Source organism: Homo sapiens, chromosome 12 (genome assembly GCF_000001405.40).
Source record: "Homo sapiens chromosome 12, GRCh38.p14 Primary Assembly".
Classification (NCBI taxonomy): Eukaryota; Metazoa; Chordata; class Mammalia; order Primates; family Hominidae; genus Homo; species Homo sapiens.
Window position 1 is genome coordinate 68461342 of NC_000012.12, and position 72089 is coordinate 68533430.

The 72089-nt window shown below is 39.3% G+C and overlaps 2 pseudogenes, besides 2 other annotated features; both read left to right on the forward strand.

Moving 5' to 3' along the window:
- Positions 12390–13580, forward strand: PSMC6P2 (proteasome 26S subunit, ATPase, 6 pseudogene 2; annotated as a pseudogene).
- A 12656-nt stretch (positions 13581–26236) lies between these two features.
- LOC107984479 (small integral membrane protein 3-like) lies at positions 26237–26551 on the forward strand (annotated as a pseudogene).
- Positions 26784–27615: an enhancer, noted in NCBI's record as "H3K27ac-H3K4me1 hESC enhancer chr12:68881905-68882736 (GRCh37/hg19 assembly coordinates)". NCBI's record gives its function as "activates a minimal SCP1, AML or CMV promoter by ChIP-STARR-seq in naive H9 embryonic stem cells {active_cell/tissue: H9 hESC(naive)}" and the evidence as "EXISTENCE:reporter gene assay evidence [ECO:0000049][PMID:30033119]".
- Positions 47434–47634: a silencer, noted in NCBI's record as "peak1778 fragment used in MPRA reporter construct". NCBI's record gives its function as "represses an SCP1 promoter by STARR-seq MPRAs in K562 erythroleukemia cells {active_cell/tissue: K562}" and the evidence as "EXISTENCE:reporter gene assay evidence [ECO:0000049][PMID:32103011]".

Sequence of the window (72089 nt, forward strand, 5' to 3'; positions counted from 1 at the left end):
AAACCTTCTTGAACCATAATTTTCTCATACCTAAAGTGATATCAATTATAATTTATATTTCAAAGCATTGGGAGTATTTGATGAAAGAGCACCTAAGTGTGATCAGCTCATACTTAGTTATAAGGTATTGTTATTGTATAAATAAAAGTACATTAATTTTCTGATATATTTTTACTTCAGGAATTTAGCCATAAAAGAGAATACTGAATAATTTAAACAATGCTCATAAAGCGCCAAAAATAATTGTCTTATCTCCCTGCTGTGCAGGAATGACAAATTTTAAAGAACTACATTATTAAATCTACAGAACATTTTATAATAATACTTAACTCCCACTCATGTTTCTTTTAATTCCTCTTCTTATAAAACAGACCCAGTGCACTTTTGTAAATTTCTAGAACATAGATTTCTGACCACTCAATATTATGTCCATTTCCTTATGTGACTTTACAAAAACATAATTTTAAGTGGTACTGTCTCCCTTGTCTACCCTAATTAAGCATATTGGCAGCAGAAAGCATTCACTTTGCCTTCTCGGACATGGAGTACAGGAATGTGTGCATTTTCCCCTCTGGAATGAGTTTTGCTCTCATAACAGATGAAATACTTGTAAGATAAATTTTTAAATAAAAATAAATTATCGTCAGATTTTCTAAAGTGTGGCACGGATGTCCCAATAGCCCAAAGACAAACTCAGGGAGCCAACTTTGGCATTCCAACAGTCCTACTGACCTCCACCCGATATAAAGCTCTGTCCATAATTACAATACAGAATTACGGCTGTAAATTCCCAAGATTCCTTTGGCAATGAAGGAGCCTCTAGTTCTCTGAATATGTCAGGTGTCTCCATCCCATGTCCATTTCTGTAATAGAACATCAAAGTATTAGCTCCATGGGGACCATGAATTGTCTGTTTTGTTCATTGCTACCAGGATCTGGAACAAGTATCTAAGATTCAAACCAATTTGAGAGCACACATTAGGCGCCAGACACTTGTTCTACTCAAACCGTTGTTCAGTTTTGCAGCAGTAGGATTACGTGGGGTGCCCATGTAAGAAGGGTCCCCTTACTCACAGTATTTACCATGTCCTGGGTAACAGGCAGATTCCCAGATGAATATCTTGGTCATCATAAAGTCAATCCGACATAGCTTGCCTACAGAACATCAGCTGCTTCATCTTGGGTGTTCTGCCTGGCCTTTGTAGAGAGAGTTGAACAGTCCCCCATCTTTGGGTAATTACACCTTACAGTGGCTTTTATCCAGACCACCAGGATGCCGGTTTTCTCAAGAATAACCTCCTGTGTGTCTGGATGATGTCTCGCCATCTGCAATTGTTCCACAGTCAGCTGCAGGTCCTGTATTAACCAAACTTGCTCTTGCACTCTGCAGCATTTAAAACCAAAAAACTGCCCTTAAATTTGTCACTCTCACAATCCATTTTAGTAAAGGTTTTTTGGGAAGCTGATGACAACTGATCCACAAAATGAGACAACTCCTTCACGCCATACCATTGGCTTAAGTCGTTTTTTGGTTTTGTCTTTCCCCCATGTGGTCTACCTTCTTGGTGACCAGAGGATTTAGAGTTACTTTCTCAGCTTAAGTTTCCCCTTTAGGGGTGGTTTTGAGGCTAGTAACTGAAGCTCAGACCAACCAAAATCTGAGCCTACTCCACCATCAAAGTCCGACCCAGCACTCACACTTTTACTTTCGTTTTAGCTATTACAAATAACAATAACCAAGAGATTGTAGATTTAGGATGCTTGTTATTATTTTGCATTGTCTTACAAATCCAATTGCCAACTCCTTGGAATTAAAGTCTACCACCATTTCAAAATTCCACCAGTAACTTTTACCTTTAGTATTTTTTTTTTTTTTTTTTGTGACGGAGTTTCACTCTTGTTGCCCAGGCTGGAGTGCAGTGGCTCAATCTTGGCTCACCGCAACCTCCATCTCCTGGGTTCAAGAGATTCTCCTGCCTCAGCCTCCCGAGTAACTGGGATTACAGGCGCATACCACCATGTCCAGCTAATTTTTGTATTTTTAGTAGAGACAGGGTTTTACCATGTTGACCAGGCTGGTCTCGAACTTTCGACCTCAGGTGATGTGCCCGCCTCGGCCTCCCAAAGTGCTGGGATTACAGGCATGAGCCACCATGCCCGGCCTAACTTTTACCTTTAGTAACTGATCACAACGAGACTGCAGTTTCATACTATGGGTGACTAGGTAGCCATCTAGGGATCAAAGTTTTCCTCATTCCCGCCCTTTCATCCTTTCTCTTCCCAAACTAAATATTAGTAAGGGCTGTTCTAGCAAATCCCATGTTTTCTGACACCAAATGAGTGGGGTTTCTTTCCACCAGAAACCAAATATGTGGTGTCTTTTCCAACAATTCAATTCAATTCAATTCTGACACTGACTCCCAGAGTTAGCGCCAGATACCACAGGTTAAGGGCTCAGTCCCATAAGACTGTCCTCCCTTCAGATGCCAGCTCTCAGTGAATGCCCAGGCTACCCACATTTCTGCTAGACTGACTATAAATTCAGGGGTTCCCCTGACCCCCCCACTTAGATTCAATAATTTGCTAAAATGACTCTCAGTACCCAGAAAAATGCTTTACTTATTGTTACCAGTTTATTGTAAAAGGTACCACTCAGGAATAGCCAGATGGAAGAGATGCTTAGGGCAAGGTATGGGGGAAGGGAAGGACACAGAGATTCCATGCCCTTTCAGGGTACGCTATCCTCCCAGCACCTCAACATGCTTACCAAACCCCATCATTAGAGGTTTCTATGGATATCTTATTACATAGGTGTGATTGCAGCCATAGGTGATTAACTCAATCTCCAGCCTCTCTCCTCTCCCTGGAGGTTGGGAGGTAAGGCTAAAAAAGTTCCGGGCTTCTAAACAAGGCTTGGTCTTTCTGGGGACCAGCTCCCATCCTGAAACTATGGGCCTCCCAAAGTCACCTCATTAGAACAAAAGATGCTCTTATCACCCTCCTCACTCAGGAAATTCCAGAAGTTTTAGGAGCTCACCAAATATCTTTCTTATTGTACTACAATGACTTCACAAATTATTAACGATCCCAGCTCACTGCAACCTCTGCCTCCCAGGTTCAAGCAATTCTACTGCCTCAGCCCCCCGAGTAGCTGGGACTATAGGCATGCGCCACCATGCCTGGCTAATTTTTGTATTTTTAGTAGAGACAGAGTTTCACCATGTTGGCCAAGCTGGTCTTGAACTCCTGACCTCAAGTGATCCACCTGCCTCAGTCTCCCAAAGTGCTGGGATAACAGGTTTGAGCCACCACTCCCAGACTTGTAGTAACAATATTTAAAATCTAACTAAGAAAATTCATGTGGCTACCACTAAAACAAATAGAGGAACGCATTTCAGGCAGAAATTGATTTTCCCCCTTTTCCTGATTATTTGAGTAATACTGTCTTTTGACTTAAACCCCAATCTCTTGGTTTGTCAGTGTAGACCTGAGACTTGCTATACAACAAAGGAGACATAAAATGCACATGTCCATATTTTTATACATTTAAAGTTCTGGAAGTTGACTAAAACCTAGAGCATATACACTTAAAATTCTGTAAATTGACTAAAACCTAGAGCAGTGTAGTGCAATGATCAAGAGCATGTCATGCTGGCATCAGACTACCAGAGGGCCTATCCTGGCTTAACTTTGTGCTTCAGTTTTCTCATCCGGCAAATGGGGATGATGACAGTAACAGTACTTCATCCTTGGGTTTTTAGTAATACATAAACAGCACTGAAAACAGTAGTAGACCCATAGTGTGTAGTTATTTACTAATTATCTATAATTAAGTTATTTGCCATGTCACCTAATGATTTGCTATGTTTCCCCTGGTTGCTGCAGCAAAAACTTCTGATTTATAAGCATTAAAGGATCAGTTCCCTTAACGCTGAACTGTGGGGAATTGGTGGGCTCTGCCTTCCAGCAGCACTCTGCAGATGAATTACTCTGCAACTCTCATAACTCTAGGGACATGCTCACCACATATTTTTAAGATGATTTTTATCTTTAATTTTTGCTTACAAATAATTCATCTGTTATGAGAAAAATAACAAGCTCCAAAGGGAAAAATGCAGACACAAGTCTGTTCCCATTCTGCCTTGAGTCAAAGAATAAGAATTATCTACCAGCAATAAATGTAATGAGAAACAATCTGCAAGTTGTAATTTTAAGTTAGACTATAAATTGAGTTCTAGCTCTGTCCACTGTGTTCTTGTAAAATCCAAGTTAAGGCCAGGCGCTGTGGCTTATGCCTGTAATCCCAGTACTTTGGGAGGCCGAGGCAGGCGGATCACTTGAGGTCAGGAGTTTGACACCAGCCTGGCCAACATAGTGAAACCCTGTCTCTACTAAAAATACAAAAATTAGCTGAGCATGGTGGTACTCGCCTCCTAGCTACTTGGAGAGCTGAGCTGGGAGAATTGCTTAAACCCAGGAGGCGGAGGCTGCAGTGAGCCAAGATCGTGCCACTGCACTCCAACCTGAGCGACAGAGTGAGACTCCATCTCAATAAATAAATAAATAATAAGAAAATTTCAAGTTAAATATAGTCTCATTACCCTGTCATATTATTTGGGACTCTTTGTGATGCAAATGACTGAAATCCAACTAAAACTAGCTTAAGCAAAAAGAAAAGGGGGAGGGAAGAAGGGTAAGTTACTGGCTCTTGCACATTGGAAGCCAAAGGGCATTCTGGCTTTGGCTGGGGTATTGTCATCTGTTCTCTGTCTTCAAGCTCTGCTTCCCTCTGTTGAGCTGGCTTTATTCTCCAAGAATGAGGATTTGTCTCTTATCAAAAGGAAGGATAACAAAGAAAAGGCATGTTGAGAAGCTCAAGGCAATGCTACTACAGTAGATAAAACCCTGAATTATACATGACTGCTAATGTATAAATGAGTTATAGACCCATTTCCTATCCTTAATAAAACCAAATTCTACCCATTATTCAGAGCCCAGGAAAATTGCTACCTCTGCCACGAAGCCTTCTCTAATAACCTCAGCCTCTTTGTGATTGCTACTTCATCAAAAGACTGATGTGTTTATTTTCTACGTGGTTTATTTTCCAAAATAGCACACATTTCTTTGTATTATTACCTTTAAATGTATAAAAATATGGACAAGTACATTTTATATCTCTAAATAAATTCTTTTTTACAACTACCTTTATTTTTTTGTATTACTAAAGTTACACATACTTCAGGCTATCCATGGCAGATTGAACACTCATATTTATTGTAGCGTTTTCCCAATCTCCCCTACCCTCTGCCCGAATTGCGGTAAAAGACCTTGTTAAAGGTATAGGTACACACAAGGACAAAGAAGAAGCAAAAACAAGAAAATATCAGAAGCTGAAGTGTTGGTGATAACTGATTTAGCAAAGCCAAGGAAGCTGAAACAGCTTTGGGAGGAGCTTAGAAGATGGCTGACCTGTGCTATAGAACTCCAGAAAGACTCGGGAATGAGAGGTCCCAGATATCTCTAGAAAGCAGAGGGTTATTTGAGTGTCCATGTAAGAGCAGTTTGTCCACCAGCCAGAACTCTTTGCTACCCAATGGAGCAAAGTAACTGCCCTTCCTCAGCCCAGCAGAAAACAAAGTTTCCTCCTTGAGGAGATGAAACAGGGAGATCCAGGCATCAAGATCACCAGGCCTAGTTGGGGTCAAGGGCATACTACCAAGATCAAGGACACCAGGCTCAGCTGGGTTTGGGGAGTGGTCATTACATAGTAATCCATGCAACTCCAAATCTAACAACAGCAAAATGACATTACAACTTACATTTATTGAACATTCATTGTGTACTAGCCACTGTGCTGAGAATTTTCAGTACAGTACCTCACAACTAATTCTCAAATAAATCTGATGAGGTAAGTACTATTTTCTTGCCACTTTAAAAGGTAAGTAAATCAAGTCTTTCACGGTTAAGAAATTGGCCAAAGAACCCACAACTAATCAGTGGCAAAGCCCAGCTTCGGACCCTGAATACTATATCAGTGATACTATATCACTCCCATTTATCAATTAATTTGTTCATTTATTCGTTCAACAAACATTTTCTATGTGGCAGATACTGCTTCATTAAGGTTTATAAAGATGAATATAATATATGAGTTTCTATCCCCAAGAAGCTCTCAGTATGAAGAGGCAACAAATTAATAAACAAATGTCACTGGTACATTGAATAAGTAGGTCTCCAAACTAGGGTTGGGGTTTGGCAGGTAGAAACTCTAGTCTTTCTCTCTGCTAGTTGTCTAATCCCATTCTGTGAACTTCCCTACACGGAAAGTGGAAGAAATCTTGGGCAGCTTCCATAAACTCTTTTGAATACTCTTAGTGCAAAGTCCTTGTATCTGTTAGTCACAAGAACAGTAAGATTTCAGTTCAGTTTAATAATTTAATTGTCACTCAAAGTTAAAGTTTCTCAGCTCCCTGACTTGGGCTGCCTCAGGCTGGAGAGAAGGCAATGGGAAACAAGGGCCGTGGTCAGTTTCTCCTCTATATCCTTCCCCTGTGCGTCTCTTCTCCTCTGTTCCCCACAACCCACCACACTGTGGCTCTTCCAGGGCTGGAGCTGGGAAAGACAGAGAGAAACAGCAAGAGGTTTCTTCCTGTCAAGCACTCTTGCGAGCATTGGTGCTCTCTGGCCTCAGAGGATGTTGGAGCTGACCCTTCCTATCATGGGTGCTTTTGTGGGATCCACAGAGGTACGCCCACTGGAGTCTTCTCAAAAGCCCCTTGATGTGGGCAATGCCTGTCTTCTGGCTTCTCATTCCTCTCTGTGGCCCTAGCCATCCACATTCATACCTACTCTACTGAAGTCACAGTTCCCTGTCTTCTGGCTGTCCTCTTGGGCAGGGTCCAAAAATAGCTCCAGGCTGTTCTGTGTTGGTGAGTCCATGTCTGGTCAATGAGAAACACTCATGCAGTCTTGCCAGCTTTTATGAATGAAAGTGCAGCTTATTCCCAGCGAAGGTCTGTCTCCCTGTGCTCTGCCATCAGACAGGTGGCTCCAGCCCCAGTCTTTTTACCTCAATATTCTCAGGCACAGAACTGAAGCCCTCACACCCCATGAGACTTCTGTTTTTCTCTTGAATGCTCCTGCTGAAGCCCTCTTGCTTGACTCAAGGAGAAAGGAAAGTCTCTTCCTCCAGTCCCTCATTGTGGGTAGAGGGAGAGAAACAAACTACCTATAGTCGATGCTCTTGGAAGAAATCATCCCTCTCCCTGTGACTCTTCAACTCTTTTATGTCCCAGAAATAGATAATGATCTCACAAAACAGGTCTTCGAATCCCAGCCCTTGTGGTCTAGCATTTCATGTTGGAATTATGGTAGTACATAGCACCCATATTTTCAGTCTCAAACTTCGGGGTCTTAGTAGCAATGGAGACATAAAAAGAAGATTCCATTTTGACAAATAATGATAAAGCGTTTTGACAAGTGATGGTATAGAGATCGTTTATGCAGAGAGGGACCTCATTCCTTTCCTGAAAGAATTAGAAAGGATTTCTCAGAAGTGACATATGAACTGCTTTTTAGGCAGAAGGTATGTTCTATGCAAAAGCATAAAGATATTTACATGGCATGCTCCATGAAGGGTGCAGTATGATGAGAATATAGGGGATGTGTGTGCTGGATAATGGTGGGAGATGAGCCTCAAAGGCCAGATTACAGAGGTCTCACATGCCATGCTAAAGAGTTTGGCCTTTACTGAGCACAAAAGGGAGCCACTGAAGGGGTTGGTGCGGGAGAGGTCGGTCCTGTTCAAATTACCTGGGAGGCCATGTGCAAGCTGAACTGGAGGGAGCAGAGGCAGGACAGTAGAAGAGTTAGGAAGAGACTGCAATGGAGACATAGGGGCGGAGGTGGCTCTCAGGACTCCTTCTGGTTTATTTGCATATATTTTGACTTCTAAAGCATTATGCTTATGAAGACAACCACATGTTTTTGCTTAATTTTCTGCTGAGGTCATATCCTATTTTTAGAAATGTATTCTGTGCAAAAAATATATATGTAACAAGCTTAGTGTAATGGTTTCAAATGCAGGGCTACATAGCTCCAGAGAAATAGAAAATCTTTGGGGTCTTGTTTCTAATTGTATTCACACTTATCAAAAAGTCACTTGATAATTATTTTATAAGGCAAAAAAAGCAGATAAGTCTGCCACACAGCAACAACTTTCCAGACAAACAGAATTCCATGTAAGCATTAACATGTGAATTGCACTCACTCATTCTTTGCTTCCATGTCTTGTTTTTTGACACATTATTTGAAAATAATCTTATCCCTGATGCTAGTTGTTTTTCCCAGAAAACTACCATGCACACAGATGTATATTATTTTCATTGAAGTGTGCATCTTACTGTCTCCTGAAAAACACCCTTAAAAACACTGAGGGAGAATATTGGTTAAACTATGTAAATCTAGCTTAGGCTATCCAATCTAGTTCCTTCTTTTTTTTTTTTGTTTGTTTGTTTGTTTGTTTGTTTGTTTGAGACGGAGTTTTGCTCTTGTCACCCAGACTGGAGCACAGTGGAGCTATCATGGCTCACTGCAACCTCTGCCCCCTGGGTTCAAGCGATTCTCCTGCCTCAGCCTCCCAAGTAGCTGGGATTACAGGTGTTCACCACCACATCTGGCTAATTTTTGTATTTTTAGTAGAGACGGGGGTTTCACCATGTTGGCCAGACTCATTTCAAACTCCTGACCTCAGGTGATCCACCCACCTTGGTCTCCCAAAGTGCTTGGATTACAGGCATGAGCCACTGCGCCCAGCCAATCTGGTTCTCTTTAAACAATTACTCAATACGTTCCAAAATTTAAGACCAAGGGGCTCATTTCCTCATTACTGTTTCACCCTTTTATTTCTTTATCTGGCTATATTATCAGCCTTTACCCAACATTATGATAATCTTATGTTTTCAATGGGATTATAAGAGTTTTCTTAATTAAACATGAAGCAAATTCCAATCCTCAAATTTCACTAGAAAACACAGAGGCTGGCCAGGCTCAGTGACTCATGCCTGTAATCCCAGCACTTTGGGAGGCCAAGGCAGGCAGATCTCTTGAAGTCTAAAGTTCGAGACAAGCCTGGCCAACACAGTGTAATTCTATCTCTACTAAAAATACAAAAATTAGCTGGACATGGTGGTGGGCACCTGTAATCCCAGCTACTCTGGAGGATGAGCCAGGAGAATCGCTCCAGGAGGTGGAGGTTGCAGTGAGCCAAGATCGTGCCACTGCACTCCAGCCTAGGTGACAGTGAGACTCAGTCTCAAAAAAAAAGGAAAGAAAGAAAACACAGAGGCTTATTGGATAACAGTTTCTAAATATCCTTCCTCTTACCAGACATGATTGTAGATCAGTTTCATTCACAAACCTGGTAGTCATATGATGAGAAGACCCCAGAGAACATGACCCAAGTCTGCTACCGTTCTGTAGGAAGTTCTCACAACTAGACTTAGGTGCAGTTTCCCTAACACCCACGCTTCACAGGCACTCCTTGAAGGCCGAAGTTATGTTCCCTTTGCCTCAGCATCTCCTGAGCCCCACATCAGACCTGGAACACAGTAGGCCTTCAATAAATGTTGATTGAATTGTTTTACTGAATTTTATGCAGGGTCAGCCAGACCTCTTAGAAATCTTGTCCCAGATGTTTTGAAGTTCTTTTTGTGGAGTTTGCTCACAATCAGCAATTGCTTTATTGCTTCTACAATAAAAATTAAATCAAGGAAGAATCACTCACAGAAGGAAGCAGAGCCTGAGGGATTTAAGGCTATTTCATGTCCTTGCCTAGCTCTGGTTTGGTCTTCTACTGAGCAACTATGACTTTAGCTTTAAATAAAGAAAAAGAGAAGGAAAGAAAAAGATTAGAAATATTGGGTGAGCTTTTTAGAAGAGGAAAGAAACACCATCATTGTCATAAACAACAAGAAACATTTCTTGAGCCTACTAATTTGGGTGCAACTATGGAATCACTTGAATCACTTCGAAGGCCTCCACTTTGAAGAGGACAACCTACAAAGGGCAAAAGGAACATAACTTCAAACTTGCTTAGACTTGACTTTTTTAAAAAGAGACTCGAACTATCTAAATCATCTTCCAATACCCCATTTTTAATTTAAAAGCAGAATAAATTGTTATTCATTAATGTGTTAAAAACATCATCTTAATGTGTATTAGTTTTAGGAAAAATTTATGATAAAGTAGGATGTAATTTTATGTTTTTACATACATTTACATAGTTCCACATATCTTTGTATAACCAATGTGTGCTTATGACTTTTATATAGGACTTGGGGTGTGATTTTACTATTTTAAATTGTTTTAGAGGACTGTAGTTGCAGGTTTGTCTTTTTCACATGTTATTGATCATGACTATATTTTATCTGATACTGAGTCTTTGGTCAACCTTTAGTTTTAATTACAACCTTGTCACTACAGGAGAAAATGTTCCATTTTACAAAGACATGATTTCAAAGAACACAATGTGGCCAAAAGAGGGAACTAACTATAAAATGTACTTAAGGCAAGGCTACAGTCACAGTGATGACAGGAAAAGTCTTAGGAAGAAGGGGACTAGCTAACAGATTGTAAGATGGATAATCTTGCAATTATCCATCTTTCTGGGGAAATAGGCCTCAATCTGTTATTTGAAGGAAAAGAAATAAAGATGAGAAGACACACTGTAGGTGGCTGCAGTTATTGTTACTTAACATCTGTTGAACAGAACGCATTGTATTGCATAGGCCTGCACTCTCCTCTACTTATTCCAATTACTCCAACCAGGTAACAGAGCACTCAACAGCATGGAGAGTGAATGCATTTGTTTTTCTTTATAACACAGCATATAATTATAGCTTGCCTACCATGACCTAGGCACCATCCTGGGGTGGTATATAAGGACAAATGTAACTTGGTCTTCGTTCTCGAAGGGCTCACAGGTCTAGTAGGGGACAGACAAGTGGATGGTGCAGTAAGTCCTGTAATGGAGACAGTATTGGAGCACAAAGAAGCGGGTACTAAATCTCTGTTTGTGGGCATGAAGAAGGCTCCCTTCAAAAAACTATGAAAAGATGAAGACATCCAAAAGAAGGCTCAGCTGATCCTTTCTTGGTCTGCCAAGGGCAGCAGCCTCTCCCAAGCAGGGGCAGCCTCAGCCCATCCTACTACCACATGGAAGGGGAGCAAGAAGAGCCTTCCTCCTAAAGACAGTGATCCATAGACAGGGCTCCCAACCACTGTTTCTTCCACAAAGCCCCAACTCTCCCCCAGCACAATAGGCAACTGGACATCCTGGTTGTTCCGCTGGTGACAAACTTATCATAGAGCTTCTCTGAAACTAAGCCAGAGAAGACAATGAGCTTTTTCTAGAACTTAGAGGATGCAGCTTGAGTATATGTGATGTTTGGAGAAATGACATTCACCCCATTCATATCTTCAGAAAATGAAGTAGGCGTGCAGGGGAGAGTAACTTCTAACACTCTGTCAGTGTCTTGGCCTCTCCAATTCTCCCCCAATGACCCAGCCCATAGGAGTTCTATCTCTTTGCTATTATTCTTTTGTTTTTTTGTTTTTTTGTTTTTTTCAGTCAGAGTCTTGCTCTGTCGCCCAGGCTGGTGCAGTGGTGTGATCTGGGTTCACTGCAACCTCCACCTCCCAGGTTCAAGTGATTCTCATGCCTCAGCCTCCCAAGTAGCTGGGACTACAGGCTTGTGCCACCACACCTGGCTAATTTTTTGTATTTTTAATAGAGATGGAGTTTCACCATGTTGGCCAGGCTGGTCTTCAACTCCTGACCTCAGGTAATCTGCCTGCCTGGACCTCCCAAAGTGCTGGGATTATACGTGTGAGCCACCATGCCTGACCTATTCTTTAAATCTGTCTTCTGCGAAGATCAAGACATTTCAAACTTAACTGGGAACAATATCTTTGTTCTCTGACTCTACTTGCCCTTGGGAACTGGAGACCTACCTCTAGCTGGCCAAATTTGGGATGCAGCACTAGGGGAAGGGAGGTGGTGCAAGGGTCCACAGGATAAAAGGAGGCTTTGCTTTTACAGAATCTGTTAATATTTCGCTCTTCTTATACATACTGCTTTGATTGTCTATCTGTCAGATGAGTTAGTTGCACAGACAAGAATTGCAATTGAAAAAAAACTCTTAAGAACGTGATTGAAATTGAAAATTGGGGTGGGAGGGGGGTGAGGGATGAGAAATTACTTAATGGGTACAATTTACACTATTCAGGTGATGGCTACGCTAAAAATCGAGACTTCACTACGACACAGTATATCCATGTAAAAAAGCTGCACTTATACGCACTAAATCTATCATTAAAAAAAGGAAGCAGCTTCTCATCATGGCGGACTCTAGAGGTAGGGTGCTTCAGGACTACCGCAAGAAGCTGCTTGAGCACAAGATCGACGGCCGTCTTAACGAGTTAAGGGAACAATTAAAAGAACTTACCAAGCAGTATGAAAAGTCTGAAAATGATCTGAAGGCCCTACAAAGTGTTGGGCAGATTGTGGGTGAAGTGCTTCAACAGTTAACTGAAGCAAAATTCATTGTTAAAGCTACAAATGGACCAAGATATGTTGTGGGTTGTCGTCGACAGCTTGACAAAAGTAAGCTGAAGCCAGGAACAGGAGTCGCTTTGGATATGACTACACTAACTATCATGAGATATTTGCCAAGAGAGGTGGATCCACTGGTTTATAACATGTCTCATGAGGACCCCTGGAATGTTTCTTATTCTGAGATTGGAGGGCTATCGGAACAGATCTGGGAATTAAGAGAGGTGATAGAATTAGCTCTTACAAACCCAGAGTTATTTCAGTGGGTAGGAATAATGCCTCCAAAATGCTGTTTGTTACACGGACCACCAGGTATGGGAAAAACACTCTTGGCACAAGCTGTTGCTAGCCAGCTGGACTACAATTTCTTAAAGGTTGTATCTAGTTCTATTGTAGACAAGTACATTGGTGAAAGTGCTTGTTTGATCAGAGAAATGTTTAATTATCCCAGGAACCATAAACCATGCATCATTTTTATGGATGAAATAGATGCTATTGGTGGTTGTCCGTTTTCTGAGGGTACTTCAGCTGACAGAGAGATTCAGAGTACTTCAGTGAAGTTACTGAATCAAATGGATGGATTTGATACTCTGCACAGAGTTAAAATGATCATGACTACAAACAGACCGGATACACTGGATCCTGCTTTGCTGCATCCGGGAAGATTAGATAGAAACATACATATTGATTTGCCATATGAACAAGCAAGATTAGACCTACTGAAAATCCATGCAGGTCCCATTACAAAGCATGGTGAGAGAGATTAGGAAGCGATTGTGAAGCTTTCAGATGGCTTTAATGGAGTAGACCTGAGAAATGTTTGTACTGAAGCAGGCATGTTCGTAATTCGTGCTGATCATGATTTTGTAGTACAGGAAGACTTCATGAAAGCAGTCAGAAAAGTGGCTGATTCTGACAAGCTAGAGTCTAAATTGGACTACAAACCTATGTAATTTACTCTAAGATTTTTGATAGCTGCATGACAGATGTTGGCTTAATGTAAAAATAAAGTTAAAGAAAATAATGTATGTATTGGCAATGATGTCATTAAAAGTATATGAATAAAAATATCTATGAGTAACATCATAAAAATTAGTAATTCAACTTTTAAGATTGATACAGAAGAAATGTGTTGTTTGTTAATGTTGCATTTATTGCAGCAAGTTGCAAAGGAAGAGTGTGTTGAAGCTTTTTGTATTTGCTGTGTGAGCATTTTGTAAAACACTGAAAGTGGTTTGAGATAGTGGCATAAGAAAGTATTTCTTATGACTTATTTTGTATCATTTGTTTTCCTCATCTAAAAAGTTGAATAAAATCTGTTTGATTCAGTTCTCCAAAAAAAAAAGGAAGCATACTTACATTTGCCTTTTATAGCTCCATAGGTAAAGCCATGTAATATGAACCAATGGAGATAGAAACATGTTCTAATAGCATGTTCTCAAGATTTGCTTACAAAGATGTTTCTCTGTCAAACACTTCCGTTCTTGAAAGAAAACAGCTTGTGATGCATCTTAAAGAAACCATGCTTACATTTGCCTTTTATTGCTGGATATCTCGTCTTCTACCAGTAAGTACCAATGAAGAAAGAAACATGCTCTAATACAAGCTTGTCCAGCCCACAGCTGGCACATGCGGCCCAGGACAGATTTGAATGCAGCCCAACGCAAGTTCGTAAATTTTCTTAAAACATTATGAGATTTTTTTGTGCAATTTTTTTCTTTTGTAGCTCATCAGCTATCGTCAATGTTCGTGTATTTTATGTGTGGCCCAAGACGATTCTTCTTCCAATGTGGCCCCGGGAAGCCAAAAGATTGGACACTCATGCAATATATTCTCAAGGTTTGCTTACAAAAATGTTGCTCTGTCAAACACTCCCATACGCTGAAATAAAACAGCTTGTGATGCATTTTTAAAAAATAAGAAATTGAAAAATTAGGCCCACACTTGAGTTACATCATGAGTTAAATAATCTTTCTTTTCTTTTTTTTTTTTTTTTTTTGAGACAGAGTCTCTGTCTGTCACCCAGGGTATACTGCAGTGACACTATCTGCACTCACTGCAACCTGCAACCTCTGCCTCCCAGGTTCAAGTGATTCTCATGCTTCAGCCTCCCAAGTAGCTGGGACTATGGATGTACACCATCACACCCAGCTAATTTTTTGTTGTTGTTGTATATTTTTTAGAGGCGGAGTTTTGCCATGTTGGTCAGGCTGGTCTCGAACTCTGGCCTCAAGTGATCCACCCACCTTGACCTCCCAAAGTGCTGGTATTACAGGTGTGAGCCACCGCACCCTGCCGAGTTAAATAATCTCTCTTTGTGTGACTTAGGAAACTTAACACCAATTGCCACTGGAAAAAAAAAAGTATTCTGAAGGCCAAACTGTATTTATATGCATTGTGTAGATGATTCTGTTAATATGCATATCCTGATATAAGTCTGATTTGTGAATTTATAAATGCATGTACTTATAACTTGCATATCTGTGGTATCAAGAGTTGTGGAACTTTGTCTCTATCCCTTGCTTATATTCCCAGGAATATATAATCCCTTTGCTTTCTAGTCAGTTAAGCAAATTTCCCTAACCTGAACTAATTCAACCTAATTTTCTCTTGTGGGAGTAACTGGCCTATCTTCTACAGATTTTTTTTTCTTTTCTTTTCTTTTAATAATAGAGACGAGGTCTCACTATGTTGCCCAGACTGGTCTTGAACTCCTGGGCTCAAGCGATCCTCTAGCTCCAGCCTCCCAAAGTGCTGGTATTATAGGCCTGAGCCACTGCACCTGGCCCAGATTTTTCAATGATAAGAAAAAAGTCTCTTTCTTTATTTGTGCTTTTTCACAATGATCCTGTTCCACTTTGGAAGCAGTTCTCCAATATATACATCAGTATTTACGGTAGCTGCTGCCACACAACCACCAAAACAGCTTTCTAAGAAACTACACTGCTTTACTGGTTCTATCTATTTCCTCAAGTTCTAAATGGTAGGTTGTAGTGCTCCAAGATTCAGTCATGTGATCTCTTTTTTATCTACTTCTCTATTTATCTAGGTGATCTCATTTCACCCCAAGACTTGAAAGATCTCAAATGTAGAACTCCAACCTTGACCTCTACCCTGAACACTTCATACTCATATCTAGCTGCCTATTTGATATCCCTACTTGGACATAAACTTAAAATATATAAAATAGAACTCCTGATTCCCTACCCCCACATACAAACATACACACACACGCATATACACAAAACATGTGCCTCCCACAGTATACCTCAACTGAATAAAAGGTAACTCTGTTCACCCAGTGTGTCCAATTTCTCAGGCTGAAAACTGGGAGTTATCATTGGCTTTTCTCTTTCTCTCTTATCCAGTCTATATCCAGGATCCAACCACATTTTGCCCTTACCTCCATCATCGTCCTGATCCAGGCCACCATCATCTCTCACCTGGATTATTACAACAGCTGTCTAACTGGCCTCCCTGCCTCCACCATGCCTCTCACCACAAAGCAGTCTGAGTAAGTTCTTAAAATATTCAGTTGGATCAGGCCAGTTCTTTGCTCATAATACTATAATGGCTTCCTATTTCACACAGGATAAAACCCAAAGTCCTAGCCATAATTTACAAGACCATACATCATCTGTCTCTCTTTGATCCTGATGCTCTTGCCTTATCTCTTACCTCATCTCCCCGAATCCCTTCCACTCTCACTTTGATCCAAGTACACTGGCATAACCTTAAACATGGCAAGTAGCTTCCCCAAGACCTTTGCTCTTGCTGTTCTCTGCCTGGGCTGTTCTTCCGTGAGATGACCTCTGCTTCGTTCAAATTTCTGCCCAAATGTCACCTTATCAGGAATATATCTAACCATCTTATTTTAAAAAAGCAAGTCCGCTGCCCACTCCTCCTTTATTCCCTTTCTCCAGTTTCATTTTTCTGCATATCCCTTGCCACCTGTCATATACATTTTTGTATTCATCAACTGTCTTTCCATACTTCTCAATACACTCTAAGAAAACAGGGACTTGACGTGTTTTATTTTACCCTATCCACAGCAACTAGAATAGAGATTGGCACAAGTATTTTAAAGCATTCGTTGAATAAATAAATGAATGGATTTTAGAGACCTCAAAACATTATGTTCCCAATGGGCTGGCCACATGGTTGCTGGCTATGCCAGAGGACATTCCGCTGGAATTGCCTTGCTTCAGCCAAAAGAACAAATGATGTCTGTACATCATGTTGAGTATTGAAAATACATCTGGAAACATTATCCTACCCTGGTACCCAACGCTGGAGTGCCTCACCTGGACTACTACATGTAGCGTTAGCTCTTATATCTCAAGAAATATCCAAATAAAAGCAAGTATAAAGATCCAGAAAATGGAGAGGACTGCCAGAATAAAGAGCAGGACATTTCAGGCTGGAGTGACAGAAGATGAAGAATATGATCAAACTCTAGAAAATCAAAATGCTGTGATCAAGCCCAAGGTGAACTTCTATACCAAATCCAGGATCAAAAAAAAAAAAAAAATGGAGAGGAACCCCTTAAAACTTGAAAGGTTGTGTGGTGGATGGAAAATGCATGGCCTATAAGATAGGCACAATTGAGTCTAAACCCAAGATCTGGCTGCATGTATGACCTTGGACAAGCTACCAAATGACTACGAACTAGTACCTGTATGTAAAATTCTGATAAGGTGCCTGCATCACAAGTTTGTTATGAAGACAGTGCACATACCAAGCACACAGCAAACATTTTTTCTCTTTCTGTGGTGAGAAAAATATTGGGATAAATAAAAGGAAGTTCTAAACCAGAAGGCAAGCTTAGGCAAGTTTTGTTATAGGATGGGGAAAGAATCAGGTGAATTAACAGAGGCAGAAAATATATATTATCTTATATTCTTTCTGCATTTTACAATCTTCAAACTGTTTTCACTGATGTAATCTCCTTTGACCTTCACAAACTATCTTGTGAAGTAAGAAAGGTAAGTAAAATGAAACCCATTTTACAGATGAGGAAACTGAGGATGGGGATTTTTTTAAGTCCCCTAAAACAGGTTCCATGATTTTTCCACCAATCCAGAGGGCCTCTTCATAGAATTCAAGTCACTTCTCAGAAAAGCTTAGTCACTTAGGAGAGAGCCTCTGTGGGTGATTAGCAAAGATGTCTGAGGAGTTAGTATGTAAGTAGAGTCAAGAACCACCAAGCTTTCTCAGCACACCTCTTAGGCCTGTTATGAAAAGATTCAACTGGATGAGCCCTGGGTCTGACTCTCTGGAGCAAGTCTCTCAGTCCTCTGCTTGCTTTCCTTAACTGGGCATGAATGCAGTCTATCAGTGAGGCGTGCCCATGGCGATTTTCTTTCTGCCTCTGGTTTTTGAAAAGCATCTAGTTATGCATTCCCGAGGGTGGAGGGCAGACTGGGGAATCCTGGGTCTTCAGTCACAATAATGCCAGTTACCAGAAACAGCTAAACCAAATTTATAACATATGTTTCCATAGCCTCAAATATCCACCATTTGTCCCATGACCTTCTCTCTTTAAACAAATGCCAAACAAGGAGATTCAATTATTCAGTCAGTCTAAAAGGAATTGGTTTATGCTGAAATCCAGTGCTGAGTTTATATAATTTTACACAATGGGTCACACTGAAAGCTTTATGCAAGCTTGTAGCTGCAGCTAAGAAAGATTCCTAGCTTTCTTTATAGCTGAATTATTATCTAGGTAGAATCAATCCTCAAAGGAGAAAGCTAATTACATCACACCAGTTTTTGAAATGAAAAACGACAGAGAAATAACATTCATTCATCCATTCAATAAATATTTATTGTGTTCCTTTGAAGTGGCAGGCACCATACAAGGTATTAGAAATACAAAATGGAAAAGAAATAGTTCTTGGTCTCAGGAGTTCAGGGCTTTGTGTACAGATAGACACTGAACAGTCTGAGTCATTTAAAACACAATGTGATAAATATTATAATGGAAATAATTACAAGGTGCAGTGGGAATCCAGGCTGCATAATTCCTAAGTGTTACTAGGAGAAATCACTTCAGCAATAAGGATGACCAACTCAACCTAATTTTCCTGGGACTTTCCTTATTTTACCACTGATGCTCCCATGCCTGGGAAATCCCTCAGCAAACCAGGATGGTTGGTCATCCTACCTGCAATGCTAAACAAACAAATAAAAGTTATGTTTCTGTCTGCAAAAGACCACGTTCATTCCCAGAGGCACATGGGATCAGAATGACTTCATTAGAATGAGAATTCAGTAGCTGATGGAAAAAACGGATCTTTCATGGCTCTGCCAGACACAAAGGAAGAGTCAGCCTGATGTGTTAGAGAGAAGCTGTACATGGTTTCCCTGCCCTTGCCTAGAGTCTTGGGATAGCTATTTAACCTCTATGAGAATTTGTCTGTTTATCGGTAAAATTACACTAAATATTGTAGTAGTCAGAATAAGTCAGGTTATGCTGCTGAATCTTACTGGCTATAAAATTAAGTTTATTTGCATTACAGTTCAGCTGGAGTGTGCTGCTCATCTCACTCTAGGAGCTCAGCAGACAGAGCAGCCACCATCTCAAAGATTGTCTGTCCCCAGGGCACAGGGAAAAAAAAAAAAACATTCTTCCTGCCTCAGGTAATGGTTTTCTTTTCATCCACCAGCAATCCCTAAACCAACACCACATGGTGGTAGGCTTTTTTGTTGCAGCAGCATAACCTGGCCTATTCTGACTGATGGGGATAACTTAAAGTGTAGATGTGAGACTTAGAGGAAGTAAGAGAGTGAAGACTGCTTGGTAAACCCCTTAAGGGCTGATATGAATGTTTGAAAACATGCTTGTGAACACTTACCTGTCATCTAAGATTATTCATATAAAAACTATCTTGTTTAGGCTGGTTGAGGTGGCTCATGCCTGTAATTCTAGCACTTTGGGAGACTGAGATGGGTGGATTGCTTGAGGCCAGGAGTTCAAGACCGGCCTGTCCAACATGGCAAAACCCCGTCTCTACTAAAAATACAAAAATTAGCTGGATGCAGTGGCAGGTGCCTGTAATCCCAGCTACTCCTGCCAAGGCAGGAGAATCACTTGAACCTGGGAGGCGGAGGTTGCAGTGAGCCAAGTTCGTGTCACTGCACTCCAGCATGGGCAACAGAGGGGGACTCTGTCTCAAAAACAAAACAAAAAAAACCTACCTTGTTTAAAAACCAAGTTAGTGTTGAGGTTAGGGTTAGGCTGCTAAGGAGTCAGCATTCCTGGTTTGACCTTTCTACCAACTAGTTAAGTTTTTCACAAAGAATCACCTTTTCCACTGCTAAAGACTGCAGCCTTGGTCCCACCCAGTTATTCTTCAGACAAATAATGAGCAGCTGATCCCAGGGCCAGAAAGTGCAGTTGGCAAAGTGATGCCCTTCCCTGCTACCGAAAAAACAACCCCACGCTACACCATTCTCATGTTTTTAAAATGGACTTTTAAAAGCCCCTGGATCATTTGGAACATATTTCCCATGAGTTTTAAAACATTTTAACTCTTTTCCCCTCCATTTCATCATGAGCTTCCCGTTGGTGCTAAAGATAGTCATAAACAAACTCTGTGGTCTGTCTCTCAAAAAAGAAACATATGCAAATTCCAATTATCATCACTTTTTTCTGAGAATGGAAGAGCTCTGCTTCCTAGAGTGTAATGTTCATTTGCAAATTGCCTTTTGACAGGCGAAAATGGCACATTTGAACTAATGGCCTCTCCTTTTTAGAAACCATTCAAAAGAATTGGGTCGATAGATGTAACATCTGATTACAGAGTGAGTAGCAAGAAGGGGATTTTACCAGGGATCATTGAGCAAGAGTCTCAACATGGCCGAACTTTTTTTACAACTGAAGTCATCCATTAAACTCTAATGAACATGTGCATAACACATTTCCTGTGTAATCGAGACATCAAAAATTTCTGCCCTTTTAGTTAAGTGAAATGAAATGTTTCTCTTAAGTCTGATGAATAAATAGGTTCTTTTAAAAAAAATCCATAAAAGTTTAATTCTGTTTAGGCAATTCCCATTATGAACTTGCTTAAAAATGAGTTGTCTGTCCTACAGCATTTTATAGTGAATGATTTCCTCCTCTGATGAACACAGCAATTACTTAGCTGCGTTCTTAGATATTAAAGCACATTCTCTAGAGTTCAATTTTGGTTAGTTTCATTCCTGATGACATTGGGAATGAAATTTCAGCATAATCTCATGAGGATCCATGGACAGGAAATTGTCCAACAACAAAACTCCAGGGAGGCAGTAAGAGACCAGCTTGCATCTGAAGTTGAAGATGTTGGATGATAGGAGCCTAGAAATCAGCATAGAGGAAGGGACTCCTGGGGATAGCAGAAGAGTCTCCCAGGCAGCCCTCATCTTGGGAAATAATTACCTTTTCCTACCAAAATCCTTAGTGGGTTATTAAGTCCCTCCTTTGTTCGTGGGCAGAGGGCCTTTACAGACTTCAGGCAGTGGGGATTCTAGAAGAGACGTTTTACAGATGGTATCCTCAGAACTCACTCCAAGTATAGGGGACTACAGAACCACATTGCCTGCACTGCACAAAACAGAAACAGAAAAATAATTCAAATTTCCCAATCCAGGAGCCTAAGATCCCTAAGGTTCCATGAAGAGGTTTAGGGGAATCAGAAACTATACTTAAGATTCTCCCCAAAAAACTCATTCACCTGGAGGTTTTGACTTGTCTGGGGGAGTGTGGGGGTTAAAAAAAAATCAAAGATGACAATTCACACCAAAAAACAAATAACAACACACAAGAAACTCACAGCTGTGTTCAAGTGGGAACGCCAGTACTGTTTTAGGAGGAAAGAGGACAAAGGCAACAAACCAACATCTGCTTGCTTGCTATCTGGTACATCACCAAGGTGACAGCAGCTGGGTACAAATCAACTGCTCTTTCTCTTTTGCTAGCCACAAAGCTGCTCACTGTGGCTAGGCTGAGCTTGTCAGGACACATTCATGTGTGATCTAATACACACTAAACACTTAATAAGCAAATCTGAACACATCTCTAGAAGCCCCATGCAAAGAAAAGACACTCCCAAAGAGAGATCAGTCCCAAGAGCTCAACAATTCAAGATTTTACCAAAAGATACCCTGTTACCTCCTAAATTGCCAATTGCTTCTCAAAATTTTACTGCAAAAGGGAAATCATGACAAGAATTCTTAGGGTGGTGGGGGAGAAAAAGCTACTTTTCCTAGTCATTAGTACAGTGTGCCTTGTTAATTAGGTATCTTTATATACATTAGAAAAAGTACTTTACTTGCATGTTCTCATAAAATGAATTCTGAGTATAGCAGAATCATGTTAGATCTGTTCAGATATAAATTTTTACAGCTATATAAAACAGCCTATGTGTACTTTTTTGCCATTTTTAAACATGATTTTTTCATAAGAAAAATAAAGATTACACTACATGTGATGTATATGTAATGGATTATTATGCCAATAATTTTGGTCTTTAACATACTTCTTATTCATTAGGAGCAGATGGGGGTACCCAAGATTTCATATTAGGACTTTCTGTCCTGAATTTTGATTGAGCAAAATCTGGAAAATGTGAAAGCCTATTTAGATTTTTATATATTCTCTGAAATGTGATTTCCCAAGATTCTTACATTTGACCCTCTTGCAATAATTTTGAATGAGATCTCCCAACTCGCTTCAGAGAATAGTTTTCACAGATATCTTTAGGCCTTCATTAGAAAGTATTTTCCCCCTGTTGGTACATTTGGTGACCTCATTTTGCTGTTTGTTTCAGATTATGAATGCTCACAAGGATGTCTGTAGAATCATTTGCTGAGTCATTTCCTCAAATCATATTCCATTATATCAGTTAACATATAGTTTTAAATGCACATATTACAAATATCTGTAACCAAATCATCTGAAGGCTTCATAAATTTTTAACAAAGTTTGTCCATTTTTAATGAAAGTTACTAGTAATGCTTTACTAAGCAGTGCAATGAATTTTTTATTTTCAATCCTTGTGCCCGATTTTGGAGTTGAGGGGGTTGTTGGTAATAAATGCATGACGTATACTTTAAAAAATATTATCCCCTTACTTGTTGATTCCTTCAATAAGTGTTTCTCAAAGGCCTATGATGTATGAGGTACTCTGCTAGGTCCTGGAATTAATCAGCAAATGAGACAGTCATACTGCCTGACCAAACATGAAGCTCACATCTGGAATTATACAACTACTTTCAAAATTAATTATTTAATTAAAAGTGTGGTAAATGGTGCAAGAGAGAAATATAAGATATTAGAAGAGCACATACCAGGGGATATGACCCTGTCTGAAATTCATGGAAGGCTGCTCTGAGGATGTGCTGTAGAAATGGAGAGCCACGGAAGGATGAGTTAAAGCTAACTAGGCAAAATTGTGAAGAACATTACAGACCTAAAGAACAAGAAATGCCATTGTCAATGAGCTGTTGGTGACAATGGCGGTTTTGTAGAATAGAAAGGGGGGAAAGGTGGGGAAAAGATTGAGAAATCGGATGGTTGCCGTGTCGGTGTAGAAAGAGGTAGACATGGGAGACTTTTCATTTTGTTCTGTACTAAGAAAAATTCTTCTGCCTTGGGATCCTGTTGATCGGTGACCTTACCCCCAACCCTGTGCTCTCTGAAACATGTGCTGTATCCACTCAGGGTTGAATGGATTAAGGGCGGTGCAAGATGTGCTTTGTTAAACAGATGCTTGAAGGCAGCATGCTCCTTAAGAGTCATCACCACTCCCTAATCTCAAGTACGCAGGGACACAAACATTGCGGAAGGCCGCAGGGTCCTCTGCCTAGGAAAACCAGAGACCTTTGTTCACTTGTTTATCTGCTGACCTTCCCTCCACTATTGTCCTGTGACCCTGCCAAATCCCCCTCTGCGAGAAACACCCAAGAATGATCAATAAAAAAAAAAAAAAAACAAAGAACAAGAAATGCAAAGGCCCTCAGGTGAAAAGAAGAATGGCACTCTCAAGGAACAAAGACAAATCAAAGAAAGCTAGGTGCTGGAGCACAGGTGATGAGCCGGTGAAGAAAGGAGAAGACCGAGAAGGTTGGAGAAGACCGAGAAGGTTGCCAAAGTTTGGGAGCTGGGGGAGGGGAAATGGTTGCCTATTAAATTTTACAGGTAATTTAAGTTGTATTAATTGTCATCAAATAACAAATCCAACTATACAAATAACTATAAAAGACTCTATGGAGGGCTCCCTTTTCCACCTACCCTTTGCTTCAGTCTCATTTTAGAGGTAAGCACTATGAACAGCTTCTGCAAGAAGCTGGGAGCTTAAAATGGCTATCAGTGATAAAGGAATCAGGGCCAGATGCGGTGGCTCATGCCTGTAATCCCAGCACTTTGGGAGGCCGAGGCGGGTGGATCATCTGAGGTCAGGAGTTCGAGACCAGCCTGGCCAACATAGTGAAACTCTGTCTCTACTAAAAATACAAAAAATTAGCTGGGCCTGGTGGCAGGTGTCTGTAATCCCAGCTCCTCAGGAGGCTGAGGCAGGAGACTCGCTTGAACTGGGAGGCAGAGGTTGCCGTGAGCCAAGATTGTGCCATTGCACTCCAGCCTGGGCAACAAGAGTGAAACTCCGTCTCAAAAACAACAACAACAACAACCAAAAAAAAAAAAAAAAAAACAGGAAAAGAAAAAGGAATCAAACACATACAGGCTACCAGCCCAGGATAGCTATGAATAAGTTTGCCATAACCTGAGACCACTCTTAGAAGAAAATATATCATCTTATCAAACTGAAACTTCAAACCTGCCCCACATGTAACTATGTAGGAAACCTAAGTTAAGAAATTATCATAAAAACCTTCACAGAGAAACATTAGTGAAAGGATATAAAGATCTAAATAAATAGAGGGATGTACCATGTTCAAGGACTGGAAGATTCAAAATTGTAAAGCTGTTAGGTCTTCCTAAATTGATCTATATATCCAGTGAAATTTCAATTCAAAATCCAAGCAGCTTTTTTAAATATGGAAATTAACAAGCCAATTCTAAAATTATGTAGAAGAGAAATAAAACAGAAATAGCCAAAACACTCTTGAAGAACAAGATGAGAAAACTTATTCTATCAGATATCAAGACTTAGCATTAAGACAGGAGGGCATTGGCATAAGGATAGCAAATTGTCTAATGGAACAGAAGGGAGAGTCCAGAAATAGATTCATGGATATATGACCAAAATGATACTACATTAGCTGGGTGTGGTAGTGCATGCACCTGTAGTCCCAGCTACTGGGGAGGCTGAGATGGGAAGATCGCTGGATCCCAAGAGTTCAAGGCTATAGTGAGCTATGATCACACCACCGTACTCTAGCCTGGGACAGAACTGGACCCTATCTCTAAAAAAAACAAAGTTGCGGGTATGGTGAAACTTGATAAATTTGACTTTATTAAAATTTGGGATTTCTGTGCATCAAAAGATACCATTGAGAGGCTGGGCATGGTGGCTCACGCCTGTAATCCCAGCTCCTTGGGAGGCTGAGGCAGGCAGATTGCTTGAGTCCAGGAGTTCAAGACCAGCCTGGCCAACATGGTGAGACCCCATCTCTACTAAAAATACAAATTAGCCGGGTGAGGTGGCGCGTGCCTGTAGTTCCAGCTACTCACCGGCTGAGGGAGGAGAATTCCTTGAACCTGGCAGGTGGAGGCTGCAGTTAGCCAAGATCACCTCACTGCACTCCAGCCTGGGCAACAGAGTGAGACTCTGCCTCGAAAAAAAAAGAAAAAAGATACTATTAAGATGGTAAAAAGGCAAACCACAAACTGGGAGAATGTATTTTTAATACCTGTATCAGACAAAGAATTCATATCCAGAATACCTAAATGACTCCTATAAATTAAAGAAAAAACCAGATAACCCAGTTTGTTAAAAATGGACAAAAGACTTGAACAGACCTTTCACAAGACAGGATACCCAAATGGCCAAAATGCATTTGAAAAAGGGCTGCTCAATGACAACAGGGAAATGCAAAGTAAAACCACAATGGAATAACACCATACACCCAACAGAATTGCTAAAATTAATAATATTGACAATATCAAGTGTTGTGAAGGATATGGAACAACCAGAACTTTCATACATTGCTAGAAGGAGTGTAAATTTGTCCAGCTACTTTGGGAAATCTCTTTGGTGTTATCTATTATATTAAAGTTTAACATATGTATCCTATGAGCAGTTCTATTCTCAGATACCCATCCAATAGAAATACATATACACATACATCAAAAGACATGTACAAAACTGTGGCAAGATTATTAGTAATACCCTAAAATTGAGAATAACCCAAATTTACAACAGTAATAGAAAGGATAGATACAGTAATAAAAATAACAAAAGCGCAGCTACATACATAACATGATTTAATCTCACAAACATATGTTGAGGAAAAGACGCCAGAAACAAACAAAAAAATACACACTGCATTTATATATGATTTATATAAAGTCCAAAAGAAGGTAAAGTTGTTAAAAACCAATTAAGGGGGCTTAGAGGAGCCGAAACACGTTCTGCATGCTGGCTGGGGCTGAGATTCCAGACCTGGGCGGGTGGCGTCCGGCTGCCGAATCCCGCGGGGTCCTGGGAACCCTGAGAAGCGCAGAGCCATCCTTGCCTCAGAACTTTCCGCAGACCCTTCGCGATCTGCAATCTGGGGGTGAAGCAACATGGATGCAGCCAGCCAAGGCCCTGTGGAAGTCGTGCTTCTCAAGCACACCCTGGATGTCTGGTCACTGTCCTCAGCATCCGGGCCATCATTGTCATCATGTCCTCCTTGTTGCTGTGCCCAGGCACTGCAGTCATCATCTACCGCACGCAGACCCATCGGGTCCTCAGTGGGGCTGTCCGCGAGCCTCCCAAGAGGGCCAGGTGAGGGATGAGAACAGGAGTCCCCTCCGCCAGCCTCTTCCCTGTGCTCAGAAAAGCAGTGGGAAGGACGGTGGAGTGTGGACTTGAGTTCTGGTTTTGATTCTGCCGCGGGCCAGCTGTGTGAATTTGGTCGAGGGACCTAACTCTATGAGTTCCAGGTTCCGTGTCTTTCAAATGCAGATGATCCCTGCCCTCCCTACCTCATAGGATTGTGAGAGCCACATGACTTAGTGGAAGTGAAAGCTGTTTGTGAGCAGTAAAGCCGCCACAGATATACAGGTGTTATGCTGGGTGCTGAGAAGCTTTGAAGAACCAGGGAATCTAATTGCTGCTGATGCCTTAAAGGTGGTGAGGGGGACACTGGGGGCACAGCAGACTTTCCCAGTGCCTGTCAGGTCAAACCAAGCAAAGGGCACCCTGACATGATTCCAAGGGGCCAGCAGCAGCACATTGGCTCAAAGTTATTCTTTTTTTTTTTTTTTTTTTTTGAGACGGAGTCCTGCTCTGTCGCCCAGGCTGGAGTGCAGTGGCGCAATCTCGGCTCACCGCAACCTCCGCCTCCCAGGTTCAAGCAATTCTCCTGCCTCAGCCTCCCAAGCAGCTGGGACTACAGGCGCACACCACCATCCTCGTCTAATTTTTGTATTTTTAGTAGAGTCAGGGTTTCACCGTGTTGGCCAGGATGGTCTGGATCTCCTGACCTCGTGATCCGCCCGCCTCGGCCTCCCAAAGTGCTGGGATTACAGGCATGAGGCACCGCGCCTGCCCAAAGTTATTTTCTGTAAAGTGCTACTCCCTCATGTTTTCTCAGTTGGGAGGGAACTGTGTATAGCTGGCGATAGCTGGTGGGAGAGGGGTAGGAGGGGGAAAGGGGTTGGGTGGGGGGGTTGGCAGAACTTTCCAGAACCTTCTCTGTGGACTCTCTGCACCTATATAATCTGGAAGTGGGCTCTACCGTCTTTGGGCAATGCCAAGGGAGTTGGGGTGATGGGCATCTTTTCACACTGGAGTCTCTGTCTCTATTAGCTTTGACACCCAAGCAGTGTTGGAAAATGCAGGGTGACTGAGTTCCCTGCCCAGCTTTCAGAATCTCCAGCCCCCATTCCCTTATGTTCCTCACCCTAAAGAAGCCTGTTCCCTCTGCCCAGCTCCTGCTATAATTAGCTCCATGTGTACCCCCTTCACTCCCTCCCACCAGCACTGCAGCCAATCTAAGGTACTTATATTTTAAGAGATATTCCCAGGACTTTTGGAACCAATGCAAAACAATGATGGCTATTTTAGATGCTATGATTATTATTTGTATAGAGCTATTTGTGGACACTCAAGCTCTTTGATACCAAAATCAGGAACATCTTGGGATTTATTAAATTATATAAGATAGCATAACACAGATATCAGGATATTATTGTGTGAAAATGATGCTTTTACTTTGATCTGATTTCATCAATGTATGCAACCAATTTCCAATAAAGTGTTAGAATGTGCTAAAAAAGAATTAACTTTGAGGAGAAGGGAGGGGTTAGTTATTAGGAAGGGTCACAAGGGGGAATTCCTAGGGTGCAGGTAATGTGCTATTTCTTGACTAGGATAGCAGTACACTTACTGTAGACTTTTCTACAGTATGCTGTAGTATAACTAAAGGGTACTAAATAAAGGAGGGATAAAAGGACAGGACAGAAAGAGAGAGAGAGAGATGGGACCAGCAAAACACCAGGCAAAACCAAACCAAAACACCTTTGTTGTGAGACATTTGCAACTCAGAGAACACATTACTCCAAAAAAAATGAAATGAAAAACCAATAACCTCTAAAGATAATCTCCCAATAAAATTATAATCACCCACAAAAACGAATCCTCAATTGGGATTGCATTAAGTGCACAGATCATCTTAAAGATAATTGGCATCTTTACTATAATAGATAACTGATTAAGTATTTACTATGTGCCTGGCACTGGGCTGAGTGTTCTGAAAAGATCATTTTCTTTAATTCTTATACTTGACACACTAGTTAACTAATAATATTACTCTCATTTTACAAACAAGGAAGCTAGACCTTAGAGGAGTGAAGCCATTTTCCTGAGATGATCAAGGAAGGAATGAGTAGAAATGGCAATCAAACTCAAGCTTTAGGCTCATAGCTACCACATTAAACTTTCTGTGCAGAAACATGGAGTATATTTGCATGGACTCGGGTGTTCTTTTTTCTATCTTTCAATAGTATTTTAGAATGTTTTTTAAATACATGGATTTACATATTTTTACTATTTCTGATATTTTATCATTTTGATGCTATTATGAATAAGATCTTTTTTTCCATTACATTTTCTAATTGGTTACTGCTGGTGATTAGGAGACCTACTGATTTTTTAAAATCTTATATCTGACTACCTTCTTGTTTTTCAGGTAATTCTCTTGGATATTCCAGGTAGTCAAGGTAAAGTAAGTAAATAACGACAGCTTCCTCTCTTTCTTTTCCCCTGACTACCTCATTTGCCAATATTTGTGCATTTTATGGCATGGGGGAAAGATTCATAATGTACTGTGGGTGAGGAGGGACCTTTAATACATTCCAGGCAGAGGGAACTCTATGTTTGAGCATGAGGTTATGAAGCAGCTTGACAGATTCAAGAAACTGGGAGTAGTTTGACAGGACTGTAAAGTAGGGCACAAATGAGGGAAGCAAAAGATGGTAACTTGAAAGAGAAAACAGTGGATCTTGAAGGATGACAAGTCATTAAGAGACTTCAAGCAGAGATGTAGCATGATAAGATTTATGTTTAAGAAAGAATGCCAATGTCAGCAGTGCAGAGGACTGACTGAAGAAGGTGGTACTGAAGAAAGGGAGAAAGGTTAGGAGGCTGCAGTAATGAGACAAACAAGTGGCGAGCCATCCATGGAGCAACAGAGAAAGGGCATGGATCTGGGAGAAAGGAATTCTACTCATTCAACCTCCATCTTGTTGTGATTTTTTTTTTTTTTTTTTTTTTGAGACAGAGTCTTGCTCTGTCCCCCAGGCTGGAGTGCAGTGGTCTGATCTCAGCTCACTGCAACCTCCACCTCCCGGGTTCAAGTGATTCTCCTGCCTCAGCCTCCCGAGTAGCTGGGACTACAGGCATGCACAACCACGCCCAGCTAATTTTTTGTATTTTAGTAGAGACGGGGTTTCACCAAGTTGGCCAGGCTGGTCTTGAACTTCTGACCTCAAGTGATCTGCCAGCCTCAACCTCCCAAAGTGCTAGGATTACAGACATGAGCCACCGCACCCTGCCCTAGTTGTGATTTTGGACCAGTTACATAATCTCCCCAAGCTTCAATTTTTGTAATCTGCAAAATTAAAATAATAGCACCAACCAGCATGACTATGAAGCTTAAGTAGGATAATTTGTGTGCAGTGCACTCAAAAATGGTAGATCTTTACTACTAAGCCAGACATTGACGGTGAGAATGAAGTTGAGATCACAGATTCTAGGAAGGCAAATCCATCAAAGTGCCATGCCAGAGTTAGCACTTCCTCTTCTGAGTTATGAGGGAAGGTGAATCTTGACGTTACCCCCTTTCACCCACACACGAAATTCCACCTCTCCTATGTTCCTTCTCCCTGCCCACACCTCCCAACAAGCCCATCGCTAAGACAGCTCTGGGTGTTGGATTTGAACATAACATAGTTAAACTACATGGCTCACAAATTATTATGACAACTCAGCAACAAAAAAAACCACAAACAACATGATTTTTTAAATGGCCCAAGGACTTGAATAGATATGTTTCCAAAGAAGATGCACAAATGGCCAACAAGCATGGGAAGATGCTCACCATTAGTCACTTGGGAAATGTAAATCGAAACCACAATGAAGTGCCACTTCGCACCCACGAGGATGGCTATCAAAAAATGCAAAAAACAAGTGTTGGGGAGGATATGGAGAAATTGAAACTCTAATATACTGTTGGAAGGTAAAGTCATTTGGCCACTGGAGAAAGTAGTTTGGTGTTCCTCAAAACATTAAACGTAGAATTACCATATGACTTAGCAATTTCCCTCCTAGGTATAGTGCCAAAAGAATTAAAAAACAGGTGTTCAAACAAGTACATGTATTGTATACCCATGTACACAGCAGCACTGTTCACAATAACTAAAAGGGAGATACAGTTCAAATGTCTGCCAGTGGATGAATAAACAAGAGGTGGTGTATACATATAATGGAATATTATTCATCCATAAAAGGGAATGAAGTACTGATACATGCTACAACATGGACGAACCTCAGAAGCATTATGCTAAGTGAAAAAAGTGAGACACAAAAGGTTACCTATTGTATGATGCCATTTATATTAAGTATGCAGCAAAAGTAAATCCACAGAGGCAGAACACAGATTTGTAGATATGAGGCACAGGCGGAAAGGGGGATGGGAAACAACTACTTAACACCTATAGGGTTCCCTTCTGGAGTGATGAATATGTCATGGAACTGGAGGTGACGGTTGCACAGCATTGTGAATGCACTCAATGCCACCAAAATATTCACTTTAAAATGATTAATTTTATGTGCTGTTACTGGTACCTAAATAAATAAATAATTTTTTAAAAAGTATTATGAAAGCCTTTTCACAGAAAGTGGATGTGATCAGCTGCTAGAGTTCAGATATACCTACCTCAAGTTACCAATGAAGGTAGTTTGCATTAAACCACTATGGTACCCACTCCAGTCAGTTTTTAATGCCCAGGCAGTCTGTATTGCTTAATAACACCAGTAACCCCAGTTAGGTGCGGTGCAATCTCCTGCTGATGTCAATACCTTAAACTAGTTGGAGCCCTTATTTTTCCTTCAATTATCTTGTCTTCCCACAGTCCCTCTGAACACTTCCAGCCGTAGCCTGGCTCCAGGAGCCTTTTGGAGGCAAGTTTTCACCCTTGGAGTTGAATCTTTTTTGACTGCAATGTCTCTTTGAAAGTTCTTACATACTATTATATGAAAATATTGCCTTTCCATGCCTTGACTATATAAGCTCCATGAGGTTTGGAACTGTGCTTCTTTTGTTTACCACCTTACCTGGTACATAGTACAACAAAGAAACAGGTTGTTTAGATCTCAACAGACCCAGGGGTTTCCTTATCTGCTATTTTAACTGCTTCTGAGTGTGACATCACTGAAACAAAAAAGTCAGATAGGTAAATTGTCTTTTAATTTTAACTTTGTAATTATCCTGTGTGCATAGGAAAGAAGATTGACTAGAAACTAGCTCATGCTTCTCTTATATCGCCATTCTCCTCCCCAGACAAAATACTACCTTGACCCCTATATCAACTCATGAAACACAGAATCCTTCTCAACCTCTTCCACCTGCAGCTCTTCCATAGGGTGTCTTTATTACTGCCTGAAAGTAAAAACTCTAGGATACTAATTCAATAGTTTAAAAAGTGAGGCCAGGTGCGGTGGCTCACACCTGTGATCCCAGCACTTTGGGAGGCCAAAGAGGGCGGATCACTTGAGGTCAGGAATTTGAGGCCAGCCTGGGCAACATAGCAAAACCCCATCTCTACTAAAAATACAAAAATTCGCCAGACATGGGCATGGTGGTGCACACTTGCAGTCCCAGTTGTCAGAAGGCTGAGGTGGGAGGATGGCTTGACCTGGGAGACAGAGGTTGCAGTGAGCTGTGATTGCACCACTGCACTCCAGCCTGAGCGACACAGCCAGACTTTGTCTCAAAAACTATATGAGGGTGTTTAATCCTTTGTCTTTTCCTAATGCAACGAATTGAGCAATTTGAATTCTGAGTAGAAGCAAACACATGAAAATGTTATTTCACTTTTTATTATTTATTTATTTAAACACCCTATTTCACTTTTTTTCTTTTATTCAAAGTGACTCACTTTTGTCCAGTTACCGACTTTCCAGAAAATATCGCCAGTACTGGAAGCTAAGATTGGACTATTTTACTGCTGTACATAAGCAAAGCCTTAATCTGGCTTTAAGGCTCAAAGAAAGATTCTACAGGTAATAATTACAGACAAATGGTGCCCCCAAAAAAAAGATGTTTTGACACTGCTAAGAATAAGCGTGCGTGGGTGCCTCCTCTGTGTCAAGCACAATACAGGGGAAGAAAACTGATTCACTAGTCAAAGAGTTTTGGGTGTGAATCCCAGCTCAGCCACTAACTATGTGAGCTTGAGAAAATTATTAAACATCTCTGAACATCAGCTTATAAACTTTAAAAATGGAAATAACAGGTACCTCATAGGGTTGTTGTATGCATTAACTATGTTAATGTATTTAAAGACTGCCTGGTACATATTAGTCTCTCAATTAATGGTCATTATCCTCCTAAGCAGGGCTCATCTTATTGAGATGAAATTGTATTGGCTTCTTGTTTACACACACACACACACACACACACACACACACACACACACACACAGAGAGAGAGAGAGAGAGAGAGAGATAAGCATCTCCTCATCTCATTTTCTGGCTTACTTAATAATAAAACTGTCAAAAGAGAAAAGTAAGACAAACTGTATAATGTACAAGAACCGTGGAAACAGTTTCCAAAAACTCTAAATCTGTAAGAATTCTGTTAGGTCAGCAGGTCTGCATCGATTTTACTCATATTTACCAAAGGTTGCTGCCCAATTTTTGCTGCTACTTTTCTTGTCACATCCATATTTTCCTATTACAGATATATTTTATGTTTCAATAACATATATGGGTCCCCACGAGAAACTAAACCAAATGTAATAATGAGCATTGAGGGATATATTTTTCAAACACTGTCTGATTCCTAGGAGGCCCAGAAATTATTTTCGTAACAAAATGAATTTCAATCAACTTGATAACTATTTAGAGAATGCCTACTACATTCAAGACACCAGAGGGATTCAAAGATAAATAAGATACAGTTTGTGTCCTCAAGCAGTTATAATCCAGCAAAAACCTGACATGACCAGCCATGTGCCAGATCTTACTATTCTAACAAACACACTTCATCCCAATGTGGCCTGTTCAATGCATCTCCCAGAAATACTTCAGACAAAATACATTGAAATAAGTATAGGTAATTTTTTAATTCTTTAGACAGATAATCTTGCTCTAAAAAGGTAACAAAACAGGCCAAGCACAGTGGCTCACTGTAATTCCAACACTTTGGGAGGCCAAGGCAGAAGGATCACTTGAGGGCAGCAGTTTTCCACCAGCCTAGGCAACACAGCCAGAACTCAACTCTACAAAAAAAATTTTTTTAATTAACAAGGGGGAAAAAAAAAAAAAGAAAGAAAAAGAAAATTAACCAGGCATAGTGGCACATGCCTGTAGTCCCAGCTACCCAGGAGGCTAAGGTAGGAGTATCATTTGAGTCCAGGAATTCGAGGCTGCAAGTGACCTATGATTAGGCCACTGCATTCCAGCCTGGGCGACAGAGTAAGACTCTGTTTCTTAAAAAATAATAACAATAAAAAAATTTAACAATAAAAGATAACAAAACAAAATACTATCTGAATTATCACTTGTGACTGACGCTGTTGTTTGAATTCACCAGGTAATTCCTCAATTATCCTTTTCTATATAGATATCACTGTTATGTATGAGATCATAGCAGAGAAGCTCTGGCAAGGTAATTTGCAGAATGAAGTATTTCCTATTTTGTACCAAACATGATGACATTTAAGCTACTCAAGGGAAATATATTTTTACACTGTGCGAGATACTCTGTGTTAAGAATTTTTATGTGGTACACTAGGTAAATTCCATGTAAAATAATTTTCCCTAAGAAATAAAATGTTCACAAAGATTCCCTTGTCTGATTTTATTTTAAATCTCAAAAGGTTAATCCAAAATTTGACCTTATAAACAATACCAGCACATAGTAAGCCAAACACTTGCAAAAGAATGTTGTTCTCCAGTGTGCTAAGAACTCTGGGAGTGAGAAGGAATAGGGCATCATTTCCTTTACCTCACTAGGGAACTATTTATAGTCCAGCATTCTAATGAAAACCCTCGTGACCTGGAAAAGTTAATGTGCCTTTCAAAGTGTCTTATTTATATCCAGGGAATAACTCAGGATCACATCCAAGATGTAAACATGTGTTTTTCTCTCTCTCCCTCTCTCTCAGCTCATGCACTTATCTCATTCAATATGAAAGCAAGAAAGAGTTTCAGTCTATATTTATTTTAGTTCTCACTTTACACAGTTGATGATTGAAGATATTGCAGAAGACTAGCGTTTCACTAGAAACATCTTTAGGAAAATGATGGACCAAATTTTGGAGATACTTACAATCTACCAAAAAAAAATAAATCATGGCATTTCTCTTCTTAAAACTTAATGAAATTCAAAGGTTTTATCTGAAGAAAAATCAGTAAAATGGGAAATACAGTCCAAAATAACTTTAAATGTCAGTTATATATACTTATGTTATTTAAATAATAATGTATTATTGACATAAGTGTATATCATAGTTGACAAGTTCTTTTCTTTTCTAGGTGTCCACTTGGGCTTCATTCCCTTCCAGGAGATCCTCCTGACTCTCTTAGACTAGCTTAAATGCCCTTTCGTGTACTCCTTGTCTTAGCAATTCTTGCCTGGCAAGAATTCTGTAAGCTAGGTATAGTTTTGATCACTATTTTACAGGTAAGAAAATTGAGTCCAGAGAAACTGAGCAACGTGTCTAGACAAGATTACGAAGCTGAACCAGGAACCAAACTCCGATTGAATGATTCCAAACCCAATACTCTGGCTGCAGATCTATTGAGTGGACTTGTCTTCCACTTTAACACTGCATTTACCAAACATTAAGAAAGTAGGAAGATAAGCAATTATCTGTTGACTTTGGGTAGTAAATATGGAGCATTGGATAATTATGATAATAAGGTCTTGAGCATTAGTGTGTGCCAAGCACTTGGCTAAGTGTTTATGTTCATTCTTTCATTTCATTCTAACAACATCCAGTGAGATAGAAATGATGAGTATTCCCCTCCACCAATTTTTACAGTTAAAGAACCTGAGGCTCGAGGAAGGTAAATAATTTGCTCAAGGTCACACAACTAAAAGGAGACAGAACCAGGCTCTGTACCCAGGTTGTCTAACTCTGAGTCCACTTGCTTAACCACCATACATATTGCCTAATCCAAGCCCCATCCCACCTCCCGCTTCTCCTTAGATACGTATTTAAGAGGGTAAGTGTAAACTACAAGATGAGGGCTGCCCCTCATTTATCATAATAACTGCTGAATTCTCCCTTTTTTCCTAATATGTATAGGTATATGCTAAGACTTTTTTTCAGACTTGCGTTAGAATTCCGGTCCAGCCACTTACTAGATGAATGACTTTGTTCACATTACTAAATCTCTCTGAAAATACAAGTTGAGTAATTTGCAGTTTCTGTTTCTCCATTTGACAAAAAAAGATGATAGAACCCAACCAGCAGGATGGTTGCACCTAAAGTGAAATCCTGTAATGGAAACTTCCTAGTACAGAGCTTAGTAGGCAGAAGTAATTCGACAAATACCAGACCCATCCCCTTCCCTCCCCTGAATGATAGCTTTAAATGTAGGTATTAATCAAGTACCCACCGGATAAAGAGAAACTTTCATTTACTAACTCAGTCATTCACCTCAAAATATTGTTGACTTCTCTTGAATCTCTCCAGTTAAAGGAATTTTAAGATTACAACGTCCCAAAATTCGTTTTTCTGTCCTACATCTGGATGGCAACAGCTCCTTGAACACTTTTCTCTTGGTTTTTACAAGTGTGCAAATCTATCCATATTTTAAATGTAGTATCTACTGATGATAGATACGTACTCTAATTCCACAAATGTCTACTAGGTGCCTCCTTTGCCAAGAACCCTTCCTGACCCCAAGAAGTTCATAGTTTATTGGGTAAAAAAACACATGACTAGCTAAGACACTATGTAATAACGGTGCCATAACAAAGGCATGTACCAACCTCCATGGGAGCAATTAATCTTGCTCGAGGTTTTGAGGACTAGTTCACAGAAGAGGTGACATTTGAGTTCAGCCACAAAGAATGAGTCAGCTTCTCCGAGAATTAATGAGCATTCCAGCATCACAGGCAAATTTCAAGCAGTATATCTTGTTAAAACTGTGACCACAAGAATGTCCCATCATAGAAACTTTTCTCCTTTTGCTTGGTCCAGATTATTAAAGACAAAACAGTCATGATGACTTTCAGGGTTAATCCACTAAAGTCACTCAACGATGGTTTTACAAAGCAAATGTGTGGTATTTAAGTTTCCCAAAGACGCCATCGTGTAGCACTTAGGATTCCGAACAACGCAAGTTTCTCCTTTGAGAGCTCATATATAATGAATGTGTGTTACATTAAAGATTACTGAAGATTGTAAACCTTCTTTTTTGCATGTGTAAGATTGGTAGCTTTTAAAATATTGATGCATTTGTGTAAATTACCCAACTTGAATTTTACAACAAATTCAGAAAAGAAAATGTCAAAGTTGGACAAATTTTAAATGAACTCTCTATGAAAATAAAAAAAACTTCTTAAATAATATTTTGAGATGAATTGGTCTACAGAGCTCATCTTGGATTTCAACATGTATGTAGCTGAAGGGTACAGAAATGAATTGGCTATGAAGACTTAGGAAAAGTTTCAAGGTTTAACTATCTTTGCCTTGTTCTGTATGTAACCCATGTTTTCCTACTTTTTGTCCTTAATCACTCTGTGAATATTTTCCGTAAATAAATCTGATTCTCATCCACATAGCACCTGCTATTCTCTCTTCTTCTGTGGCCTCCATCCTTTGGTTGCCACCATTTCCAGCAGGTGCTGACATCTCCTACCACAGCTGATGCCATGGAGCCCTCAGAGTGGCAAGGTGTCTCGGTATTGTGTTGCATAGTTGGAAAGAAGTTCTCGCTTCCCTTCTTTTTTCTTGGCTTACTCTAGCTTAGGGCAGGAGGTCCAAGGCAGATGTCCTTGGACCCCAGGGATGGACAACGCTGTCAGTGCAAGTTTTACTCACAACCTTCCCATGCTCCCTCTACAGGATGCAGATGTCCCTCCCTGAGCCAGAGACAACCTGAGTGACAGCCCCAAACCCCTTCCCTCCAATGATCGAAGCTTTGTTTTGGGATCCAGCTGCTTCTGCCTAGCTGCCTTGCCCCTCTGGACAAGTCCTCACCCAAGAAGCCCTGGGACTATCACATAGAGACAGCCTGGTATGCCATTTCCCAGATATGGCCAAACTACTATGGACTTCAGAGACACACCTGGCTTGAGATTATAGGATTCTTGATCTTATTCCTACTTGCTTCAGTTATTGATGAAAATAGGCTGAGCCTCATAACAAATGTTGGAGAATGCTTATGTTCACTTTTATTTGGTTAAGAATGAATGAATAAATGGATGAATGAAAGGATACGAGTCCTATTAAAGCTGTAAACTTTCCCCAAGTGAATGTTTGGTAGCAGTGTTCTATCTCTGCGACCACTATGCCCTGTTCACTTTTACGGTTTTAAATATTTTATTCATTTACCTCAAGAATAGTAACAGCTAACATTGATATCACATCTTACAAAGCCTTTTCCATGTATGTTCCTTTATTTCATTTTTAACCTGTGAAACAGGTATTACCATGATCTCCATTTTCTACAGGAGAAAATTAAGCAGACTTCCCCACTTCCCCATTCTCATCCTTTGCTTTTGCTACTAAATTTTACTAATCTTTCAGCCACACCTAAGACATCATTTTCTCCATGAAGACTTACCTAACTATTGGCCTGGAGAAGCAGGTTCTGTTCCCTGCTCCAGTACAGCCAGAGTGTCAGTTAATCAGAGGGGACCTGGCACAGTCAGGGCCTCCCAGACCAATTACCTTAAGATTTGAGCTATCCTATTAATTGTCCCCAATGCTGTGTATGAGTAATAACATTATTATAACCACACATTTTTTCCATGTGTGCCAGAATGTGGAAAAGGCTAAGTAACACCACCGTGAAGGAATGGCTAAGAGCATGGCTTTTAGAGGCACATATTAGCTATATGATCTTCAACAGCTATGAACCTATCTGGGTGTTAGTTTCCTCATCTGGAAAATAAAAATAACAATAGCAAACACTTACACAGCATTTACTACCATGTAGGTTATCTCTTTTACTGTTCACAATAGCATAAGGTAGGAACTATCATTCTTCCCATGATACAGAGAGGAAATAGGCACAACAGTGGTCATGTTTGAACTTGACGTGAATGATATAAGACCTGTAATTAAAGCCCAAGCCCATGTTTGCAACTACTATATTACATGAACAAACCTTCCTCATACGGTTGTTATAAGAGCTAAATTTGATAATCCATGTGTAAGTGATGCTCTTGTCCCAGAATTGTAACCAAAGACCAAAACCACCAGGTACCCCTTCCATGGCCATGCAGGGTTTACTGAGAGGTATCAATTCAGAAAACTCTCCTTACCTCCCACTATCATCCTCCACCACCTCCACTGCCCCAGTCAACATAAAGGCACTGGCATGCCTGCCTCTACATAACCAGAGCAGAGGAAATAGCTTTGAGGAGACAGATGTTGTATTTGTACTGCTGAGGGAGGGGCTATCAGTTCCACTGTCTCCTCTCCTAGTAAGATGGAGTCTGCACTTGTCCATGGTCTCATGAATTGGCTGGCCACAGAAGGTGGCTGGAAATGGGAGCTATATCTCACCATAACTGGCATTGCACAGTGGCAAAGAGGCACTTGTATCAAAGTATTGCAGCATGATACCACTGTGTGGATGAGGGAGGTCGGCGGCAGAGGATGACTAAATTTTACAAGGGATCAGCAGGGCTTAAAGAAACTGCATCGGCATGGGCCTCTCTGTGATAGGATATGTCAAAGCCCCCTCCTGTCCTCACTTATGTCATATGGGAACGATGTTGCTTTCCTTAAGGGATTGTCATGAAAATTAAATGAGATAATGTGCATGAGATTCCGCAAAATGGTCCCACGATTAATGTTAGCTCCTTCACCACACTCTTGCTACCCAGTGTTTAAAGCTTGGGTAAATACTTTGAGTATGAGAAAAGATGGGTAGCTTTTCATAATGTCAGATTCAACCTAAAAAGAAAAATCTCTGTTTGCAGACTTCTATCTCCCTGGATTACTAAGTAGACCTGAAATTTATTAACCTTTTTACTCATTTGTGAGCACCAGCGTAAGAGGACTTTTTTGAATAATCAAGAAACCTCATTCCGGTGGGCAAATAAAAGGAGGCCAGGTGTTTGGGATTAAAAATGCATTATCCCCACCACTGACTTTCTGGGGATGGTGTCAAGTATTTGCTCTCTCATAATATGTACTATTTCTAGAGTAGAAAAGGAGGAGGGAAACATGTACAGAGATGATAAGAGGAATTTAGGGAAAATGGGGATAGTCGGAAACATGGAGGGTGAAAGTAGCAGAGAGAGGACGGAGAAGCATCCTATTTTTAACCACTTATAGTCGTCTTCCCTCTCCTTAAAAACAGGTCTTCTTCCTGCCCACAGTGAACTGAGTAAGACAATATCTGGGGCTCCATAAGGCCATCTGTGTATCTATTTGGAGCCACTGATATTTGTGTCTTTGTGGCAAAGCTGGGCTGGCTTTTTTAACACTAGATACACAACCACCAAATTCTCCAGAGCTGTTTTTAAGAAAATTGTCCCCATCCAAACTATCAGGTTTTTAAAATTAGCACAATAAAGCTATTTTATAATAACAATGTGAATAAGTAATTCCCAATTTGTGACTCATGCATAAAAAGCAAAGGAGGCTATTTTCTTGAAGTAAAACTAAGATATTTCTGTTAATAATATTAACAGCATAAATATATATTGATGTGTGCTTTCTGTGCCAGGCACCATGCTAAGCTCTTAACACGCACGGGACCCCTTTTGCAGAGGAAGAAATTAAGGCTTAGTAGGTTAAATAACCAGATCAGAGCCACAGAACTAATGGTAGAATTAGAAATCAAACCAAGGTCTACCTGCAAACCCTGAACTCTTAACCTCTGCCCTGTTACCTGCTTTAGAAACTTTTAGTGGCTGTCACTTCATCACCCAGGCCAAGCTCTTACATGAGTGAAGGAAGAAATCTAGCTCATGGAAGGCCGGGCACGGTGGCTTACGCCTGTAATCCCAGCACTTTGGGAGGCCAAGGCAGGTGGATCACCTGAGGTCGAGAGTTCAAGACCAGCCTGATCAATATGGAGAAATCGTGTCTCTACTAAAAATACAAAATTAGCCAGGCGTGGTGGTGCATGCCTGTAATCCCAGCTATTCGGGAGGCTGAGGCAGGGAGAATTGCTTGAACCTGGGAGGCAGGAGGTTGCAGTGAGCCAAGATCATGCCATTGCACTCCAGCCTGGGCAACAAGAGCAAAACTCCGTCTCAAAAAAAAGGAAAAGAAAAAGAAATCTAGCCCATGGGAAAGGCAAGAGCTAAGATATGGCATCAGTTGCTATAGAGAGGAGGATTTGAATGTTTTGCATTGAAGGGTTTGTTGTATTGCAAACAAGCCCATCAAACTTTGTATACAACAAGCCTATGCTTGAGGTGCACCATGAGGCCATTCAGAGGTTCAAGTATTACTTTGGAAAAGGCTTCTGTAATTTTAGAGTTTAACAATGTGAAATTAGACCTAGAATCCTCAAACAAATTCATTTCAAAACTACAATACCCTTGGAAATGAGCACTTCCATTAGATTTGAGACCATTATGTGTCCATCTCTGTGTGAGGGAAATAGATGCTTTTACATCAGAACGAATACAAAATATCAGTACATTTTCATTCAGTACAATTTCCTAAGTTCCTTTTATCCAATTTCCCAATTTTGTCAGATATATGAAGCTGAAATAAAGCTCTCCTTTTAACCCAGTTTCTTGTTCACCTTAACTCTCCAACAAAATTATTCTTAGATTTTATCTCAAACTATTTCTTAGACAGGGATTGGGTTTTATTATGTCATCATGGGATCAAAAAATACAAAGAAATATTTCACAAACAGAATTTTGTTATTTTTCTCTACTATATAGGCATTACGACCTATGCCATTTTGCTCAAAATGTGAGTGTACACATTGTAACAGGGGTCCAGTCCACGACCTGTTAGGAACCGGGCCACACAGCAGGAGGTGAGCTATGGGTGAGCCAGCATTACAGCCTGAGCTCTGCCTCCTGTCACACCTGTCACTTCAGTGGTGGCATTGGATTCTCATAAGAACACGAACCCTACTGTGAACTGCGCACACAAGGGATCTAGGTTGTGCACTCCTTACGAGAATGTAACCAATGCCTGATGATCTGAGGTGGAACGGTTTCATCCCGCAACCCTTTTCCCACTACTCCAATATTTCATAGAAAAATTGTCTTCCACAAAACTGGTTCCTGGTGCCAAAAAGGCTGGGGACTGCTGCACTATAAGAGTGATCATTAAGCAATTGCAAATCTACTACAAGGAATAGCTACTGATACTTAGGTAATGAAAAATGTCACTAGAGATCATAAGTATCAAAAGATACTTGTGACAGCTTAAGACATCAAGCAAACTAAATATAAGAGAAATACTCACCCAGTCTTATGTGAATGAAGATTGCATGCACCACAATTAGGAAAGGTTTCATATTTTTAAGCACAGTGAAACGTTTTCAATCCTTTGGACAGTATTTAAAAACTCTTCAGTTAAACATATTTATCATTACTACTTACAAGACATTCTCCAAGATGCCATTGGGGTACCAGGATAAATAATAAATATATGGGTCACTACCTTCAAGAATCTCTCAGCTTATAGGGGAGGTAAGAAACGTGTTTGTAAGCCGTAACATAGAGTGATGAGTACCGTAAAGAAAGATGCAAAGCGTTGTGGGAGTTCAGATCCCATCTGGTGAGGGGATGAGAAGATGGTGGGCAGCTCATGTCAGGGTGACAAAATGCCCAAGAAAAGCTAACATCTATTCAGGAAACAGTCTCCTTTAACTGGAATTTAAGATGTCACTAGGAGATACAGCTGGAAGTTTAGGCTGAGACCAGGTCCAAGGATTTGAAGGTTATCAGTTGGAGAAATGCAGATTCAGTAGGTATAACCAATATTTCACACGTTACCTATTTTTACATGTTTACAATATCTCTTTTTTAACACCACTTTATTGAAACATAACTGACATAAAATTAACTGTTTAAGTGTAAAATCTGGGCCAGGGTGGTGTCTCACGCCTGTAATCTCAGCACTTTGGGAGGCCAAGCTGGGTGGATCACTTGAGCTCAGGAGTTCAAGACCAGCCTGGCCAACATGGCAAAACTTCATCTCTACTAAAAATACCAAAATTAGCTGGGCGTGGTATCATGTGCCTGTAGTCCCAGCTACTCGGGAGGCTGAGGTGCAAAAATCAAAATCTCTTGAACCTGAGAGGCAGAGGCTGCAGTGAGCCGAGATTGTGCCACTGCACTCCAGCCGGGGCGACAGAGCAAGACTCTGTCTCAAAAAGAAAAAAAAGAGAAACTGTAAAATCTGATAAGTTATGACATATGTATACACCCATGAAAACATCACCACAATCAAGATAATGAATATATCCATCAACCCCCAAAATGTCCTCATACTCCTTGGAATCTTTCCCTTCTGCCCCATCCCCAGGCAACTGCTGACCTGCTTTCTGTCACTATAGCTCAGTTTGCATAGAATTTTATATAAATGAAATCATACAGTATAGACTCTTTTTAGGCTGGCTTTTTACATTCCATGATTTTTGGAGATTCATCCATGTTGTTGGGTGTATCAGTAGTTTGTTCCTTTTTACTAATGTGTAATATTCCATTGTGTTGATGCCCCACAGTTTGTTTATTCATACACCTCTTTGATAGGTACTTGCAGTGTGTCCAGTTTTTGGCTCTTACAAATGAGGCTGCTATCTATATTCACGTACAAGTCTTTGTATGGACGTATGTCTTCATTTCTCTTTGATAAATACCTGGCCATAAAATGCCTGGGTCACATAGTAGGTTAATTAATATTATACTTTTCAAATAACTTCCAAACAATTTGCCAAAGTGGTTTACCACTTTATATTTTTACCAGCAGGTTATGAGAATTCCAGTTGTTCCACATCCTTGCAAATGCTTGGGGTAGTCATCTTTATTTTTATTTTAGACATTCTAATAGATATGTAATGATATCTTACTGTGGCTTTAATTTGTATTTCCTCAATGACTAACAATGTTGGATGTCTTTTTATGTTTTTATTTGCCATTCTTATAGCTTCTTTCATGAAGTGTCAAATTCAAAGTGCGCTAATCTTTTGCCCATTTTAAACTATTGTTATTATTACTCAGATTTTAAAGTTCTTTATACATTCTAGATACAAGTGCTTTATCAGTTATGTGATTTGCAAATATTTTCTCCCAGTGTCGGCTTGTCTTTCCATTCTCTTAACAGTGTCTTCCAAAAAGCAAAAGTTATTAATTTTAATGAGGTCTAATTTATCCATTTTTTAATGGCTCATGTTTTTGGTGTTGCATCTAAGAAATTTTTGCCTAGGCTGGGCATAGTGGCTTATGCCTGTAATCACGGCGCTTTGGGAGGCTGAATCGCCTTTATACCTTTGTCAAAAATCAGTTGACCATATGTGTTACGTGTAGGTCTATTTCTGAACTCTTTATTCAGTTCCATTGATCTATTTGTCTACCTTGATACCAATAATACATTGTCTTGATTATCATAGTATTATAATATGCCTTGAAGTCAGGTAATTTAAGTCCACCAATTTTGTTCTTTCATTTCAGATTGCTTGGGCTATTCTAGGTCCTCTGCATTTCCATCTAAGTTTTAGAATCAGTTTGTCAATTTCTACAACAAAAAAAAACCTGCTTAGATTTTTATTTGGATTAAATCTACATATTAATTTAGAGAGAACTGCTACCTTAACAATATTAAGACTGAGTAATTAATATTATTATTTGGTCTTCCAATCTGAAAACACAGTATATCTCTCTATTTTGGTCTTTAATTTCTCTCAGCAATGTTTTGTAGTTTTCCATGTACAGGTCTTTCAAGTATTTTTATCAGATTACTCTCCATATATTTCATATTTTTGATACTATCTCAAATGGTTATTTCAATTTCTTATTTATTGTCAGCAGATAAAAATACGATTGATTTTTATGTATGATCTTGTATTCTGCAACCTTGCTAAAGTCACTTTTAGTTCCAGGAATTTTTTTTTGTAGATTGCATCATGTTTTCTATTTAAATAATCATGTTATCTGTGAATAGAGTTTCACTTCTTCCTTTCCAAGCTGAATGCTGTTATATCTTTCTTACATTATTTCAGTAAAAATGTGACTACAAACTTCCAGAGGCCCTTCCAAAGAGAATAAAGTCACTGATTCATCATCACTGCCATCACTGTTGGCAAGAATTCTTCAAAAGCAAGTGAAAATTGTTCCCCCTCAGTATTAGACAGCTATGGAAATCCTAAGAAACTTCTGTACTGGGCTCTTAAATTACCCCTCCCATGAGTTTGGTCCCTAGTCTATACACAGCTTGTATTAGTCCGTTTTCATGCTGCCAATAGACATACCCAAGACTGGGTAAGTTATAAAGAAAGGGGTTTAATTGACTCATAGTTCCACATGGCTGGGGAGGCCTCACAATCATGGCAGAAGATGAAGGAAGAGCAAAGGGATGTCTTACATGGTGGTGGCAAAGAGAGAAAATGAGAGCCAAGAAAAGGGCTTTCCCCTTATAAAATCATAAGATCTCATGAGACTTATTCACTACCACAAGAACAGTATGGAGGAAACCGTTCCCACGATTCAATTATTCCCCACCAGGTCCCTCCCACAACACGTGGGAATTATGGGAGCTACAATTCAAGATGAGATTTGGGTGGAGACACAGCCAAACCATATCACACCTACACATGTCTATATACACACACAGCATTTTTCCAAAGTTTCTTCTCTTAAGGGCAGATAGCATTAGTTGCGGATGCTTACTTGCTGTACCAAACCCATTGTGAAGCCAGGCCTCCTCACTCCCATTCTAATGCCCTTAGGGGTATGACTTGGGTTACCACTCCAAATTCTCTTTTCTCTTGTGGTGAGTTTCTCCTCAAAAGCACCTGATATCTTTTGTTAAATGATCTCAGTTGGATCCATCTTAATCTATTGATATTATAGTAATAATTTTAAACTTCAAAAGGCAAGTGTCAGTGTTTTACCCACTACTTCCCAGAAGGCTCCTTAGACCTTATGCAAATATACCCATGGAGGGTTATTGTTCTTGTTGTCATTATCGCTGTGGTTGTTGTTTTACAGTCTCCCAGAAGGACAGTATTTGTCAATATAAGACAAAAGTTCTGTTACATACCTTCCCCTGAACAATGGTAACTTTGGACATCACTTCTACCTGAAAGAGACCTTCGAGCAATTCTTCTCAGGTAAAAGGGTATCTACTCCAAGGAAATTTGTAAATTCCAGTGCTAGAGGCCTGGCACAGCGGCTCAAGTCTGTAATCCCAGCACTTTGGGAGGCCAGGGTGGGAAGATCACCTGAGGTCAGGAATTCAAGACCAGTCTGGCCAACATAGCAACCCTGTCTCTACTAAAAATGCAAAACAATTAGCCAGGCATGGTGGCAGTTGCCTGTAATCCCAGCTACTCCGGAGGCTGAGGCAGGAGAATCACTTGAACCTTGGAGGCAGAGGTTGCAGTGAGCCGAGATCGCGCCACTGCACTCCAGCTTGGGTGACAGAGTGAGACTTTGTTTCAAATAAATAAATAAATAAGTTCTAACACTAGAAAAAAAAAGGAACTGACGACTTTGAATTCATACTTTATCCTAATTTTTAAAAATTATTACAGCTTAGTTTCACTTGGCACCCCCCTACCAAAGTTTTCACAAAGGTGAGATGAATGTTTTAGGAAAATGAATATACCAGTGATTTGAAGGATAAATGAGAGTTAGAAAGTTGCATCAGGAAAATCAGTTATGTGACTATTATAATAATCTAATTCATATATAATAAAGATGTGGCCTAGAGATAACAGCAATAATGGAAAGAAAATGATGAATGTGTGAGATTTTTAATCAAGGGATTAAATAAGATTTGGAGAGTGAATCATTGTAGAGAACAAACAAGGTAGGCGTCAAAGACGAATACATTTTGAAGAAAATTGTAGCATACTGTATTAGTCCCTTTTCATACTGCTATGAAGAAATACACAAGACTGGATAATTAATATTTTTTTAAAAGGGGGGTTTAATGCACTCACAGTTCTACCTGGCTGGGGAGGCCTCACAATCATGGTGGAAGGTGATGGAGACACAAAAGCACATCTTACACGGCAGTCAGCAAGAGAGCATGTGCAGGGGAACTGCTCTTTATAAAACCATCAGATATCATTAGACTTATTCACTCCCACAAGAACAGCATGGGAAAACCTGTCTCCATGATTCAATTACCTCCCACCAGGTTCCTCCCAGATATGTGGGGATTATAGGAGCTACAATTCAAGATGAGATTTGGGAGGAGACACAGTCAAACCATATCACACACCTTTAGGAGAAAATGGTTAGTACATAGGAGAATATGATATTGGACAAGTCTGGGTAGAAGGGTAATCAGTCAGATGCTAGTCATGGTGAGTCTGGTTCAAGTGTTCAGAGGTGATAACGATTATTGAAAGAAGGTTGGGTAGTGGGTTCTAGTTGTGACACTGCCACAAACTCACTGTGAGACAGTGGCAGACACTGTCGAAGCCTACCCAACACCCATTTCTCACTGCACCTTCCTCTTTTCTAATCTAAGAATCCAGATTTAGCTTCTGCATCCACCTAAGTTGGTAGTGCCATATGCTTCAGAGGAGATGAGACTCAGACTCCAAGGGTGAATTCTAATCAGTCTGAGTCAATCACATGTCCCACTCTCAGAGCATGTCACAAATCTGGCCAATGAGGCATGAAGGAAAGTCGGCTGTGTGCTGCAGAGTAGTGTACACTCACTCATAAAAGGAGCCATACAGGAAGAGATGGCCTCTCCTTTCATTGTCAGGTCTGGCTGAGACACCAGGAACTGCTGAGGCCATCTAACCTCCAGGAGCTGGCCTGTAGAAAGACCAATGTGCTGACGGTGGCAGCCCAGGAAAGCAACCTGAGCCCTTGATGTTGTCATTAAACTGCTACATTAACCAACCCTAGTATACCATAGTCTTGTACTTCTTGTTGTGGAAGATCATACACTTAAGCCAATTGCATTGGGATTCCTATTGTTTGAAACTGAAGCCTTCCTTACTGACCAAGCAGCCTTGGCTCAAATCAATTTACTCTCCACACCACCATTTCCTTCACTGTAAATTGAGAGTGATCTCTCTAAGAATGCTTCCAGCCCTAACCATCCATGATTTTATTATTACAAGTAGAAATAGTTGTGCAGCCGTCTGTTAAAAAGGAAGAACGAACCTGTAGAGAAAGGCCAAAACAAAAATACAGATATAAAAGTCATCTGCTAAGTGTAAGGCTTACAGTCTGGGCGGGGGAAAGTGATGCTAATTTTGCTGATTGCTAAATATGTGAATGATATCACTTTGTTTTATTCTTACAACATTCTGCAAAGCTGACATCATTACATTTTCTATGAGCAAACCAAGGCACAAATGTTAAGAAAAGTACAATGTTTCTGAAGGTAAGAGACTGTCAAGATTTCAACAGGTCACGTGTTTCAGACAGATCAAGAAGAATGAAGTCTAAAAATTAAATGCCTCGATGATTAGGAGGTTCTTAATGCTTTCAAAATAACAGTTTCTGGAAAGCCACAGGGGTGAAAGGAGCAGGTAAAAAGCGGGAGATGTTAAGGATGTGAAGACCACTTTTAGCAGAAGTTTAGCAGTCAAAGAAAAGGGAAAGATAAAACGGCACTTCAAGGGAACAGCAAGTTTGAGGGGAATATAGCTTGTCTTATTTCTTGTGCATAAAGTAGAAAAAGACTCAAGCACATTGATGGGCCAAGGGAAAGAAATCAATGGAGGAGGAGAGCTGCAGGTGCAGGAGAAGAAGGGCCTTACTGAGAGAGCAAGATCTGGAGGACCCGGGAGAAGATTTGCTCTTTGCCTCCTCTGTGCTGTTGTCTGCTCTTTGAGCTCCAGTTGAGGCAAGGGCTCTGAGGCAGATCGATGGGCAGACTGAGCTGATGTAATCACTGCTATAAGGTATTAATAATGAATGAATGTGATTTCTTTTATGCCTTATTTTTAATAGCTTTTTATAAAAGGACCATTGGAAAGAGATCAATTTGTCTTTCCAAAGTTTATTTTTAAATGCATAATTAATACATAAAAGTATCACTGTACAATAAAGACCAATATTTACCTCATTCTTCTAACAGAGTATGGCCTAGAAGAAGAAAAAGATGAAAATGGTTTTATGCTGAGCTCCAAATTTCACTGTGGAATTACCTAGACCTACATTAAAGAAAGTTCAAATAGAATAATAGTAGTTACATTTTAATAAGAACTTACCATATTCCAGCCCTGTGCTAAGTACACATTTCTTATACAGTATCTTATTTAATCCTTATAACCCTCTGTGAGATAGGTGTTATTAACTTACACTGAAGAAACTGAGACTCATAAGTTATCTCCCCAAGATCCATCTACCGCACTATTCTATACCAGTGTCCATAAATAAAACCATTATTCATATAGCCTGAGGTTAACTATGTTCTAGGAAGTGCTAGCTCCTTCCTAATCTCATAGCAGCCATGTGAGGTGTCTGTTTTTATTATATTTGTTACAGATGCACATACAAGGGCCAGAAAACCAGCTGTGGGATTCTAGAGCCCATCCTTTCAACCAATATGCTATGGTGCCTACAAAGATTTTTTAAAATAAAGTCAAAGAAAGTCTCTTTAATTTAAAAATGGCTTTACAGAATCTTGTAACATATTCAGCAAGTAGGAGCCAAATCCCCAATTCCCTGAAAGGAATAAAATATACTGTAAATTTCCAAAGATAAGTATGTTGCCTCTAGCATATAAGCTTAGTACTGTAGTTTAAATCTGAGTCAAAATTGAATGCCAGTCATGAGACAATAAAGTATAATATGTTAGTACTTTTCCCCTTTATAAAATAGTCCGTAGCTGATGTTCCAAAGGAAAGAATGTGCTTGTTCTATGGTGCAATTCACTATTAGCTTTCAAGGACACATTGACTCAAGTCTTTAAAAGGCCCTAGCTCATCAGCTTTCTCTGAATTCTAAAGTAATAGCTAGACTAGAGACAGTGCAAAATATCTTTTTGCAAACCAATGTCATTGTTCCTTAGTAAAAGGGAGAAACATTACATTTAAAAAAACTTCTGGAGCCATACTGCCTCGGTGTGAATCTAGGCCCTGTCATTTACTTACCTGTGTGACTTTTGGAGCTTTTCTTACCCTCTCTGTGCCTCATATCCTCAACTGTGAACGGGGGGATATAATGATGATTAAACGAGTTAACACACGCAGAGCTGGGCACATGGTAAGCACAATATAAATGATAGCTACTGTTACAGTGGGATGTTTATAAAGCAGTACTTGTGGTAGCTGTGTTTTCAGTTTACCCTTGCCTGGCTACATAAATAAAAATTACAACTTTTCTTCAAGACATGTTTTCAGTATTGTCCTGGAGCATTCTTGCAGGGAATGCTCCTCTTTGGAAGTCTTTTTCCAACTCTCTTGCAATCAGGACCTGCTACATGAATTGCAGGGCCCAGTGAAAAACAAAAATGCAGGACTCCCTTGTTCAAAAATTATTAAGAATTTCAGCCGGGCACGGTGGCTCACGCCTGTAATCCCAGCACTTTGGTAGGCCGAGGAGGGTGGATCACGAGGTCAGGAGTTCAAGACCAGCCTGGTCAACATGGTGAAACCCCGTCTCTACTAAAAGTACAAAAATTACAGTGGGCCTGTAATCCAAGCTATTCAGGAGGCTGAGGCAGGAGAATCGCTTGAACCTGAGGGGGTGGAGGTTGCAGTGAGCCAAGACCGCGCCACTGCACTCCAGCCTGGGTGACAGAGTGAGACTCCATCTCAAAAAAAAAAAAAAAAAAGAATTTCAAGATGGCAATAGCCACATCTTAAATTCAGCGTGGAGTCCTCTAAGTGCAGAATTCTGTGTAATGACGCAGGTCACATGCCCATGAAGCCAGCCTTACATGGCATTGTTTCTCTGTTTTTGGAAACAGAGAGCTCTCTAACTTCAGTCAGTTATTTATTTATTGGAATATCTGTTTTGAACCCTACCTTGTCCAGGAAAAGATTTAAGGTAACTCCCTTTCTCTGGAAAGCATCTGAGAATTAGAATGTTCTTAGGAAAACCAACTTCTTGTTCTAAGGGAGATTTTTTTCTGTGTCATTGAACACAGCAGCTCTCCTGGAGTATGGAAAAGTCTTTGAGTTCATAAGGATTCATTCTGCTCAATAATAAGCATAGAAATCTTTTCCTGGACTGGGAATTGCCCCAGCTACCTTTCAGCAGGAGCAGAACATCAGTGAAGCCTGAGGCATAGGGCAACTTCTACCTTCAACCAAGAGCCTGAGTCCTAAAATAGCAACTCAAGGTTTCTGCTCCCCTTGAGGGAACCAAATGAGTATTTTAAAATGCATTTTCCCTTACAGATTTTCTCAAGTTGGTTGTTAGATCATTCAAGGATGCTCAAGGCTGAAAGGTATTAACGTCAGTTTTGTATCAATATTAGGTTACCAATGTGAAATTGTTTGGCTCTGTGTCCCCATCCAAATCTCATATTGAATTTTAATCCTCATGTACGGAGGGAGGGACCTGTAATCCCCATGTGTTGAGGGAGGCAGGTAATTGGATCATGGGGGCAGTTTCCCCCATGCTGTTCTCGTGATAGTGAGTGAGTTCTCACAAGATCTGATGGTTTTATAAGTGGTGATTTCCCCTGCTCTTCTCTATCCTGCTGCCTTGTGAAGAAGGTGCCTGCTTCCTCTTCCGCCATGATTATAAGTTTCCTGAGGCCTCGCCAGCCGTGTGAATTGTGAGTCAAATAAAACTCTTTCTTTTATAAATTACCCAGTCTCAGTGATTTCTTTATAGCAGTGTGAAAATGGACTAATACTCAATGTTAATAACTATTATCGCCATTGCTTTTGGTGTTTTGGACATGAAGTCCTTGCCCATGCCTATGTCCTGAATGGTAATGCCTAGGTTTTCTTCTAGGGTTTTTATGGTTTTAGGTCTAACGTTTAAATCTTTAATCCATCTTGAATTGATTTTTGTATAAGGTGTAAGGAAGGGATCCAGTTTCAGCTTTCTACATATGGCTAGCCAGTTTTCCCAGCACCATTTATTAAATAGGGGATCCTTTCCCCATTGCTTGTTTTTCTCAGGTTTGTCAAAGATCAGATAGTTGTAGATATGCGGCGTTATTTCTGAGGGCTCTGTTCTGTTCCATTGATCTATATCTCTGTTTTGGTACCAGTACCATGCTGTTTTGGTTACTGTAGCCTTGTAGTATAGTTTGAAGTCAGGTAGTGTGATGCCTCCAGCTTTGTTCTTTTGGCTTAGGATTGACTTGGCGATGCGGGCTCTTTTTTGGTTCCATATGAACTTTAAAGTAGTTTTTTCCAATTCTGTGAGGAAAGTCATTGGTAGCTTTATGGGGATGGCATTGAATCTGTAAATTACCTTGGGCAGTATGGCCATTTTCACGATATTGATTCTTCCTACCCATGAGCATGGAATGTTCTTCCATTTGTTTGTATCCTCTTTTATTTCCTTGAGCAGTGGTTTGTAGTTCTCCTTGAAGAGGTCCTTCACATCCCTTGTAAGTTGGAAGGGGAACATGACACATCAGGGCCTGTTGTGGGGTGGGGGAAGCGGGGAGGGATAGCATTAGGAGAGATACCTAATGTTTAAATGACGAGTTAATGGGTGCAGCACACCAGCATGGCACATGTATACATATGCAACAAACCTGCATATTGTACACATGTACCCTAAAACTTAAAGTATAATAAAAAAAGAAAATAAAAATGTTTCAATGTTATGTACTTGAGAAATCCTATCTAGATTATTAAAAAAGAAAATAAAGTTAGCAAGAAAGTAGATTACTGTGCAAAATTAATTTTTATCTCTGATAAATCAGTGTAGAAATGTTAAATAAAAATAAACCACATTTATTTGCCAAAAAAAAAAAAAAAACTATTATCCAAATGTCCATCAATGATAGACTAGATTAAGAAAATGTGACGCATATACACCATGGAATACTATGCAGTCATAAAAAAGGATGAATTCATGTCCTTTGCAGGGACATAGAGGAAGCTGGAAACCATCATTCTAAGCAAACTATCACAAGGACAGAAAATCAAACACCGCATGTTCTCACTCATAGGTAGGAGTTGAACAACAAGAACACATGGACACAGGGCAGGAAACATCACACACGGGGCCTGTCGGGGGGTCGGGGGCCAGGGGCCGGGGGAGGGAGAGCATTAGGACAAATACCTAACATAAATGACGAGTTGATGAGTGCAGCAAACCAACATGGCACATGTATACCAATGTAACAAACCTGTACGTTGTGCACATGTACCATAGAACTTAAAGTATAATAATAATAATAATAATAATAAAACTATTGAACATTAAGAGAAATGCCAAGTCTTCCTTCTTGAGTTTGTTAGGTTCAAATAGCAAATAAACAGACTATGTATAAGAATTGTGTGTTTTATTTCAAAAACGTACATTGCTTAGCATAGATTTAGCCCATATGTCCTTGCTATGGGGCTATAGAAAGGAGAAACTCAATCCATTAAAGATCCACATATTCACTCAGTCTTCTATGAGCCTTCTTTGAACTGACAGGAGAAAACTACCATTTATTTAATTCATTTGCTCCATTATTTTAACCTAGACACTCTTCAAAACTCTCAGCAGTCTTGAATCTTCAGGAATTGTTTAGAAGTAAGACGACTATGGTCTTTGTAACTACTGGCAGATATTGATAACGTTAAAATTGTAATATCTGCTTAAATCAGCTCATTTTCTCATGTTGCTGTTTATCAGCATTTGGATTTGAGTTGTGGTTGGCTGGGCCAAAGCCAGGAAGCCAGGCAGCCTTGCAATCAGATCACGGACAAAGGCCAGATGTCAGTCACTGAAGCAAAAATAATACAGAATCTTGATTCCAAAGGTAGATCCAAAACTAAGAGGATAAGCAGGATGGAAGAGCCATCCATGTACTGGAGTCAAAGAAAGTCCAAATGCCAGGGTGAGTATTCAAGCAGTGGTGAGGTAGGTAAACAATAGAAAGCAATGTAACATGTGATAGTCTAAGCAAACAGTCCATATATGAATAATGACCCCTGTGCAGGTCAGAACTTACACAACTTGATCAACCTTGCCTCAAAAAAAGGAGTCAGAGGGAAACTAGTATTAAGGATAAAAAGCAGTCTTTGCAAAGATGGTTATATCTGCAGGGAATGTTCTGCAAAACAAGGCAGAAACATGAGTACTGAGGAACTGGAACACAAAGATTAGAGCAGATAATAAGAGAGCTAATGCTACCTTGAGAACCCACTGACCCAGAGCTTTTTATAGTCACCTGCTTAGGAATAAGTTTGGTCCCAGGAGCTGAGCTGGAACAAATCTGCACGTAAAGGAAGTAGCGACAGTGGTGTGCTGGAGCCAATTCATTACCAGCTCATGAGAGCCAATTGTTAAAATTTAAGGAATTTTAAATAAGTATAGCCATTATGAAAAACAGCATGGAATTTCCTCAAAAAAAATTAAAAATAGAACTAACATATGATCCAGCAATCCCACTGCTAGTTATATATCCAAAGGAAAGAAAATCAAAATATCAGTGAGATATTTGCACCCCCATGTTTATCAAAGCACTATTCACAATAGCCAAGATATGAAATCAATCTAAGTGTCCTTCAATGGATGAATGGATAAAGAAAATGTAAAATATTATTTAGTCATAAAAAGAAGGAAATCGTATCATTTACACCAACAAGGATGAGCCCGATGAACATTAAATAAGCCAGGCACAGAAAGACAAATATCTCAACTTCTCACTCATATGTGGGAACTAAAAAAGGTGATGTCATGAAGGTAGAGATAGAATGATGGTTACCAGAGGCTGGGAAGGGAGAAGAAAGGGGGATGAAGACAGGCTGGCCAATAGGTACAAAAATACAGTTAGATAGAAGGAATAAGTTCTAGTGTTCAATAGCACAGTAGATGATTATTGTTATCTATAATTTACTGTACACTTCTAAATAACTAGAAGAAAATATTTGAAATGTTTTCCACCCAAATAAATGATAAATGTTTGAGGTGATGGATATCCCATCACTCTGATTTGATTATTACACACAGTATGCATGTATCAAATATCACATGTATCCCGTAAATATGTACAATTATTATGCGTCAATAAAAATTTAAGGAATTTTGTAAGATAGCTGTTAAACCTGGACATTATTAAAAATTAAATTATATAAACAATTAAAGATTTATATTAAAAACAAAAGTAATAAACACTCAGAAGTCATCATGTCTTAATTATTTCACTACATTTCACTATTATGTGTGCTCCTGAGGCCATTTGTGTCTATTTTAACTGTGGGGTGAAAATATAATGGCATGCTACTGCGCATCCCTTCTTATTTCCACATTCAATAACATCACATTGGCAACTTGAAGTTTGCCATGATAAAAACACGTACACCATGGAAATAAAAAACACTACAAATCAGGACTTCAGTAGGGGGTTGTTAAACGGGTACCAGCACACACATGGTTAATGACCCACATTACAGACTTACAGAATTGAAAAGTATAATATCCATGGATGTAGAAGTATTTTTAAAGGATCTTGTGACTGCTGCTTGCAAATTCCTAAACTAGTATATAACAATCTTCATTATCCGACCCCACTCTACCTCTGCAGGTTTAGCCCATACACTATTTTCTAACCCCATCTAATTTCCCATAAATAATATGCCATGTTTTTTCATGCCTCCATTTATTCAACAAACATTGATCAAGATCCTATGGAAAACTGGGTACTGTGTTCTGAATTGAGGAAACAGACGTATGGAATTCTTCCTGTCCTCAAGGAGCTCATAGTCTGGGAAAGAAAGGGAAGCAGCTAATGAACAGAAAAGGAGCAACAAATGCTTCTAGTAGGGTATGGCGAGTGCCGTGATGAATTTGCATGCATGTGATTTTTGGGAATAAGGAGATGCACCCATTAAAAAAGGGCAACAGAAAAGACTTTCTGGAAGATGAGACAGTTGAACTGAATCTTGACAAGGCACTTTGTTGTCATGATTAAACACATGGGTTCTTGAGTCTCATTGCTTGGGTTCAAAATCCAGCCCTTCCAGTTTACTAGTTGGGATAACCTTGAGCAAGTTACTTACCTTTCTGAACTTCAGTTTTCTCATCTGCAAAGAGATCCCTCCTTCACAGGATTATTATGAGGATTAAACGAAATAATGAATGTAAAGAATTTAGCACATCAGCTGATACATAAATGCTTTCACATTTGCCTTTATATTAAGTATTAGCCAAGTGAAGAAGTGAATAGGGGATGTTTCTGGCAGAGAAAATGGTGCGTGCAAAAATGTAGAGGCTGAAAGATTCTGATATGTTTCCCCAAATGCATCTTTTTCAGTACAAGTGTAACCCAAAATGATAGGAGAGTGGGAATTTGCCACCTTTTGGTGGGGGTAGGGAAGGTTGCTTCTGTAGCTTTCTGTAACTAACATACCTAGTTATCAGAAACCCGAAAGTCATCTTAGTTTCTAGGAAACTTGCCTTGACTCCGTCTCCCTGCCCAACCCTCACCTTAGAGACCTAACATTCATTCCTTTTTGTATTCACTGTACCCTGTACATATTTTGATGGCTGTAACATTTTTCACACTTATTTAAGTCTATTTCCCTCACCAGACCTTTAAGTTTCTCTTGCACAGACACCACAACTAGACTTCTTTGTATTATTTCCCTAGCACCTAGCCTATACATTTGTCAGCATATTGTAGGCATTTGTAAATGGAAGGGTAGATGAATGGAAGGAAAGAAGAAAGGAAAAATGGATGGATGGATGGATGGATGGATGGATGGATGGATGGATGGAGTGGATGGCTCTCATGAGCTGGTAATGAGTTGGCTCCAGCACACCACTGTCGCTACGTCCTTTACGTGCAGATTTGTTCCAGCTCATCTCTCAATGAAAAGTTGAAAATTATAAGAAACAAATCAAGAAGTGCCTTGTACTGGAGTGCAGTGATGCAATCTCAGCTCACTGCAACTTCCACCTCCCAGAATCAAGCAATCTTCCCACTTCAGCCCCCCAAATAGATGGGACTACAGGCGTGCACCACTATGCCTGGCTATTTTTTTTTTTTTTTTTGGTATTTTTTGTAGAGGTAGAATTTTGTCATGTTGCCCAGGCTGGTCTTGAACTCCTGGGCCGAAGAGATCCGCCCACTTCAGCCTCCCAAAGTGCTGGGATTACAGGTGTGAGCCTCCACACCCAGCCAAATTAAAATTTAAAAAGCACTGGAGTCCTTTTTCAAACAAAATCTGTTGCAGATCCTCAACATATAAAGTAGGTTAAAACTTGTGCTTTATTGCTAAACATTGTGTAAGTTCAAAAAAATTTTTTTGACTTTTTATTTTATTTTATTTATTTATTTTTTAGGCATGGGCTCTCACTAGGTTGCTTAAACTGGCCTTGAACTCAAAAGATCCTCACTTCGGCCTCAAGTTGCTGTGATTATAAGCAGGAGACACCATGCCAAGCTATAAATTCAAATTTTAAAAATTAACTTTATAGGTAAATAAAAAACAAAACAATGAAACAACAAAGAAGAAGTGTCTTGTATATCCTGCAGAGGAATTTGGATTTCATCCTAAAGGCAATTGGAGTATTTTTTTAAAGGGTCATAACAAAGTCCTTAATTGGATTTTTGGAAGATGGGCCTGCCAACAATGTAATACAAAGATTGAGAGTAGGAAGAAACAAATGAACCTAGACAGGCCATTAGGAAATTATTGCAGCAATACAGGCAAGAAGATGAAAAAGAGAGAAGGCTGATTCAAGAGACGATGCTGAGGGGGTTGAATTACTAGAAACTTATTGATCGATAGGAATGCAGAGAATGATTTCCAGATTCTATCTTGAATCATCAGTGCCAATCATTGATTACAGGAATGAAAAGAAGGAATAGGTTTTGAAGGGAAAATGGCACAAGAGTGCCTTCTTTTCTGCTCAGTGGCTATTTCAAAGCTTCACACTTTTCTCAAGCATCTGCTCAGACTCCCAGCAAAGAATCTTACCTCTTTTCTTCAGAAAAAAATAGCAGTCATCAGGTGAGAATCTCTGCTTTCTCATCCCCGCTGCCTAACTGGTCTGCACCTTCCTCCTTCAGGCCTCACTGGAAGAGGGGTCCCACCCAGGTCTCACTCAATTCTGTATCCCAGGACCTCAGCCCTCAATGAGAGCCTCTTCCTATATCTTCAACCTCCCCCTCTCCACTCTTTCCCACTGCATGCAGCTTTCAAATGTCTCTCATCTTAAAAAGAAACTCCTTCTACCTGTTACCTATTCCTTGCTAATTTTAACAACCAGGTTTCTTTAAGTTATGTACATACTACACATTCTTTGAAATATGTACATAACTTCAAGTTTGATTTGTAGTACATTATCAGGAGCGATGCCTTTTTTTTTTTTTTTTTTTTTTTTTTTCAGATCGAGTCTCACTCTGTCACCCAGGCTGGAGTGCAATGGCACAATCCTGGCTCACTGCAACCTCTGCCTCCCAGGTTCAAGTGATTCTCATGCCTCAGCCTCCCCTGTAGCTGGGATTACAGGTGCCTGCCACCATGCTGGGCTAATTTTTTTTGTATTTTTAGTAGACACGGGGTTTCACTATGTTAGCCAGGCTGGTCTCAAACTCCTGACCTCAGGTGATCCACCTGCCTCAGCCTCCCAAAGTGCTGGGATTACATGCGTGAGCCACCATGCCCAGATCTGTAGTACATTATCTTAGTAAAAAGCTCAAAAAACACATGTAAGTATGAAGAAATTACTTGCAATTCCACTGTGTAGAAATAGTTCTTGCTAAATATTGATATATTTATTTCTAGTAACTTTTCTATGCGTATATACAACTATGTATAAATGTCTATTTTAAAAGTACTTTTTAATTTCAAATTATACCATAAGTATTTTGCCATGTTATATATTTTTAATTCCATTAGCATAACTTTAAAGGATGTATAAAGAGCCTATTTTCTGGCTACACCAAAATTTATTTAATCATCCCTTACAATTGGATTTTTAAATTTTTCTAGTATTTGTTCAAATAAATAACATCGTGTAGACTGCCTTTACTCACATTTCATATTGTTTCCTTAGGATAAATTTCTAAAAGTGGGACTCTTGCCAAGGGTGGTGGCCTGTGCCTATAGTCCCAGTTACTTGGAAGGCTGAGGTGGGAGGATTGCTGGAGCCCAGGAGTTGGAGGCTTCAATGCGCTGTTGATTACGCCTATGAATAGCCACTGCACTCCAGCCTGGGCAACATAATGAGTCTCCATCTTAATAAATAAATTAATTCAATAAAAGTGGAACTCTTTTGTCAAAGAATATTAATATATTTAAAGCTTTGGATAAATATTCCCAAATTGCTTTCCAGAAAGTTTGTATCAAAATACATTCTTATTCACTCTGCCTTTGTCAGGTTCACTACAATTTTTTTTAAAGAAAATTTTTTTCATCTAGTGATCAGAAATAGTATTTGTTTTGTTTTGCATTTCTTTGATTAAAAGTAAAAGTGGGCATTTTTATATTTATTAGTCACTTCTATTTCTCTTTGGTGAATTATGTATTTATGTCCTTTGCCCATTTAACTATTGGGTTCTTTATATTTTTCTTCTTGATATTTATGAATTCTTTACATAATAAAGGTATTCAATCTCTTGCTGTCAAGTTTACTGGATATATTTTCCCCTATTCGCTTTGTCATTTAAGTTGGTTTATGGGCTTAGACTTATATGGAGGAAGGGGGCAGTGCAGAGATATTTTTTATTTTTATAAATTCAAATATTTCAATAATTTCCTTTGGGAATTCTTCCATCGCTATTATACTCAAAAAGTCCTTTTTCCAGCCAGGCATCAAGTATTCATCTGCATTATTACATTACAGGTATTTCTCTCAAGTCCTAGCTGTAAAACAAAGATGAAAACCCTCATTCTCTAGCTCAAAGAACTCTACTAGCCAGTGAGGGAGACAGGCATATGCACAGATAAACATATATGTATAAGAAATGGCTAAAGGAAGACTTTTCATCCTATTTATAAATGTTTATGACTAGGTCAGGGGGACCAAATTTACCTAACGTAGCTCATCTCTCAATTTTACCAGAAGTTATTAATTTTGGACCATTGAACACATGCACAAAACTGTGCTGTTTCTAGAAATATATGAAATAGGAATATGATAGCCCATCCCAGCTGATCAGCCCCTTCTTCCTGGCTCTGGAGGTTTTAAAAACAATGACTCATTAAATATTTCCCAGGCAACCGTCTCTCCAATCTTCCCACAAGTCTGAGTTTGTCAGCCTGTTTCAATTTTATCTAAGAAATTAAATCTCGGCTTTAGTTTTTATTAGCACGTTTACTGGTTTGCTGTGCTTTAGAAAACATTTTTAAAGGAAACATGTAAATTATAATGAAGATAAGCCAGAAATGAAAAGCCTCAGATAAAATGGGAATGATTGTTAATGAATGACCATTAACAAAGTTTTCAGGAAATTAGCACAGATGACGTGGCAATCGCTTGTGAAGGAGGCCTTCATAGAACTGCCTTGCTTTTAGTGTGCTAAGAAATTCTGACTCTCATACACTGTTAACAGGAGTATAAAATATCACAGTGTATTGATTTGCCCCTATAGCTACTGAATGAATCATTTTTTAATAAACTGATATGATCTAAAAGATGTTATATATGAGAATTTCTACTAACTGAATGTGTGACCTTACTTAAATCATTTAATCATTTTGACCGATAGTGTCTTCATCTGCACAACAGGGATAAAATTACACTGTCCACTTTGCCTGGGTTGTTGTGAGGATTCTATGAGGAAAAAACATGTGAAAGCCATTATAAACTCTGATGAAATATACAAATATGCACTTGTGTTTTAAACTGCACAGCTCTCCATATGCTTATGCAGTTATGATTTTAGTATCTCTAATTATTTTCAAGGCTGATAGATATGCTACCCGTTAGTGAGTAATGTCCCTTGTCTTCATAGGGACCATTTCGATATCCTCACTTCCTGTGGGCATTGTTGAATGATAATCACTGTACATCACAGCTCTGTAAGGAACAGGCCTATTTCATTCACTGGCACCGCAGTCGGATCCTTTTATTCCTCTAGTACAGACTATACCCTCAGGTACAGTAAAAGACATATATTCAGTTAAAACCATTGCACAGTCTTAAGTGTACAGATAAAGTCCATTCTAACTATGCAAAATAAACTGTTTCTTAAACAAGTTTTCATTAATTTTTACCATAGTCTATCATTTCTATCAAAACTTTGCTTTTAAAATTGGTTCTGGCAAAATTCCCAAATATGCACCCTTCCAAATGTTTACTTATTTGGCATTAAAACTCCTAAAAATGTCCCTAAGTAATTAGAGAAAATGCAAAAGAAATTATCTAAAATGAGGTATTAAAATTATTCCAGGTAATATGGTGACTTGAACATGCATTTCCAGCTGCCCCTCCCATAAGCTCATTGAAATGACCAAGGGAATAAAAATACATATAGATGAACAAACCTACACTGGCAATGGAAACTAGGGCAAAGTGATAAGCACATAGTAGCAACATCAAAGACAGACACTCTGCGGGACATGAAGCAGACTAATCTGAGTTGAAGAAAGGACCCTATGTCCAAAGGCAACATAAGCACAGGAGACCTCAGAGAATCTCAATAATAATCCCTTACCTGTAGGGACAAAGACTTGGAGGTGAGACTTGCAGTCAGGGGCATTCTAGAAGGCAACCACAGAGACTCCAAGAAAAGCATGTGGCACCCAAGAGTATACACAGGGTTTTGCTCTTGACACAGATGTCTGTATTTCTTAACCTAAATTTTTTAACCCAGACACAATAATCACTGCTCTGCTTTGGACATCTTTTACAGCAGAATATATAGATCTACCCCCATTATTTCTAATGTTTAATTTGAATTTTAAACGTTATATATTTGTATAGCTGTACCACATCTGTGTGCATATTTCTAATGTTTAAGTTGCTTTTTTACTGTAGAGCTGTACCACATCTATGTGTATATCACTAGGATATAGTTAACTAGATTCCAAAAAGTATATTCCTCATCTAAAGCACGTGAATTTGTAATTCTGATTAATACTGCCAAATTGCCCACCTAAACTGTCATAGCAATTTATTTCCTACCAACAAAGTAGAAGACACATTCCCTGCTTCTTCTTATAATTTTTATTTAAATTGTATCTATTTATTAGAATTTCTTTAAAACTTTTCTACCAACCTGAGGGCAACAGTGACAGTTCATGTTGTTTTAATTTGCATTACTTTGGTAACTAGTGAAGTTTAGCATCTTCTCACACATTTCTAGGCCACTGTATTTCTTCTTCTATGAATTTTCTACTTTCCTCTTTTTGCCTATTTTTCAGTTGTGTTACTCTATTTTTTTTTTTTTCCCGAGACGGAGTCTTGCTCTGTTGCCCAGGCTGGAGTGCAGTGGCGCAATCTTGGCTCACTGCAGCCTCTGCCTCCCTGGTTCAAGCAATTCTCCTGCCTCAGCCTCCCAAGTAGCTGGGATTACAGACACACACCATGCCTGGCTAATTTTTGTATTTTTAGTAGAGACGGGATTTCCCCATGTTGGCCATGCTGATCTCAAACTTCTGACCTCATGATTCACCCACCTCGCCCTCCCAAAGTGCTGGGATTACAGGCGTGAGCCACTGCACCCAGCCTGGGTGCCTCTATTTTTTAAATGCTTTATATAAACAGGAGAGTAGGTAGGAGAACAAAATGTTGGAGCAAGTCGATCTAGATTTAAATCCCATCTCTGTCACTTAAGTCAACAAGTGAGTTTGGAGGAATTAGTTACCCTCTCTGTGCTTCCATTTCCTCACCTAGGAAAATAACAATAGTAGCTACCTCATAATGTTGTAGGATATTTTTTATTGATACATAATATTCGTACATATTTCTAGGGTTCATGTGATATTTTGTCACATGCATAGAATGTGTAATAAACAAGTCAGGGTATTTAGTGTCTCCATTATCTTGAGTATTTATGATTTCTATGTGTTGGGAACATTTTAAGTTGTGGGATTTCTAATGGCTTAAAATTAAAAAGCACTCTGTTAGTGCTAGGCACATAGAAAAGTGGCTAATAAGTGTTAGCAATTTGCAGGAGCTCACTGAACAGGACTAATAGGAATCATTCATCTGCAGTAATTTTCTTCCATCCTGTTCTTTGCTTTTATTTTGTTTTATTGTGTCTTTGACCATGCTGAAGTTTTTCATTTGTGTACAGTCAAATCTGTCAATCTTTTCTCGTAGGTTTTAATATTATGCTTAGAAAGGCCAGTCTCAGTCCAGGATTTTTAAAGTATTCTGTCACATGTTCTTCTAATTGTTTTATAATTTTATTTTCCACATTTGGCTCTTTATTAAAAATTTATTTTTATAAATTGGTAAGATAGACCAGCTTTATTCTTTTCCCAGTGGAGAACCAATTTTCCTGCTTCCCCTTTCCCTCTTTAATTTGAAATACACAAAATATTGACATTCCAATTAGAATGGCATTAAGTTTCTGTTGGAGGTGGACTTTGATGGAGGTGACTGGATCATAGGGACAGTTTCTTGTGAATGGTTTAGTACTATCACCCAGGGTACTGTCCTTGAGCTAGTGAGTTCTCGTGAGATCTAGTCATTTAAATGTGTGTATCACCTCACTACTTGCTCCTTCACTCCTGCTTTCACCATGCAACATACAAGCTCCCACTTCCACCTTCTACCATGTTTGGAAGCTTCCAGAGGCCTCCCCAGAAGCAGATGCCCCTATGCTTCCTATACAACCTGTAGAACCCTGAGCCAAATAAACCTCTTTTCTTATAAATTACCCAGTCTCAGGTATTTCTTGATAGCAGTGCAAGAATGGCCCAATACAGTTCCCCTATTACCTTGAAGAGGATTGATAATTTCACAGTATGGGTTGTCCTATCTTGAAACATGGTAGTTTCTGCATTTATTCAGGTCTTATATTGTGTCCTTAATTAGTTTTGTGGTTTTTCTTTGTACAAATTATACCCTGTTGGGAACAATCCCCCCAAAATCTGGCCCCAAAACGGGCTATAAACAAAATCTCTGCAGCACTGTGACATGTTCTGATGGTCACAATGCCCACGCTGGAAGGTTGAGGGTTTACCGGAATGAGGGCAAGGAATACCTGGCCCACCTAAGGTGGAAAACTGCTTAAGGGCATTCTTAAACCACAAACAATAGCATGAGCGATCTGTGCCTTAAGGACATGCTCCTGCTGCAGTTAACTAGCCCAACCTATTCCTTTAATTCGGCCCATCCCTTCATTTCCCATAAAGGATACTTCTAGTTAATTTGATATCTATAGAAACAATGCTAATGACTGGCTTGCTGTTAATAAATACATGGCTAAATCTCTGTTTGGGGCTGTCAGCTCTGAAGGCTATAAGACCCCTGATTCCCCACTTCACACCTCTATATTTCTGTGTGTGTGTCTTTAATTCCTCTAGCACTGCTGGGTTAGGGTCTCCCTGACCAAGCTAGTCTCAGCAATACCCGTTTCTTGCTCATATATTCTTAAACATTTCTTCTCTAATTTATTAAGTTAGTTTACTAACATGATCAATTGCAATAAAATATTTCCTAATGTTAAACTATCCTCTTACAGGGTTCTATTCTATGATTTCTTATGAAATTGTGTCAAACATACAAAAAAGTACAATATGCAGTATATTTATATTATATTTATTCTATATATTTAATAGAGGCTGTTAATATAGTATTAATTAAATATGTGTGTATTCACCATTGATCTTCTTTAAATCTTAACATTTGGCTGTATTTACATCATTAGAGGGAGGATGAAAATCTATGGATAGAGCCAAAGTTCCTTATATATGTATATACTTCTCACAGACACCATTCCCTTTGCTCCCTACTGAAGGATAACCACTATCCTGAATTAAACATTTATCATTACCATGGCTGTTTACAGTATTAATGCATATGAAGAGCTCATAAAATAGTATGTAGTACTATATAGTATTTTTCAACCTGTATATAAATCATTATCTTGTATTATTATTATGCAGCTTGCTTTTTGGGGCTCAAATTATTTTAAATATTTATAATTTTTATAAATCTGTGTTTATGGATTTATTTGTTTATTTATTTAGAGGTAGAGTCTCACTCTGTCACCCAGGTGTCACCCAGGAATACAGCAGTGCAATCATAGCTCACTGCAGCCTCAAACTTTCAGGATCAAGTTATCCTCCCATCTCAGTCTGCTGAGTATCTGGGACTACAAGCATGTACCACTATGCCTGGCTTTTTTTTTTTTTTTTTTTGGAAGAGAGTCTCACTCTGTTGCCCAGGCTGGAGTGCAGTGGTTTGATCTGGGCTCACTGCAGCCTCTACCTCCTGGGTTCAAGCAATTCTTGTGCCTCAGCCTCCCGAGTAGCTAGAATTACAGGCGCATGCCACCATGCCTGGCTAAGTTTTGTATTTTTAGTAGAGACAAGGTTTCACCATGTTGGCCAGGCTGGTCTCAAACTCCTGACCTCAGGGGATCTGCCTCCCTTGGCCTCCCAAAGTGCTGCAATTACAAGTGTGAGCCACTTGCCTGGCCCCTGGCTTTTATATTTATAATTATTGATACATGTAGCCCTAGTTTATTTATTTTGATGGGGACATAGTATTTCAATTCATGAATATATTATACTTTTTTGTTCATTTTTCTGTGGACAGACATTTAGGTGTTTCCAAACGTAGTTCTATGATGGAACTTCTTGTGCACATAGATTTCCTCTAGAGCTGCACTGCCCAATACAGTAGCTACTAGCCCTGTCTGTAAATAGCTTGTTCATGTCTTTACTCATTTTGCTATTGGATTGTCTTTTTCTTTTATATTTAGAGGACTACTTCATATATTTAGAAAACAAATATCATATTAATTACATGTAATGTAAATGCTTTCTCCCATTCTGTAATTTTTCTTTCAACTTTGATTACAGTGTCTTTGATAAACAGAGGGTTTTTATTTTATTGATCTTTGTTTTCATAGTATATGCCTTTTAGTGCTTTACTTAACAAATTCACCCCATACCAAGATTAAAAATATATCTCCTATGTTTTCTCTTAAAATGTCCTACTATGTTAAAAGCTTTGTTTTTCATATTTATGTCTTTAATATCCCTGGAATTAAAACTTTAGTGTATGATACAAGAATTTTCTTTTTGATGTGAATAACCAGCTGATTCATGACAATGTCTTAAATAGTTTGTCCTGTTCTCACTAATTTGTAATGTCCTATATTATACCTTCATATCTGCATGCAGTTCTTTTCCAGGATTTCTATTCTGTTCCATATAGGTTTATGTATATCCTCACACCAACATGGCATTATTTTAATCTTAGGTTTATAATAAGCATTGGTATCTGGTAGTACAAAGTAGCCCAGACTCTTCTTCAAAACTGGCATAGCTTTTGTTCTTTCTAATGAATTTTAGAATCAGTCTGACAAGATCCACAAAAGCCTCAAAATTATAAATCAATTTGGAGAAATTGACATCTTTATCATATTGAATCTTCCTTTTCATGAAAATGGTACATATTTCCATTTATTTAGAACTTCTTTAGCATCATTCAGTAGTGTTCTATTTTCTCCATAAAGTATTACAGATATTTTGTTAGATTTATTTGAAGATACAGTTTTGTTGCTATTATGAATTACATATTTTTCATTAATTTTCTAAAGACTAATTACCAGTATAGAAATGCTATGGTATCCAGCAAACTTGTTGAATTCTCATTGGTTCTAATAGATGGTCTTTAGAATCTCTATAAGTAATCATATCTTTTACAAATTAAAAAAAGGTTTTATCTTTCCAACGTCTTATTTCTTTTCCATTTTTTTCTTTCTTTCTTCCCTTCTTTTTTTATTTTCTTTTCTTTTTTCTTTTTTTTTTTTTTTTTTTTTTTTTTTTTGTCTTACTGCATTTGCTAGAGCTGCCAGTACAATGTTGAATAGAAATAGTGACAAAAGACTGTTGGTCTTGCTCTTACTTTAGTAAGAATACTCTCACCCACTTGTGCAACAAAGAAGGACCCCATCTCTATAAAAAATTTTAAAATTAGCCAGGCATGGTGGCATGTACTTGTAATCTTCCAGATACTCAAGAGGCTGAGGTAGGAGGATCACTTGAGCCCAGGAGTTCAAGGCTGCAGTGAACTATGATCATGCCACTGCCCTCCAGCCTGGGTGAGAGAGTGAGACCCTGTCTCTTTCAAATATAATAATAAAAAAAATAAAATAAAAGATAACAAAATAAAGACTTTCTGACTTTTTTTCTTTTTTGAGACGGAGTTTCACTCTTTTTGTCCAGGCTGGAGTGTGATGGTGTGAGCTGGGCTCACTGCAACCTCCGCCTCCCGGGTTCAGGCAATTCTCCCGCCTCAGTCTCCCGAGTAGCTGGGATTACAGATATGTGCCACCATGCCCAGCTAATTTTGTATTTTTAGTAGAGACAGGGTTTCACCATGTTGGCCAGGCTGGTCTCGAAGTCCTGACCTCAGGAGGCCCACCTCGGCCTCCCAAAGTGCTGGGATTAAAGGTGTGAGCCACCGTGCCCAGCCAAGATTTTCTGACTTATCTCTTGTAGCTGACTGTTGTTTGAATTCCTTTTCTATTCTTATTTCTAGTTTTCTAAGAAAGAGAGGTTGTGTGTATGGGTAAGTGTGTGAAAGATTTGAATTTTATCAAATGTGCTTTCAGCACCTACTGAGATGATCATATGGTGATCAGGAAGGTAGAAATAACAGGGAGACAGAAAATTCTTGGCAAAGAATTTGTGGCCAAATCCTCTAAAGCAACTGTAACAAAAACAAAAATTGACAAGTGGGACCTAATTAAACTAAAGAGCTTCTGCACAGCAAAAGAAACTATCAACAGAGTAACAGACACCCTACAGAATAGGAGAAAATATTCACACACAATGCATCTGACAAAGGTTTACTATCCAGAATCTATAAAGAATGTAATTCAACAAGCAAAAAACAAATAACTCCATTAAAAAGTAGGCACGTGACATGAACGGGCACTTCTCAAAAGAAGACATAAAAGGGACCAACAAACATGAAATAATGTTCAACATTAGTAGAATCAGAGAAATGTAAACCAAAACCACAGTGAAATACCACCTCACTCCAGTCAGAATGGTTATTATTAAAACGTCAAAAAATAACAGATGCTGGCAACACTGCAGAGGAAAGGGAACACTTTAATAACAATACCCCCATCAGCTTGGGCAACAAAGCGAAGACCACGTTCGTGGGGACATAAATTAGTTCAACCACTGTGGAAAGCAGTTTTGAGATTTCTCAAAGAACTTAAAACTGAACTACGATTCGACCCAGCAATCTCACTACTTGGTATGTAACCAAAAGAAAAGAAATTGTTCTGCCAAAAAAACACATGCACTCATATGTTCATTGCAGAACTATTCACAATGGCAAAACATGGAATTAACCTAGATGCCCATTAACAGAGGATTGGATAAAGACAATGTGGTACATATGCACCATGGAATACCTTGCAGCCATGAAAAAAGAATTAAATCATGTCCTTTAACATGAATTCAACTGGAGGCCATTATCTTAAGAGAATTAATGCAGGAACAGAAAACCAGATATTGCACATTCTTTCTCACTTATAAGCAGGAGCTAAGCATTAGGTATGGACGTAAAGATGAGAAAAATAAACACTGGAGACTACCAGTGGGGGAGAGAGGAAGAGGGACAAGGACTGAAAACTCCCTGTTGGGTACTATGCTTACCGCCGGGGTGATGGGGTCATTCACACATTCATACTCCAAACCTCAGTGTCACAAAACATATCCATGTAACAAACCTACACATCTACCCCCGAATCTGAAATAAAAGTTGAAATTAGTTTTAAAAATAGCATTTACAAAATACCTTAAAAAATAAATAAAATAACTTGTGCTTTTCTGGGTAGACCACCGGTCTTTAGGTATGTCAATTTACCTTTCTGGGATTTCGTCCAATGTCGAAAAATAAAGAAATTGGACTAAGTAAAAAGCAAGAATATCCCCACATTTTCAACACCAAAGTATGACATTAAACCATTATTGGTTTTTTAAAGTTTCCTTTTCTATTCCTATTCCTAATTTTCTAAGACAGAGAGAGAGAGAGAGTGTGTGCGCATGTGTGTGTATGTGTGTGTGTGGTGAATGTGTGAATGAGTTTTCAATTTTATCAAATGTGGTTTTAGCACCTACTGAGATGATCATATGGTGAACAGAAAGGCAGGAATAACAGGGAAACCTTTCACTGTATACCTTTTGTAGCTGTTAAATTTTGTACCAGGATTTTTATTTCTAGTAATAGCGCAGGCTAGGTAATTGGAATAACCCTCCAGCTGAAAATACAAAATAAAATATTAGTAAAACCTTAAAAGCATCAAAGGGGTGTCAAGAAGGAATTATTAAGTCAAAATCTTAGTGAACATGGGAACCCAGAAGGGAACCAGACACTGAGGGCATTTGCCAAACCTGTCCAATCTCAGCCTTGATTTCCATGGTCTCAGGACATGTGGGAGAATAGAAGACAAAGCCCATAACTGCTTGGGGAACCTAATAGGATACTCAGATCCCAGAGGACTGGTATAAGGATGAACCCTTGGTGGAAGGATGAATCAAAAATAAACTCTACAGCCCTTGCCCTAGGGGACTATAAGTAAAGACACTTAAGAGAGTAAAGGAGAAGTTCCCTAATAAGTGGCAATGCCATGCTAGCCCTCATGAGGATTTATAGTCCAAATTAATATAAACTGAATGATCCAGGAAAAAGTCAAGAACTGGTACTGTTTCCAGGCATACAGCCAAAGCAAATCCCCCACTGGAAGAACTTACATCATCCAGGGACTCAAAGAATGCTCACAAATAATTTTCCAAAGAAAATACTCACAGTCATTAAAGAGACAAAGTACTACAGCAATAAGCAACAAAAATAACAGAAAGTAGAAAGAGGACTGAAAAAAAATCTGATACTAGAATGATCAGACACAGATTACAAAGCAACTATGATCGTTCAATAGCCAAGCTTGAAAATAAATGCAGATAATAAGAAACTGCAAAACGATGAAGCAGTTTTTTGTAAAGAATCAAATAGGACCACAATAACTGACAATTATATTTATTACAATTACAAACTAAATGAATGGTTTTAATGGCATATTAGGCATAGCTGGAGAAAAAAGAAATATTGAAATGGAGGATAGGCCAGAAGAACTTGTCTGGAAGGAAGCACAGAGAGGCAAAGAGATGTAAAACATAAAAGAAACGTTAAAAGGCATGGAGGACAGATTGAGAAAGAAGCATGCCTCTAATTAGAGTTCCAGAAAGAAAAAAGCATGAGAATGCGACAATATTTGAAGAGATAATAGAAAAAAGTTTTCCCAAATGATGAAGGTTACCAATCACAAATTAAAGAAGTCCAGTGAATCTCAATCAAAATGAATTTGAGGCCCTGCACGGTGGCTCATGACTGTAATCCCAGCACTTTGGGAGGCCCAGGCAGGAGGATCCCTTGAAGTCAGGCGTTCAAGACCAGCCTGGCCAACATGGTGAAATCCCATCTCTACTGAAAATACAAAAATTAGCCAGGCGTAATGGCGCACGCCTGTAATTCCAGCTACTCAAGAGGTTGGGGCAGGAGAATCGCTTGAACTTGGGAGGTGGAGTTTGAGATTATGCCATTGCACTTTGAGACTCGATCTCAAAAAAAAAAAAAAAAGACGAATTTGAGCTTTGTGAATGTGTTACTTAGTTGAAATTTTTAAATTTTTAAATAGCTTTTTAAAAAATAACCCAGATTGGGGAGAGGGAGGCAGGAGATGGTCTAAAAAGAAGGTTGCATATTATATTAGTTGCTTTGATTAAATTTGCCTTTGTTAACTTAGCAGAAAATACACTAAAAATGTAAAAAAAATAATCATATTGCTCATTTAATATTTCCACATACAAAAATTGCTTATCCAAACTTCTCTAAAGTCTACAAATTAATCATTATTGAAGCACAGATTATGCAATGTTCTCACGTAAAAAAAAAGAAATGTTGGCTAATGAAAACTAGTAGCTAGGTACTTTTTTAGCCAGAATTTTATTTCAACCACAGAAACATGACTTGAAGCAGAAATCTGAACTAAAGTAAACCCTGAATCAAAAATCCAAAAAGAACTATACTCATCTGCCAGATATACAAAGGGAACCAAATCCAAATATGGTAATACTTTTTTACAGAACTAAAATTCTCTCAGAAAATCACTTGTTTGTGTCTGATTTTTTTTCTAAGAAATTACTTTTTTCAATACTTCTAGAAAAATATTACCTAACAAGGGAGTGTGTACTTAAGAAGAACAGTTGGACAATAAATAAAATGGCTAACCTACTCTCTTCCCCAGAAACTTACCCAACCCAGTCTGAGCAACAAGCTGAAAAGCAGGGTTCTGAGAACCAGGTATTAAGGGGAGTTCCCAGAGGAGCTTGGGAAACACAGAAAATAAGAGGCTGCAAGCCTGTTCTGAGGTGGAAAAGGATCTAAAAACTGGTAAAGGAATGAAAACCTTAATTTTTTTTTCTGTCTTTTTTTTTTCTTTCCCCCCCCTCACGATCATTTCTCCTTTTCCTTCTCTCTTGTTCAGATCACCTCTGGGTTCACATTTCTTTTGCCTTTTATTTGCATGTTTTTATCTTCTGTGTCTCTGCTCTTCTACCTCTGATTTGTCTTGTCTTGTCCCTTTTATCCCCTTTCCTTTATCTTCTCTTTTTCTACTTCTTTTTCCTTTCTCTGGTCTTTGTTATTTTCTTTTTCAGTCTTTACCTTTTCTCCATCTTTTCTTTGCAATTATCTGATCTCGTGCCCCACCAAAAGCAAAAGATGTTTATAATCTTATGAAGCAGATTTGACAATACTTATGTATATGCTTTATCTAATGTGATGATATGCAATGTTCATAATATTTCGAAGCAGAGGATGTTATTCATACACTGATCAGGACTTTTTGTGAAATGCTATTTCTATTTTCCACCATGTTCACCTCATAATTTGCAAAGCACTTTTTAGTGAACATCAGTAACAAATTCAAAATTCATAAGAGTGGTAGAATTCA